We start from the raw sequence: 72,089 nt of genomic DNA on the forward strand, positions 1-72,089 counted from the left end.
CCACCCCATTCCAGTATGCTAATAGATAGAGCTAGGTCATATGCTTAGCTTTAAAAAAATTGGAAGATTGATCTCACCTAATTATAATAAGTACAGCTGAGATAAATCTCTGAATAGTATCCAGAAGAAATCAAAGCCAAATTGCACTTTGGCAAAGTGTAAGATGGTGTTGTGTGGTCAAAGAACATTGTGTTGTAGCCTCCTACCAAATTATTAATATGTACTTGTAAACTGTAACTCTCATTACTATGTTGAGATGATATACTGTTTACTAATTCTAGGTAGCATTGACAGTATCTACTTTAGGCATGTCATGTTGAGAGTTGAAACTGGTTTTATTCTTTTAAGCAAAAATGAGAGACCACTGAAAAGGAACTTATTCTGAGACTTTCAGAGGAGGGAAACAAGTACCATTTGTTCACAAAGTTCTAAATCAATTCACAAGATAGCTGTGAAAAATATCTTTATTCATCTTTTTCTACCCTGATACTTATTCTCTTAGAAACACTGGCTCACTTTAAGACATCACCATCTTAGAAAAACACAAACATCAATACTTAGCAGACAGTTGGTGACAATCACCATATACACTTATATGTTAAAAGATTAAGAAAATACAAACTAGAGACTTACAAGATGTAAACAGGCTAGGATAGTATTTAATGTAGAAAACCTTAATGAAATCACACTAACCATTACAATAAATGTATTTCCTGCATGTCCCTGAATACAGAGAACATCTGTTGATGTGATAAAATCATATGCACAAACCTTACATACATCAGGGTATGTTGTGCCTGATGTGTATCAGTACCCTCTGAATTAAAACATTCCCATCCTGGAGGAAGGCTCATTAAGACTAGGAAATATACCCCGAAAATGTATAAGATTCATGAGGCCCATTCCCTTGTTTATAAAAGCGGGAAGGGCTTCTGGGTGGGTGGGTGGGGGGAGACTACCTAACCCTATGTGACTCACTTTGTTTCAGTTTTCAAGAGTCCTCCCCAGGCTGGAGTCTTTTCAGTGATACAGCTGCGGAATCACTCCTGTGCTTGTTAGGCAACCTCTCACCCATACTCCTGAAACCTCCACACACTCACTGGTGGGATTGCAGTTTGACAGAACTGTGTCTTCGGTCTGTTGTCAGTGCCCTATCTGGGCTGAGTACATATCTGTCCGTACCTCCTCAGGAAAGGACAACAGTCCTTCAGTTCAGCGTAATTCCTGGTATCCACTAGTATCAGCTGCATCTCTCAAACTGTGGTTGTGACAAACACAGATGTCTTCAAATGTGGACCAAACCACTGCATCAGGCACCATCATAAATATTTATCATCTGGCATATTCAACAATCTTTTTTTTGAGACAAGGTCTTGGTGCCAGGTAAGGCATTTAGAATTTACTGAAATTTCATGTTTCTTTTTCTCCATTAAATGGCTTGAAAATACAAAGGTGACAAGAAGGGCCCTCTCCTGGGTGAATTTTCTAGCATGAAAGGTCCCCTATCCGAAATACTTTTAAAATGGGTTATAATGATTTTGCATTATGTTGCAAAAAGGTTATATCACTCATACAAACAAGAGATTTATAAACACATATAAAACCTCTGCTCTCTCCAATGAAGCATGTCTGTAAATCAGTGTCCTTCTCTACACCCACTTCTCTCCACAGATAATCTTATTTGCTTTCAGACCATAAGTACAAATCCCAGGATAATGTACTGCAGGAATTGGGGGTTGAGGCAAGAAAGAAAAGTCATCACAAATGTTAAAATTCCTATAGAGCTCTGGCCATGTTCTCTCCATAACACTACACATACAGTCTGCCAGTCTTAGAGCAAAACGGTAAATCTTAGCACATGAGACCTCTGCTTACAGGACTTCTCACAATGACATTTTCTATATCCATAACCATTCTAAATAGGCTTTTCCACGTTAACAGCATTTCATCTCTAATGAATTCTCCAATGTGGAGGTCAACTTCCTATAAAAGCACTGTCCACACCCATTGCATTCATGTACTTCCAGCCCATGAGCTAGCCAGAGTGTTTCCATTTGGTAAAAGTCTTGTCCACATATACCACTCTTGTGGTTTCTCAGCAGTGAGGGGTTTTCTGATGCACACAAATGTGTTATACTTACCTAGGTGGGAGCATGTTTAGCTGCGTGAGCTCTTGCACACACCCCAAGAATATGAGATATTTTCTACATTCTTTAAATTCACAGGTTTTTTTCAATTTTTATATTCACAGGGTTTTGTGTTCATATGGTTCTCCAGGGAAGGCAGATGTCCATCTTACAGAACCAAAGTTTTGCACATATTGAATTGATATGGCTTATCCTATGTGTCTTCTTTGGTATGCAGTGAAGGATTCCTCACATTCAGAGGGCTCCTCACCTAATGACTGCTGAGATCTGACATCTGGGAACAGGTTTCTCCACACACTGCATCCAGTTACTCGGCTGTGTATGTCTGACGTGCAGTGAGTTCTATCTGCTGCTGAGAGCGCCTCCCCTTTGCATTGCTGAGTACTCTGATGTACATTTGTTGGAAATGTTTCCTAGTTCTTATATTCACAAGGCCTCTCAACTGTGAGACTTCTCTAATGTGTAGACGGCTCTGACATGTAGTAGGTGACCGTTTTATAGATTGCACTGGTAAGTATCTCTCAACTGTGAGACTTCTCTAATGTGTAGACAGCTCTGACATGTGGCAGGTGACCTTTCTATAGATTGCACTGGTAAGTATCTCTCAACTGTGAGATTTCTCTAATGTGTAGACAGCTTTGACATGTGGCAGGTGGTAGGTGACCATTTTATAGATTGCACTGATAAGTATCTCTCAACTCTCAATTCTGTGAGATACATGAAGAGGTGACAAACGTCTGAAATGCTTTCCTACATTCCTCATATTCACAGGCCTTCTCTGCTGTGTGAACTCAAATTCACAGAGATGGGACTTCTGACTAACGGGCTTTCCACATAACTACACTCACAGGGCTTCTCATCAATATGAATTCTCCAGTCTTGCTGAGGACTGATTATTTCCAGACCTTACCTTCAGAGGGTTTCTCACCTGTAAGATTTCTCCAACAACTCAAGTCTGGCATCTAGCAGAAGTCTTTGGACATATCCCACACTGGTACCTACCAGTGTTTTGGGTTCACTAATTATGAGATGTGACTTAAGACTGATGATTGCTGCAGCCTTTACATCCACAGGGATCTTCACCTCTGAACTCTTTGAGGTTCAGGGAGAGATGACAAATGACTTTTCCTACATTCTTTATGAACCTAGGGTTTCTCACCTGTGCAAGCTCTATGATGTCTGTAGAGGTTTGTCTTCTGATAGAAGGCTTCCCCAGATTTCATGCATGAGGTTTCTCACCCAAGTGAGTTTTTTGATGTATAGTGAGATATGACTTGACACTAAATGATTTCCTACATTCTTTACATTCAAAGGGTTTCTCACCTGTGTGAATCTTCTCGTGTGTAGAGAGATTTGACTTCTGGTTAAAACGTTTTCCGCATACATTACACTCATATGGTTTCTCACCTGTGTGAATTCTCTGATGCACAATGAGCCCTGACTTGATACTGAAAGTTTTTCTGCACTCTTTACATTCGTAGGGCTTCTCACCTGTGTGAACTCTCTGATGTATAGTTAGGTCACACCTCCTTTTAAAGGCATTTCCACATATGTTACACTCATAGGGTTTTTCGCCTGTATGAGTTTTCTGATGTACACTGAGATTTGACTTTACACTGAATAGTTTCTTACATTCTTTACACTCATATGGCTTCTCACCAGTGTGAGTTCTGTAGTGTAAGTAGAGATTTTGTGTGTGCTTAAAGGCTTTCCCACATACTTTACATTGATAGGTTCTCCCACATCTGTGACGACTACGAGGTTGGTTGTTGATTCTTGCAGATGTATTGCACTCATGGGGTTTCTTACCTGTGTGAGGTCTCTGGTGCACACTGAAATGTAACTTGGGGCATAATTTTTTCGCACAATTACTCTCCTTACTCGAGAAGACACTCTGATTAACCCTCTGCTTTGGCATCTGACACACACATTTCTCATTGTCACTACACCCACAGGGCTTTTCCCATGCGTTCAGAGTGCTCCGAAGGTTTATAAGGCCTGGTTTTGTATTGAATGTGGGTTCACAATCAGCACATTTATCATATTTGTTTTTTATGCATGTTTTAAAATGCTGAGTATGGTTACACTTGTCAGAGAATGATTTCTTACACAAGTTACAATCCAAAGTGTCTTCCCTTATGTGGGTCCCCTCTTGGGCACTAGGACCTAACTTACCAAAGGCTTTCCTGTATTCCTTTAACTTACTTGGATTATCTCCCAAAGGAAATACCTTATGTGTCCACACAGTGTTCCCATTGAAGGCTTCATCGTGTTGACTATACAGAAAGTGCTGTTGCCCACTTTCAACACCATGATCCACACTAAGAGGCTCAGGAGGTCTGCATGACATCTTGGTTGTAGTAAGGTGATCAAGTTCCTCTATAGGCTGCATGACACTGGGTTCACCAGGGAGATACACATTTTCCCAAATATCAAGCACCTCAGATCTCATTTCAGAAGAGTTCCTATTCTTAATAGCCAGGTGTAAAACATGGTTGGAACTCATATTAAATCTTTTCCCAAATTTGACCCTCTTCTCAGCTGAAGAGTTGCCAGTGATTACCAGGCGGTTCAAATGTCTCTTTTGATTGTCCCAACTGGTCTCGTTCAGGCTCTTCACATTCTCTATAGCTGAAAGGAAATAAAAGTTGCCCTACATGAACAACACAGAAGTCATTCTGATAGAATTCTAACACGAAAGTGAAGAAGTAGCCCCTCCATGAAGTAATATTGTAAAATAGGGTCTGGAGAGATGACTCAGAGGCTAAAAGCACTTGCTGCTCTTGTAGACCTTCCATTGGGTTACAATTTCATAGCAAATCAGCACAAATCTGTTGACTTAGAGTGCGTTCCACAATGAAAAAGGTCCAAGGTTAACTAGATATTACAATTTCCTCATCAAACAGGAGCCTTTGAACAGGACTTGGTTCATCTAGACTCCATGCCTACGATCTCCTGGATAACATACCACCCCTTGGGTCTATCCTACTAGGAGTCTTTGCAGATGCTCCTTAAATTACATACATTCTGGTATCTTGATATGCACTATTTGATTTTGACATCTTTTTACATATTTGAATTCCACAGGTGAGTGCCTGAAACCTGTGTTTTCAATATTAATGTAGAACTACTAATGCCACTTTGGAACTTCTAATGAAAACATAACCACTCTGAAGACTAGAGTTCCTATCAAACTATGAACTATGTACCAAATTGGTAAGTCTCAAAATTAATCTGATATGAATTTTAAAACAATTTCCTTAAAACTGCTTTAGCTTTAGAACCATCCTATATTTTTTTCACTCATTTATTCAACTAAGAAAACATATTTTTGTGGTTATTCTTTCAATGCCAAAGATTTCTGTGTCTCAACACAGCAGAAGCTCTTTACACAAGGCAAATTTGTAGGGTCACCATTGTTGGTCCCACACAGTAGACCACTGTCTATGGGGAATCAAATAAAAAGTGATAAATGCATTAATAAGGCCATGAATAAATGCTTACAATGAAGCATCACATAAACACAGAGGGGAAGGCTTAGAGTTACTACTTAACGAAATGTTCAGGAAGAGCGAGCAGAACTTGCTAGATTACAAAATACACAGCAAAACCAGGGAAGGCGGGTACACCTGGAAGGGAGAGCCTCCCGGGACACAAGACAGCAAGCATCTGATTACGAAGTTAGTCTCTGGAAGATGGCAGAATTGAGTGAAAAGAACTTCATACTCCCACCATCCGATGACTGTTCACTAGTCTGGACCCCCTGCCTCAGGCGCATTCACTGACCTGGGAGCCTTCGGTTTGGGGCATCTTCTTCCTTCCATGGCCCAGCTCCCTGCTCCAACTTCAGGATCAACTCAGGTTTGGCATCACACTGATCTAGTAATAGGAAACAGTGTGCAAATTGTACCCCCAAACACAAAATACTGGTTTCAGACTCTGAGCAAAGACTGGACCAATATGAACACTCTATGAGAACATGGCATTTATAACCAATGTTGAGGACATTAAAATAAAAGCAATACATACAGCATAAAAGGGTTATTCTGACTGACCACCTGGATCAAGGGGGAAAAAAGCAAGTAAAAAAATTTTACAATGCATTGAATCAACAAAAGTCTAAAGCTCCTCAGCCACAAGATGCAGGAGTTGGCAAGATCAGATGAGTGACCAGTGAGCTCTGAACTCCCTTCCCCCGTACGACCCCCCCCACATCCCCAACACAACAGGAGGCAGAGGAAAGCAGGAGAAAACCAATGTATAAGAATTTAATACAAACGAGACAGTAACAGAGCATCAACAGAAAGAGCTCCTTTCTTTTAAAGAGAAAATCATCTTTTGGTGTCTTGGGTTCAGTTCCCGTCTCTGCTACTCTAGTCTTGGTATTACCAGATCAGCTTACTCCCCTAGTCAGGGAAGAAGAGCCGACTAGAGAGAAGCCTTTTCTTGGAACACCAGGGGACGCAGCACAGAAGGGCGTCTGTCTCCTAGGCAGCTCTCCAAGTGAGCTGACCAGTCTGTGGCCATAGCCTGAGAGGGACTTGGTCCACAAACAGGAAGGCACACATGTCAACGAGGACTGTCTGCACCAGTCAAAGCCTCATTTACTTTCCATCAGTCACAACCGTCTCTGTCAGGCCACAAGGGACATGCCCCCTTCTGACCCCTAGTCACCCAGAATCCACCAAAACCCGTGAGAGTAAAAAAAGTCAGTTAGAAACTTTGAAACTGTGCTGGGCTGTACTGCATCTTCAGGAGTGAGAGCAGACAGCTGCCCTCAAAATGCCCTGGGAATGTTAAAGCGGCCAGTACCGCCCTAAGAGGAGTTACACCGGCTATCAACTGGGAGTCAGTCCTTCTGCTCAAGGCAACCAGGGCAGCTAGTTCATCAAACTACCAGTTCTCAAAGTCTTCACTTCTTATGGGGGGAGGGGGGAAGGACATTCGAAGGAGTGCTTACAGTAATCTAACACACTTATCATCAACATAAACAGTGCTTACAAAGATTCCACAGCTTAACACCTGCCCACTACCACAAGGAAAGTTCAATTCCCCACATCTGTGTCATTACTACACAAGTGATTCATATGTTCACAGTAATCAATACCAATGACATTCTGAAACAGTTATCAATTTTAATTAAAAGAATAAATGGCTAGTTGTGGTGGCACACACCTTTAATCCCAGCACTTGGGAGGCAGACAGGTGGATTTCTAGGATCAAGACCAGCCTGGTCTACAGAGTGAGTTCCAGGACAGCCAGGGCTACACAGAGAAACCTTGTCTCTAAAAACAAAAGCAAAAACCAACCAAACAAACAAAAAGAATAAAAGAACAGACAATCAAGAAAACCTAACCTCAAAACATACTCAGAAGAGACATTTGCCAAAACAGCTTGCACAGGCAGGAAGAAAAAGCACAGAATATAATGACGTAACAGAAAAACCAAAGGCCAATGTACAGGGTCACAGTCAGCCAGTCCCCACCAGGGAACAAGAACAGCGTTTGGAAGGAAGATCTATCTCAATGTCCGTGAAGCTGGATAACCTTGTGATGGAGAAATGTGTTAAGTCTGCCTCCCACCATACACGGAAGTCAAGTCGACGCTGAAATTCTAAAACCAATATGGAAAACACAAGAGGATATAACCTAGGCAAAGGTGAACTTCAGACCGGACACCAAAAGCACAGTCGACAGAGGAGCACTGAAAACCAGAATTCTCGGGGCTGGAGAGATGGCTCAGGGGTTAAAAGCACTTCCTGAGCTTGCAGAAGAACTGGGCTCAGTTCCCAGCACCCAGGTACAGAGACTCACGATGGCCTGTAACTCCAGCTCCAGGGGAGAAGCCCTCCTCTGGCCTCCACTGCTCCTGTACTCACATGTACAAACCCATACACATTCACACACACACACACACACACACACACACACACACACACACACACACACTACACGTAACATTACAAATGCTGGTGAGGACACACAGAAGGAAAGTCTGTGTTCCTAGAGATGTAATTAACAGGCACTATGAGAAACAGCATGGTGCTCACTAAAATACTGGGAAGTGAACTGCCACATAACACAACACAACCCCTGGAACACACACACACACATCCAGAGGAAATCCACCTCAGTGTTTTGAAGAGAACTCTGTGCACAGTTACTGCAGCATCATATACTGAAGAGATGATATGGAATCTACTTTAGTATCCACCCTCAGATGAACTGATAAGAAAATGTGCTAAATACAGAGAGGATGACCTTATCCAGCTTGGAAAAGGCCCTGAATTTTCTCTCACGGGACTATGGATGTAGCTGACAGATACTTGTATTAAGTGAGGAAGATCAAGCTAAAAGAAACACTGCATATTCACACTTATGGCTGGAAGCTACTGTTAACCTGGACACAAAGAAAGAACATCTGGCTTCCAGAGCCTAGGGATGATGTGTGGGATGGAGGGAAGGAGAGAAGATGGTTCATAGATGCAGAGAAAGAGCTGGATGGGAGACATAACTCCCATAACTAAATACTGTTGGCAACAATTACTTGAAAGTAAGAGGGAGGGCTTTAGGGGTTGGAGAGATGACTTAGTGGGTAAGAGCACTTGGTTTTCTTACAGAGGACTTGAAGTTGGTTCCTAGCACACACATAGCAGTTCATAACTATCCTTAACTCCAGTTCCAGAAGATCTGACATCATCTTCTGATCTCACTGGGCACCAGGCACACAGTGCATACCACGTGCAGTCAGACAAAATATTCATACACATTAAATAAATAGAAAGCAAACAAGAAGGAGGGTTTTAAATGCTCTCAATAGAAAGAAATGATAAATCTAAGTTTACAGACTTATAAAATACTGATCATTGCATACAGCACACAAGTACGGAAATGACAACTTTCATTATAAATATGTGCAGTTACTACGTGTCAGTGAAAGCTAGCTGGGCGGGGGCTTGCTAAGCATGTGCAAGACTCTAGGTTTGGCCACTAGCTCAGGAAAAAACCAAACAAAAACCCAAACCAACAATCACCACTCTTTGAAGTGGCTCCTGTATTTACGAAAAAGGAATGTGCTGCTAACAGGATTACTGTAGCCTTCTACTCACTCAAGGACAGCAGGCTGCTGTAGGTCTCCAGCATCACGTCCCTGTAGAGCTGCCTCTGAGCATCATCCAGGTCCTGCCACTCCTCCCAGGTGAAGTCCACAGAGACATCCTCAAATGACACCAACCCCTGCAATGAAACAACATTCCTCAGCCCAAGTCTTCAGCCTTGGGCAAGAAATAGGAATATGGGAGGTCAGGAATATGGGAGGTCACTCCTCTCCACAAGCATCTCTTTGGTAAGATGTACCTTACAGGCATTCTTTATTAAGGAAGAAGAAAAACAAAAACCTACAAAACACCTTGCCTGCTTGCTAGCTTGATGAGTGACTGAGGTAGTAAACATGTAGACATAATGGATATTCCTTTGGTTTTCACTTAAACACATGCCCAACTCCAACCAGAAGAGCTGCTAGTACCCACAAAGAAATACACATCGCCAATGTCCTATAAAGAAGGGTAAACTGGCCAGGTGTGTTGATGCACACGTTTAGTCCAACCACCTAAGAGGCAGAAGCAGGAGGACCTCTGAGTTTGAGACACCTCAACATTTGGGATAAATGACAATCACTATGATGGGGAGGAGTTACAACCGATCTTGGACATACTTGTCTAAAGTTTCTTCTATCAAATGCATGGATGCCTAACAGGCAATTGGACAAACAAGATCTTACAACACATTTTTACAGGAACATAAAGAATTAAAATTTTCAGTGCTATCTAACTTCATCAAACTGAGTGAAATGGCTTTAAAGTAACTTAGGACTCTAAACAAAGAATCAGAAATACGTTTCACGACCGAGGAAAAGATGCAGATGCTGAGAACTGCAGAAGACTTGAAAATTTATTCTGGGAAAACAGGAAAGTTCAGTATTAGATAATATACTAAGAGCATGGTGGCTCTTACCTGTAATCCTAGCACTTGGAACGTGAAGGCAAGAGGACCTGAAGTTCGAGGCCATCTCCAGCTATACAAGCAGTTCATGGGCATCCCAGGATACTTTGTCTTAAAAAGTCCTCTCTCTGTCTCTCTGTCTCTGTCTCTGTCTCTGTCTGTCTGTCTCTCTCTCTCTCTCACACACACACATACACACACACACACACACACACACACATATACACGTAGCATGAATCTTGGAAGTTCTTATTAATAAGATCAAACCTAGAGCCAGGTATTGGGGTGAATGCTGGAAGATCAGAGAAGCAGAACAAGCCACAGCCACCTCACCTCAACAATTCCTCAGCTGATCCTGTTTCCTCAGACTGGAAGCCTCTGAGTCCTCATCCAGAATGAATCTCAGCTGAACTGCTGCTCAGAAGCCTAAAAGCTTAACCAGCATAGTTCCTGGTCCTCAGGCCTTATATAGCTTTCTGCTTTCTGCCATCACTTCCTGGGATTAAAGGCTCTTGTTACCATGCCTGGCTGTTTCCAGTGTGGCCTTGAACTCACAGAGATCCAGGTGGATCTCTGCCTCTGGAATGCTAGGATTAAAGGCATGTGTGCCACCATTTTCTGGCCTCTATATCTAGTGGCTGTTCTGTTCTCTGACCCCACATAAGTTTATTAGGGTACACAATATTTTGGGGAATACAATATTGCCACACACACACACACACAAACACACACACACACACACACACACAAACACACACACACACACAAATGTGTGTACAAACATTTCAACATAAATATATATCTATAGAAAAACTACATGGCCAATCCATGAGCATGGGAATTCTCTTACTCAATTTCTTTCTTTAATATCTGGAAGTTTTCATTATAGAGGTTTTTAACCTCATAATTTAGAATTGTTACATTATTAGATTTGCTAAATTTATATTGTAAATGTGACTGACTTCTTTCTCTTTACAACTGTTACTAGTTTATGGAACATCTCTTGAGTTTTATATGCTGATTTTCTATTCCTGACATCTTGCTGGAAGTGTTATCAGATCTGAGAATCTTCTGGTGGAGTCCTTAGGGTGATAGGTGTAAGATCACACCTTAGGGTGATAGGTGTAAGATCACACCACCTGCAAATAAAGGTGATTCGATTTCTGCCCTTCCCATTGGTATTCCTCGTATTTCCTTCTCCTGCCCTGGACAACACTTCCAGCATTGTACAGTTTGAATAGCCTTGTCTTGTTAGTGATGTTAAAGGAAACGCTTCAGCACTTCACATTTAGTATAACAATGGCTAGGAGTTTGTTAAAATATAGGCACAGGCAAAACTGTCCGAAAAAGACTTCAAAAGCTTAGGAGTCTATTACAAGAATTGACGAGTAAGACAGCATGGAGTTAAAAATACTTTGCCAGCTATACATCTAACAGTAGATTAGCATATATAATACACAAAGAACTCAAAAAAGTAAATACTAAAGTCACAAATAATCCAACTGATAAATGGCCACAACCAAACAGATCCTCCTCAAATGAGGAAGTAGTTATGCTCAATAGATAGATGAAAACAATGTTCACAATCAGCTACCAAGAAAATGCAAATAAAAGCTACACTGGCATCCCAATTTCACCATTACAACAATTATCAATTAAAAACAAACAAGTGGAGCCCGGCGGTGGTGGCACACACCTTTAATCCCAGCACCTGGGAGACAGAGGCAGGTGGATCTCTGTGAGTTCGAGGCCAGCCTGGTCTACAAAGCGAGTTCCAGGACAGGCACCAAAGCTACACAGAGAAACCTTGTCTCGAAAAACCAACCAACAAACAAACAAATTAAAAAACTAAAACCAAAACCAAACCAAACCAAAACAAAACAAAAAACAAGTTGCTGAGGGTATGAGGAAACAGGAATTCTTATATATCACTTATACATCTTTTTTTTTTTTTTTTTTTTTTGGTTTTTCGAGACAGGGTTTCTCTGTGTAGCTTTGCACCTTTCCTGGAACTCGCTTTGGAGACCAGGCTGGCCTCGAACTCACAGAGATCCGCCTGGCTCTGCCTCCCGAGTGCTGGGATTAAAGGCGTGCGCCACCACCGCCCGGCCACTTATACATCTTATACACCTGTAGAAATCAATATTAAAGTTCCTCAAAATACTAAAAATCAAACTACCACGTGATTCAGATATTCCACTCCTGGAAATATACTAAAAAAGATCTGAGCCAGCCTTTTACAGAGACATCCAATCATCATGTTTAATGTGGTGATATTCACTTTAGTCAGAAATGGAACCAGCTAAGTGTCCATCAACAGATGAGAAAATGTGATAAAAACACAACGGAATTTTATTAAGCCACAAAGAATGAATGAGAACACCAGTTAGGAAAATGGGTGGACCTAGAGGTAACTATTACGTTGAAGTAAAGCAGAATCAGAAAGACCAGCACCACGTTTTCCCTCAGCTATGGAATCTAGACTCCAATGCCTACCATATGTGCATATATATGTAGGTGCCCCGAAAGAGGGGGAAACTGACGGGAGAGTGAAGAGGAATCAAGGGGGCACAGTAGCACACAGGCGACATTTGAAGGGGACCCACTTGAGGGGGAGGAGAGCAGCCAGGAGGTGGGGATAGGAGAGACATGGCACTTCAAGTGGTAAAGCAAGAACAAACTATAATGTCCTGGGCACAGAGGGGACACACGCATGAACATGTAAAAAACAGCTGGAGCTGTTGCTACCAAAGCGCCACCACACCTGACATCCTAAATGCAGGAAGAGGCATCAGTTAAAGAATATCATTCTAGCTGACGGCAGGCACCGTGAACCCTGAGGCTGGGTCAGTGAGCACCTCAACAAACGCTATGAATAACTACACTACATACACATATGAAGTGACATTAAATTCACATACAGAGTGTATAAGAACTGAGGAATTACAAGCTAGGACTACTCGGCCTTTTTTTTTTTGAGAAAAAAGGCCTTTCTTTTTTTTTTTTTTTTTTTTTTGGTTTTTCGAGACAGGGTTTCTCTGTGTAGCTTTGCGCCTTTCCTGGAACTCACTTGGTAGCCCAGGCTGGCCTCGAACTCACAGAGATCCGCCTGCCTCTGCCTCCCGAGTGCTGGGATTAAAGGCGTGCACCACCACCGCCCGGCGAAAAAAGGCCTTTCTAAAAGAAACTGTAGGGGAAAGACTCCATTTAATATAAAGCCTTGACTGGATAGACGCCTCAGTGCATAAAGTACACGTGTCATGAGATCGGAGAGACCTGAGTTCAAACCCCAAATCCATGTAAAATCGGCATGGAAGCAGATGTCTGTGACGTCAGTGCCCCACAATAAGACGGGAAGCAACAACAGGAGAATCTCAAAGGCTAGTTAGCCTCGCATATAACGGCAAACAACAGAGACCGTCTCAAACAAGGGAGAGGGCCAGCCAACCTCAGGCTGTCCTCTGACCTTCACATCTAAGTCACGGCACTCACACTTGAATATACTCATGTCCGTGCATACAAATCCATGTACAAATGTACGAGCACACATCATACACACATATACACACAATACATGTAAAAGATTTAAAAACTGTGAACTCTCAATTGAAAACATTGGAAACTCAATAAGTAGGGCAAAACAGGTGGTGTGACACATGTGTGACTAGAGAATTCACTATCATGTAAAGTCAGAACAAATAACCCACAGTCAAAGCCAAATATTTTATAAATATACCATAATGCACAAACCCCCAAATCTATAAATCTCAGCCTACAGATCACAAGCTATGTATGTAGTAGAGGGTCAATGTTACCCAAAGAAAGACTGAGCCCTCTGCAAAGATCCTGGGCATGAATCTCTACTCACCTAAGCCTTTGGGCCTTGTGTATGGTCTCTCTGCTCACGGTGGCAGGCATTTGTGGGGACAGGCTTGGATCATGGGCTATCAGCTTGACCTAATATGCAGGAGACTAAAGCAGCCAATGGTGGTCAATGACATGGATATAACTGAATCCTAAGAAATGCTAAAAATATTGGGTAGGAGGAGATTCACTTGTTAACTGGCTGTGGTTATTGTTAGGCACTGTTGCCTAAACAAAGAGCTCCAGGGACGGAAGACAGCCAGGAATTTCTACAAGGTGACTCTCTTGGACCTCACTCTGTGCTCCTGGTCTCTCGTTGACTATAGTGAATCCTCTCCTAGGCATAAGTTGTAACCACAAGTACAATGACATCTCTGAATTCTCTCTTTTTTCTAGGTACTACGAAACCTGTAGATGAGTGGGGGAACCTCAAAACTTGTTGGTAGTGACCAACAATTTTCTTAGGGGAAACTGAACATTTAAAATCAGGAAACAGCACAGAAGTCAGCGCCCAGAGGCGGGTAGGACCAAGCTGCCAAAAACCAAGGAAAAAAGGTAGAAATCTTCATGAATGCAGCGACACTGAGAATGCCAGCATGGAAGTAAACACACTTTGTTTAACTTTCAGGCTCTTTAAAAAGCTATGAGCATTTCAAACAGGGGGGAAACATGGTCTGGTGGGCTTCGAGCGCTTCAGAATGAAGTCTTTAGCGATCATGACACAGAGCAGGACAGGAAGAAGCCCGCCTGTGTTACTACAAAGCCTGCACATCACAGGAAGTAGTGCCACGCCCCTTAAAGGGAAAACACAACTTTAGAAGGAAAACTGACGTAACCACCACCGAGTGACAGCTAATGAGCAACAGGCTCACAGCCGCATCTGCCACTGCGGCTGTAACTCACTTGATTCTATTTTAGGAATTTTTCCTAAAGACTTGGCAATGGCTCCACTGGTAAATGAGCTGGCTGGCAAGCCTGTCAAACATGAGCTGGATCCCCGGACCCCACATGGTGGAAGAGCTGGATCTCACAAGTTATTTTCTGACCTACACACACACACACACACACACACACACACACACACACACACACACACACACCACAAATAAATGTTAAAATAATGTTAGGAGCTGGAGGGATGGCTCAGTGGTTAAGAGCACCTGTTGCCCTTACAAAGGACCTGGGTTCAGTCCTTAGCACCTAGCATATGGTGGTTCACAATTACTTCTAACTTCAATTTCAGGGTCTCTGAGTCTGACATGCACATTGTACATACATACATGCAGGCAAACACTCATACTTACAAAATAAACCTTTAAAATTCTAAAAGTAAGGTAATTTTAAGCAATAATAATAAGGCAGCAGTACAAAGCGGCACACAGGAAGTCTGGGTCTAGGACAGACAGAGGAAGGAGCTGATATAAAGACGGGAGGTGTACGGTCGGCAAGTCTTAGCGGGCTTGTATGTAACAGCAGTGGTAGCCAGGTGGCACAAACAGGAACAAACAGAACCTACAACTCTTCAGGTCAGAAGCGAGTCAGGAGGAATGGCAGGTTTCCTAAGGCCAGAAGAGACCGTCCCCCAGGCTTCCTAGTGCTTCAGGACAGTCTGGCTCACCAGCCTCACCGGCACTTTCCCTCCTTTCTGAGGACACCTCGGGTCAAAAAGATCCACACTGTCCAGGCTGAAGACAGACCCACAAGCTCCACAGAACCAGACCTGTGACTCCTGAGAGAAGCACGGCCCTTCTGCAGCTGAGACTTCTAGGCCAGCAGAGCACGAGGTCACTTGGAAGAGAAAGCAAAGTGTGTCTATCCCAGCACTCTAAGTCCTTTGCTGAGATCACCTTTTGGTGAGGTTTGTAAGGGCACACAGACATCTTCACTCCTTCCAGTATTTACAGAGGTGTGCCAGCATTCCTGTCCCCTAAATGACTCTGGCCTCAGTTTTCCAATCATGTTCCTTCCAGGCTGCTGATCATGAACCCAAACCACTATGCAGATCAGTGTGGGTAAGAGTGGGTATTCTTCTCATCTTTCCCTGCTGATTCCTACACTCCGGCTTCTGCCTATGAAGAAAATATCAGGCAATGCACTGACCCTGAGTCCAATGCACATACAGCCATGTAGAGCCAACACCGTGGGGATGGCAGTCTAGCTGGCTCTGCATCGTGTGTCTTCACGATGATCCCATATTCTATATCAGGGCAGGAGCTTCAGGAAGGTGGAGACCAGGGCAAAACCTGTGAATTCTAAGAGCCTGGGCTCATGCCATGCTTGCTGCCTGTGAAGTGAGGTGTTCCATTAAAAGGCATGTGTTGTCTGAGCTAGAAACTGATGATTTTGTGTGGTCTACCAACTAGACCGGTACACTGACATAAACATACAAAAGCAAAAATATGTAATATTCAGATCCAAGCTTCTGTTTTTACTTGTGCTCTGTGTGCCTTTCTTGTGACTCGTACACAAATGGTATCCCACTAACTTCTGTTTTCTCCCACTCACTCCCAAGGCCTGCATTGCACCCACTTGGAGCAGTACAGCTCATCAGCACTCAGGCATCACCACTGAGGAACAGAGCCTCCCAGCCTGGCAGAGACGGACAGTTCCAGTGTGAGCAAGAAAGTATTCACTCGTCTTTAGGCAGTCACACTTCCTCACCATCCACAGCATCACATGCTGCCCCTGGACCAAGAAGGAACAACAAACAAAGCCAGCAGGAACTGCAACTCCTAACATTAGACCTCAGGGAGCAAAGGACAGGGAGGGAAGAAGAAAGTCCAGAGAAAGAAAAGAAGAGAAGAGAAGAGAAAGAAAGAAAGAAAAATGAATTCCTCCTTTTAGTGTAGGATAAAGGCCATTTGGTAGATTGTTATCAATACCATATAAGGAAAGAATGGAGGATCTGATTTTCCCTTTGACAAGGGAAGCTTGAGGTGCCTTTGCATAGCTACACAGGCGTCAAATTTACGATCTGAAAGCTGAGCAAAGGGTACAAGTTACAGACAAATAGTTAAGAAAGGCAAACCAGGGAGGCCTGAAGCACAGACGTCTGCAGTGGAATGGAAGGGACACAGCTGAACACAACGATAATCGCACGTTAAGTTCCAGCAGGGTCACGACAGAAACTGAAAGCGGGGTTGAGGATAACACGCTTGCTGTTCAAGACCAGAGTCCTGGCCCCCAGAACCCACATTAAAGCCAGGCAGGTATAGCGGCAGCCTGTAACCCCAGTACTTGGGAGGCAGAGACAAAGGATCCCTAGGGCAAGCTGGCTGGTTAGACCAGCCGGAGTTCATCAACTCAGTGAGAGACACTGCCACATAAATAAAAAAGAGTGATGAAGGAAGGTATCCAACATCAACTCGGGTCTCCACATGCATACACCCACTCATGCATTCTCATGCACATTTGCCCACATCTACAAACATTCACACACACACACACACACACACACACACACACACACACACACACACACACAGACACACGAGAAAAAAAAAACTTGAAATGGAAGAATTTGCACATGAAGATCACTGATAGTAATTTCAAATGTGGCAGAAGTTTCACATAAGGCAGCTAGAGAATTGTGCTGGCATTCGACTATAATTTAAAATTCTGATGAAACCCATGTGTCTGAGTACCAGAGAATCCTGACAACTGTGAATGCTCTGCTTGCCTCTGGATTGGGAGTGAAGCATTGTACATATCATTGTGCATGTATCTATGAAGCCTGTTTAGACGTCATAGGCCATGAGAATTGATCATATCCTCTTCCTGAGGTCAATCCAAACTCTATAACAAATGACACAGGACCAGAAAAACTAGTGATGCCAGGTGGTGGTGACACTAGGGAGGCAGTTGGATCTCTTTGAGTTTGAGGCAAGCCTGGTCTACAGAGCTAGTTCCAGGACAGCCAAGGCTACACAAAAAAACCCCTGTCTCAACGCCCCCCCCCCCAAAAAAAAGAAAGAAAAAACCAGTGGCACAGTTCAAATGACTCTAAAGCCTTTATAACATGGTTCTGTCTACATTATGATCGTATTCTGTCTGTGCATATCTGTCTTACGTTTGTTTTTCCATTCCAATTTTAATTAAGGAACTCTCACAAAGCTCTGAAGACACAATGTAAAGCGAGGTCGGGAATAATCACACCACTTACCACAACTGTGCTCATTTTCCTCGCTCTCTAAGGCACATGGAGCACCTTGCAATCGCAGCTGGAAGGGAAGGCGAGCAGAGGTGAACTGGCATTTGCTGTGCCTTGTTGGTGGATTCCAACGTGCAAAGATTGCTACATACTTGCTGAGGGAAAAAGCTAGAAAACAACAAAAAAGTTTCCTGTGTGGAAACAGTCTCTTGAGAACTGCCACAATAGATCTAAAGGAAAGAACACAATGAATTAGAGATTAAACTTCTGGTTTACCCATAGGTTAGTGATTTGCTGCCTGCTTAGTGACTATATCATGAAGACATACTGCAATGTTTTAAGGACGGATGTTTAATGAACAAGATGCAGTCAAAGAAATTGTAGAAAACACTTGGGCAGGATTTTCTACTTTCCTGTCAATGCAGAGGCACCACAGAGGATTCCATCTTCATCTCTTGGTTTACATATTTAAGTTTCACAGACAAAATGCTTCGTACAGTCTAAACATTCTGGCCCAGGACTGTCTCTGTAAATGAACATGACCCATATTTACTGCAGAACCTTCTAAGTAGTGTTTAACCAGAGCCTGCCTATGGTGTCCATGCCTTGGGGGAGCTCCCTCCCACGATGCTCTTAGCGTTGTCTCTTCATGTGCTCTGGCCAGCAGGCCTCAATGCGACAAAAGTACAGTTTCCAAATGAGGTTTCCCATGCCGTCCTGCTAGGGTTATAGTTCTGTGTTACCATGTCCTGTTAATAACATCTATTTTAAAACAGCATCGAGGCTTCCCAAGAAACTAAAAGTACAACTACCACAGGATCCAGGAATCACAGTTTGGCATGTTTCCACAAGAACTGAAATCACACTGTACAAAACAGCTCACTCCGCTGCTCACTATTGTATTATGGCTTTTTTCTCTGGGCTAAAGTTATTCTCCCATCTCCATCTTGCAGCAAAGATTGACCAGGCGGCCATAATAATGAAATAAGGCAAATAACCCAGGTCTGCAATAGTGGTAATGGAGCTGTTACACTCTAAAGTAGAAGAGGTGGGGCGTTACAGACCTTCACCTGGGATTCCAACCATTACTGCCCAGGGCACCTCTCTCACCTTGCTAGTGGTCTAGAGTATGCAGGAGATGAAAAATTAACTGAACATGGAGCTTGATGGAGTGGCTTCCATGAGGTCACTATCCATAATGGGGTGGGACTTGGTGGTCGGGTGCGTGTGTGTGTGTGTGTGTGTGTGTGTGTGTGTGTGTATACCATCATTTCTTATATAAGTAAGCCCAATAAACTCACTGGATCACCAAGTTGGACCATGATGAAGTCTTTACTTTAGTCATTCCTAGGTGCCCGTCTGAGGTGAACAGACATTTGTGTATGTCTCCCCAGTAAAAGTCTGTGCAACTACTGTGCACTCTCCATAGAAGCCAACACTTGTAAGAGCCTTCTAGATGACGGAGAGGGCAGGAGATGCCCCTGCCCAGGCTCACCCCACACCTCAGGCTGCTGTAGGTCCCACGGCTGTCACTGCTAGACAATGGGACACCAGACACTACAGTTGTGATCCCGGGGTCAGAAAGAGGAGGAGAAGGGGTATGGCTGAGGACAAGTCTCTCTGCAGCATCAGGGACGGGGGAGGCTCAGCCACGTCAGGACCGGGGGCGGCAGGGGCGCAGCTCAGCCCAGCACGGGGCTCCCAGATCGCACCGTGTGCACACCGCAGAGCACCCGCCCCGGCCGGCAGAAACCGGCTGCACTCACCAGAAGGCAGGCGTTTTACTACCTCTAGATGTCATAACAGCCTGGCGCAGGACTGTGGTAGCGATCCAACCCCCCGCGGAAACCGGAAGCAAGATGGCGGCTCCGGACACAGACCGGAAGTGCGCGGAGGCCGTCCTGATCTCAGAGCGTGTGAAACTGTCTTAGGTTCTTGGACAGTTTAGGGCATCCCGGTCGCCGGCGACATCGCTGCATTTTGGAATACATCAAAGCTCTAAAAGTGCATGCTTTGTGAGGCTAAACCCAGAAACAACTGCTCTATGCAAACAAAACAAAACTTTAGCTGGGTGGGCATGGTGCCACACACCTTTAATCCCAGCATCAAAGAGACAGGTGAACAGATCTCTGAGTTTCAGGACAGCCTGGTCTACATAGAGAGACCCTATTTTTCATCACACACACACACACACACACACACACACACACACACACACACACACACACACATCTTGTGGAGCTAGAGACATGGCTCAGTGGTTAAGAGCACTGGTTGCTCTTCTAGAGGATCTGAGTTCAACTTCCAGCACCTACATGGCAGCTTACAACCAGCCCCGAGGATCCAGAATCCTCTCTGGACTCTATTCTATGGTCACTGCACACATGTGCACAGACCTACAGGCAGGCAAAACACTCATACACATAAAATAAACTATAATTATTAGGTAGCCAGAATAGCTAGACAGGCATTCCATCAGGTCTTTTGTGGATGGACACACCTTAAGTCAAGGAAAACCAAAGTACCACAACTGCCCTTAGAAACCACCACATGAAAAGAGGGAAGCATGGATTCAATTGCCCCTTCTCAAAATTTAAAATTCTTCGTGAGAGAAAGATGGAATAGTCGCTTGTTGAGGCCCTTTAAGGGAAGGCTGTTTCCTATATATAACTTCCTTGAAATATTTTCACTTTTTTAAAAATAATAAGTAGAGGACCTGAGCCATACCTCTGGCTTTGGGTAGGAGTGTGGTATTTTAAACTGCTTCAAGGATTATAAAACCAAAGACACAGGCTGGGTGTGGTGGCCCATATCTTTAGTTCAAGCACTGACGAGGTGGAGGCAGGCAGATCTCTGTGAGTTCCAGGCTAGCCTGGTTTGTATAAAGAATTTCAGTACAGCCAAGATACACAGCAAGACCTTGTCTCGAAAGACAATAAATAAAACATCAAAGAATAAATAAAAAATCATAAAACATTGCCCCATTTTTACAAATTAATCCAAATAAGCTTGTCAATCTTGTGGATAGAAATCTCTTGGGGAAGTTGCTCCAGAAACTTCAGTGTGTGGTATAAAAGCCTATTTTCTAGTGGAGTCTTTGGTCCATGCTCACTCTCACCCTTGACAATGTTTCACCTTGTTCTGTAATAACTATGTCCTGTACAATGCAATGTTTTATTTGATCTCACTAGATGGAGAACAATGCCTGAGGAACTGAAGGAGAACCAGAGTGACTTCCTAGAAGTACATTCTTGGTTAAAACCTTTCCTACTGATTTTGCTCCCGATTGAACCCAGTTCCACACGTGCCCTGCTGTGTGAAGAACACTGTTCTAACTATGAGCCTGGGGAGCATCACAGTATTGGAGCACTGTAAGGAAAAGTTGTATCATTAAAAAAAAGGAGAGTTGGGGTTGGAGAGATGTGTTATTGGTAAAGAGCATGCATGTACCTGAGAGCAGAGAACCCAAGTTCTGTTCCTAGCATCCACACCAGGAAGCTCATAACCTTCTGTAACTCCAGTTCCAGGGGACCCAAACACCCTCTTCTGGACTCTTTGGGCACCTTCACTCACATTTACACATACACACACACACACACACACACACACACACACACACACAGAGTTTTTTTAAATTAAATGTAGAGCTTATCACTTAATTGAGCTAACAACCGATGAGTCTATGGGGTTGCCCAAGGTTTAGGATTTGGTGACGTTTATCTTCTGATGATGGGATCGATGAACATTAAGGGACACTAAATTCTTTCATCATTCTAAGACACTGCCATGAAATTTTTGTGACAATATATAATATTGAAGTTTTTATTAATGTATAGCATGCTAACAAAAATAAATGTGGAAAAAGCTCAATGAATTATTACATGAGTACACTTGTGTAAGTTAAAAAAAATTAGCCTCTCCCATGCTTTCAATAACTTTGGCCTTGCCTATTCCAAAAGGTTTCCAAGATCTTTGTTGTTGGTGGTTGACAGGGTTTCTCTGTGTAGTTTTGGTGCCTGTCCTGGATCTTGCTCTGTAGACCAGGCTGGCCTCGAACTCACAGAGAGCTGCCTGGCTCTGCCTCTCCAGTGCTGGAATTAAAGTTGTGCACCACCGTCGCCCGGCCTGTTGTTGTTGTTGTTTTTAAGACTAATTCATTTTTATTCTAGGTGTATAGGTGTTTTGCCTGTATGTATGTAAATGTACCATATGAAGATAACACTGAACTGATCTTCCAATCTCCACAGGACTAACAGGCTTGTGCCCTGCGCTAGGATTATAGGCATTTGCCACTATACTTGGCTTAACTTTGCTTCTTAGAAAATATTTTATTACAGAAAAATATACATACCTATGTAAATAAACACATAAAACTAAACAATATAATAGACTTTTCACAGCTTCAACAACTACTTATTAGGCACCTTTAAACTTTTTTCATTGCTTTAACCCATTCCCTACCCCGTCAACCCATACATGCTTATTTTTAGCTCCTTTGTTTGTATAGTCAGATGTGCATACATCGAGATCTACAATTTTGAAAAATTGTTTCATCAATTATGTGTGTAGGGGGATTGCATTGCATAAAGGTATCTAGGGAGGCTGGAGGCATCCATTTGAGTTTCTCCCTGCCCCCAGAGCTGGAGTTATAGGCTCCTATGAGCAACTCAGTGTGGGTGCTGGGAACTGAACTCAGGTCCTTGGGAAGAACAGCAGTGTTCTTAACTGCCAAGCCATCTCTCCAGCAGCAAACTTCCTTTCTTTTATTTACATCTATGTGTGTGTATGCCTGCTTGTCTCTATGTGCACCTCTTGTGTGGTGCCCACAGGAGGGTACTGGATCCCTTAGAACTGGAGTTACAGGCAATTGTGAGCCCCTGAATATGGAAACCAAACCTGGGTTCTCCATCAAGAGTGGTGAGTGCTCTTAGCCACTGAATCACTTCTTAGTCTCAAAGCTACAATTTTTTGAAATTTTTATTTACTTATTTTTTAGACAGGATCTATTATTTAGCTCTGGATGTCCTGGTATTCCCTATATAGAACAGGCTGGCTTCAAACTCACAGAGATCCACCTGTCTCTGTCTCCCAAATGCTCGATTAAAGGTGTGTGCTACCACCCCTGGCTTATGAAGCCACAATTAAATGTACACTTGTTTTTTTTAAATTTATATGTATGAGTGTTTTTTCTGCATGTATGTCTGTGCACCAGTGCATGCCTGGTACCTTCAGAGGCCAGAAAAGAATGTTACACCCCCTGGAACTGGGGTTATAGACAGTTTTGAGCCACCCACCATATGTGTTCTGAAAACCTACCTGGATCCTCAGAAAGAGCAGTAAGTGCTCTTAACCACAGAGCAATCACTCCAGCTCCTTAAACGTACACCTTTGACAAACAAATATCTCCATAGATTCTTCATTTGTTTTAATATTTTATACTTTGCCAGCATGGGAGGCACAGAGGTCCTTGTGCTCACAGACAAGCACTAAGGGAACCAGAAATGTTAAACACATAGGGTTGTTCCTTCAAAGAGAAAGATGCATAACCTGTAATCTGCCCAGAAGGCTGGGAGTGGATGTGCTTAGCAGCCTGGTGATGTTTGCACCACACTGGATCCTCCCCCAGACCCTTATCCTGAGCTTGTCAACCTATAGAATTTATCACATGTAGCCAATCTATAGACTCCATCTTTATGGAAAATGTCACGTGTGCTTTATAAAGAGTTTCGATGTAGTCATATCTTAGCTTTATTGTGCACATGGAACTGAGTTTATTATCACCAGAAAAGTTTTCACCAAATTGTGCTATGCTTAAATGTGCCTAAAAAAAACTACTTGGGGTCAGAGTCCTAAAGTTTGAACCAACACCACTTCTGAGTCATGCCGAACTGAATTACTTTGCCTCCCACCAATTGTTATTCTGCTGGCCATGGTGGTCACAGAGACCCCTTCACTCCAGAACATGTTCTCTTGTTCCTACCCAGGGAGTTGTTTTCCAACTCCATCTCCTGGGTACTGAGATTATGAGCATGAATTACCATTGGGGTTTTATGCTGTGCTAGAAATCTAATTGAGGACATTGTGTATGCAGTGAAATAGGAAAGCATTCCATCAGCTGAGCTACATCTCCACCTCATTACTTTCTGACACTGAGAAATACTCAAGGTTCATTTTACATTTTCTTTCCCAGACCTAGAATTAACTATTTTCCCTAGAACCTGTTTCCCTTTGCTGAAGATAGATCTAGCAATCTGTCTGACTTTCTGCACAGATATAATGACATAGTCAGTGAATCAGTTAACTTTGCCCACTGTAACCCAGAGCCACAGGTTCATTGCAGTGTGCTGTGTTTGCTCACTTGTACTTGTGTGGACTACAGAGGAGACTACACCAGGTTCCTACAGTGTATTTACTGGAGTTCATGGTAGCTTCAGCATTGCTAACATTGCTGTAAGAGGCCCTATCTACCAATAAGAGTACAAGTTTGTGTTCAGCTCTTGAGTCTAAATACATTCACTCTGAGCCTCTTTTGTTAGGTCACTAAGTCGGGACTGTTCATCATCTCTGCTTCTGTAATGTTGTACAAAAGTATTTCTAATATTGGTTTGCTTGTTATTTTCTGCAATCATTTGAATTCTGCTTAATGTCCCAATGGAGTTTTGGCTTTTAAAGACGGTTGTGTTAATTTTTGGATTTTGCAGTTTGACTATCTTGTGGCTTTATGAAGTTTCGTTTATTTGGTTTGTGGGTAAGCTCAGTTCATGAGGCTGGATGTCTCTGCAGTCTCAATCTGGCACTGAAAGCCCGGAGGATTCCTGGAGAGGGAGAGCCACTGGTCTCCAGTCTGTTGGAATCCTAAAGATGTTGGTTCTTGTATCATTGAAGGAATGCTGCAGCATCAGGATAGATGAACTCACCAGCGAGAGTTAGGATAAGCAGGCAAAAAGCAGTCCCCTTCTTTCATGTCCTTTTACTAGAAGGCACTACCCAGATTCAGGATGGGTCTTCCATTTTCAAATAACCTGAGAAAACTCAATTCAAATTTCTTAAACATTCAGAAAATAAAAGTGCCCAGAGCTTGTTTTAGTTGATTCTAGATGTAGTCAAGTTGACAAACAAGCTTAACTACCACACTGGACGATGGTCACTTACATTGAGCTCCAGAAGAAATCTTATCTCCCGTGATATGGAAGCTGTTTTCATTTCTTTTGTAATTACCTTGTTGCTACCGCTGATTCCTTCACTGTTATTATAACCTGGGTTTTTTGTTTTGTTTTTTTTTTTCGAGATTTTTTTTTTAATTTATTTTGCAATACAATTCAGTTCTACATATCAGCCACAGATTCCCTTGTTCTCCCCCCTCCCGTCCCCCTCACCTTCCCCCCAACCCCTCCCCCCCATTCCCATCTCCTCCAGGGCAAAGCCTTCCCCACAGACTGAGGTCAACCTGGTAGATTCAGTCCAGGTAGGTCCAGACCCCTCCTCCCAGGCCGAGCCAAACAATCCTGCATAGGCCCCAGGTTTCAAACAGCCAACTCATGCAATGAGCACAAGATCTGGTCCCACTGCCTGGATGCCTCCCAAACAGATCAAGTCAATCAACTGTCTCACCCATTCGGAGGGCCTGATCCAGTGGGGACCCCTCAGCCATTGGTTTATAGTTCATGTGTTTCCATTCATTTGGCTATTTGTCCCTGTGCTTTATCCAACCTTGGTCTCAACAATTCTCGCTCATATAAACCCTCCTTATTCTCGCTAATTGGACTCCCAGAGATCCACCCGGGGCCTCGTCATGGATCTCTGCATCCAGATCCCTCAGTAGTTGGATGAGGTTTCTAGCACAACAATTAGGGTGTTTGGCCATCCCATCACCAGAGTAGGTCAGTTCGGGCTGTCTCTCGACCATTGCCAGCAGTCTGTTGTGGGGGTATCTTTGTGGATTTCTGTGGGCCTCTCTAGCACTTTGCTTCTTCCTATTCTCATGTGGTCTTCATTTACCATGGTATCCTATTCCTTGTTCTCCCTCTCTGTTGTTGATCCAGCTGGGATCTCCCGCTCCCCCAAGCTCTCTTTCCCTCAACCCTCGCCTTTCATTACCCCCACTCATGTCCAGGCTGTTCATGTAGATCTCATTCCATTTCTCTGTCATTGGGCGATCCCTGTGTCTTTCTTGGGGTCCTGTTTTCCAGGTAGCCTCCCTGGTGATGTGAGTAGCAGACAAGTCATCCTTCTTTCATGTCTAGTATCCTGCTATGAGTGAGTACATACCATGTTTGTCTTTCTGAGTCTGGGTTACCTCACTCAGGATGATTTTTTTCTAGATCCATCCATTTGTCTGCGAACCTCATGATGTCATTGTTTTTCTCTGCTGAGTAGTATTCCATTGTGTATATGTACCACATTTTGTTTATCCATTCTTCAGTTGAAGGGCATCTGGGTTGTTTCCATGTTCTGGCTATTACAAACAATGCTGATATGAACATAGCTGAACAAGTGCTCTTATGGTGTGGTTGAGCATTTCTTGGGTATATGCCCAAGAGTGGTATAGCTGGATCTTGGGGGAGATTGATTCCCAATTTTCTAAGAAAGCGCCATATTGATTTCCAAAGTGGTTGTACAAGCTTGCATTCCCACCAGCAGTGGAGGAGAGTTCCCCTAGCTCCACATCCTCTCCAGCATAAGGTGTCTTCAGTGTTTTTGATCTTAGCCATTCTGACAGGCGTAAGGTGGTATCTCAGAGTTGTTTTGATTTGCATTTCCCTGATGATTAGGGATGTTGAGCAATTCCTTAAATGTCTTTCGGCCATTTGAGTTTCCTCTGTTGAGAATTCTCTGTTTAGTTCTATAGCCCATTTCTTAATTGGACTGTTGGGCATTTTGATGTCTAATTTCTTGAATTCCTTATATATTCTGGATATCAGTCCTCTGTCAGATGTGGGGTTGGTGAAGATCTTTTCCCATTCTGTAGGCTGTCGCTTTGCCTTGTTGACCGTATCCTTTGCTCTACAAAAGCTTCTCAGTTTCAAGAGGTCCCATTGATTGATTGTTTCTCTCAGAGTCTGTGCTACTGGTGTTCTATTTAGGAAGTAGTCTCCTATGCCAATGCGTTCAAGACTACTTCCTACTTTCTCTTCTAGCAGGTTCAGAGTAGCTGGATTTATGTTGAGGTCCTTGATCCACTTGGACTTAAGTTTTGTGCACGGTGATAGATATGGATCTATTTGCAGCCTTCTACATGTTGATATCCAGTTTTGCCAGCACCATTTGTTGAAGATGCTTTCTTTTTTCCATTGTGCACTTTTGGCTTCTTTGTCAAAAATTATATGTTCATAGGTGTGCGGATTAATGTCAGGGTCTTCAATTCGATTCCATTGGTCCACATGTCGGTTTTTATGCCAGTACCAAGCTGTTTTTATTACTGTAGCTCTATAGTAGAGCTTGAAGTCAGGGATCGTGATGCCTCCAGAAGTTGTGTTATTGTACAGGATTCCTTTGGCTATCCTGGGTTTTTTGTTTTTCCATATGAAGTTGAGTATTATTCTTTCCAGGTCTGTGAAGAATTGTGTTGGTATTTTGATGGGGATTGCATTGAATCTGTAGATTGCTTTTGGTAAGATTGCCATTTTTACTATGTTAGTCCTGCCTATCCATGAGCATGGGAGATCTTTCCATTTTCTGACATCTTCTTCAATTTCTTTTTTCAGGGACTTAAAGTTCTTGTCATATAGGTCCTTCACTTGCTTGGTTAGTGTTACCCCAAGGTATTTTATGTCATTTGTGGCTATAGTAAAGGGTGATGTATCTCTGATTTCCTTCTCCGCTTCTTTGTCCATTGTATATAGGAGGGCTACTGATTTTTTTGAGTTGATCTTGTATCCTGCTATGTTGCTGAAGGTGTTTATAAGCTGTATCAGTTCCTTGGTGGAATCTTTGGGGTCGAGATTTTTTTTTTTTTTTTTTTTTTTTGAGTTTCTGGTGTAGACTGATGAGCAGTGGTTCATTAAAAACTCTCCAGGCCTTCAGCACCAGATTGGGATGGCTGAAGACTGACAGGTGATGGACTGGCAGCACTTGTCAATAATAATATAAAATAATTGTATTATTTATCGCTCATTTCATCGGAGATAAAGGTTTCTTCTGGAGCTAAATGTAAGTGACCATGGTCTAGTGTGATGGCTAAGCTTGTCTGTCAACTTGACCGTGCCTAGAATCAACTACAAGCTCTGGGCACTCGTATTTTCTTAAGGTACCTGTTATGGGGAGGTATTGATTTGGCTCTGGTTGCCCGGCATTAGGATTCCACATATCCAAATGTCTGCTTAAGCAGGACTACCATGGCTTTCACTTAAGGTAAGTTTTCTTCAAATGTATACTGTTCCCTCATCACCTCCTCTAGCCCTCGTGTTCTGACCACAGGACTCTAGTTCCAAGCCTGCCCTCCTTGAGTGCTTTGCTTTTTATACTAAGAAGTGTTGTTAAATACTCGTTTAAAGATGTTGTATCAGTGAGTTTTAATACTCTGTATCTACTTTGCTTTTAAGTCTGAAATACCACTTTGAACTGTAATCTACTATTCTTTGAAATACTTTTAAAAAAAAAATCTGGCTATGTTGTCTCTTCTACATGCCTCACCATTTTTCCTTTAAGTCTGCAAATAAAATAGTATTTATCTATGGTGACTATTATAGTAGGTCTATTATTGGGGAGTTTGGCAGTTTTGCTTAAACTGATGAGTCTAGGATACAAATGTGCGTGCGTGTGCGCATGTGTGAGGAAGGAGGTGTACGGGTTGAGAGTGACTCCTTACACAGGCCTCAAACTCATAATACTGGCAATCCCTCCAAAGTGCTTGAATTTCACACAAGCTTGATTGCTTATATTGGTTTGCAACTTGGTACTATTTTTTCCCCCGTTTTTCGAGACAAGGTTTCTCTGTGTAGCCTTGACTGTCCTAGAACTCACAGAGATCTGCCTGCTTCTGCTTGGGTGCAGATTAAAGCCATGTACCACCACTGCCCAGAGGTAACTATTTTTGTGGAACAAGATAAACACAATTCTGTAAATAAATGCCCCCTCCCCTGCAAAAGAAAAATCCCTCAGTTCTCATATCAGCTATTTCAGTGGCTCTACACAGCACCACTGAAATGGGTTTTTATAGCTTTTGTATACTGATAATTTATGGGATCCCACTGATAAAGGATTATTTGGAACCTGAAGGTCTGCCCCCTTCAGTGTACAACAGAAGACTCACTTCTTCCATGTTTCCATTTGTCTTTTTGGCACATTCTAAGAGCTGTCATGGACCTTTCCCAGGATGTCAACAGGCAGAGCTGGCTCACATGCACAGCATGAAATACTGATGAAAATACTGATCACAAGCAATTACTAGAAATACAGTAGAGCTAAATCCCTAGATCAGTATGTAGGACTGGGAACAAAATCAAATCCAACTTTGGCAAAGTAGGAAATGCTGGAGTATAGCTCAACATTCTGCTGCAGGCTCCTAGCAACTTGGAAGAAGGAAAACGAATTCACTGAAATGCTTAGAGGACAGATCTTTCATCACGTTCCAGGTTACATGGCAAGTACTTTAATTTCAGCACATCACACTGAGACAGGCTCTATTTTGTAATGGAGATTAAAGAACCTTAGTTACAGAGCATTTGGTGCACATACTCACACAGATGCTGATATCCCATTTAAAGGTGTGAGAAAGAGGAACAAAGGGGAAATTACCTCTCTGAGGGTGGGAGAGAATGAGCACTACAGTTCATAACAGTCCAAAATCAACTCTCACTCCAGCTGTGAACAAACCTCCTTTTTTAGTGCTTTTGACTGTAAATACTCTTCCTATCAGACACACAGGCCCACTCCAAGACATCACATTAGGAAAAGAATACCTTTATTTACTTGAGCCAGTAACAACTGTCACACACATTTAGATGACACAAGACTAAGAAAGTATATAATACATTGTCTGAGGGTAGGAAGATAATAAAGAGGCCAGAATGGCATCAAATGTGGGAAATATCAATGTACACTGCAACACATATTACACGAAACCATGGAGAGTCTCTTCTGTTTATTCTCATCATGGACCACAACTGATATGACATACTCATATCCATGAACCATACATACATGAGTGTACTATCCAACATACTGTAGGCTGTTCAGCTACATCCCTGTATGTGCCACTGGCCTCTCCCAAACTCTAGTTAAAACATCACAAATGTCCCCAGACAGGCAGATGCTCACTGATAGGCATTACCAATATTCATCTCCTGGCATGCAGATTTTGAAAAACAACTGGAATGTGAGATTTAACATTTCTCCCCCACCCAAATTAATGTATAGATTCCATAGTGATAATTTTCCTTGGTCAAAACCTGCCTGGAAATTTTATTGAAAGGTTTCACACATAAAAGCAATGTGCATTCAATGATCTGTTTAATGGAAGATCCCTACCAGAAACACACTCAGCATTTCTGGGAATTTTATCAGGATTTCTTCTTCCCCACAAGGCAGCATGGGAATGAAGAGTGGCCAGAGGATCTCTTTCCTGATAGTTTTCTAAAGACAATCTGTTTGTCTCACCACCTCTTAAGAGTGAACTAGGCTGTGGCTCTGCACTATTACAGATTCTGCAGACTTCCCTTCCATACATTGGAGATGGTAGAAACATGCAGGAGGATCATAGCTCTCTGGACAGAACATTCCTAAGCCACAGTGCCCTTCTATTCATGGCTGTTAAACACACTGAAGGTTATCTGCACTTCAGGCCAACTATGGATGGGCTCCCAAGTGGAGTTTAAGATTTTGGGGGTTAGCGGGATACATACATTTACATTCCACTAAAGAGCTTAGCACGAGGTCCCACAAACTGAAACAGACTGCAAAACACAGGCTGATGAGTGCAGCAAAGAAAATAAATCTTGGGGAGCACATAGTACTCTGCTTTCTGGACTTAAGGACTTCGTGGGATGAATTCCTGCTGAGTGACTTCTTAGAAACACTGCCCACATTATTATCTGTTTTACAAGGTCTCCTCTGTGCTAATTCAAATGTTTCCTGAGGTCTGCTTTACACTATGTGACTCTTCCAGATACATACAGTGATTACATCTGTATGAGTGAAGGTTTGACATTAGTAAAAGGGTTTCCCACATACATTACTCATGTGCTTCCGAGCAGAGTTACTGATGTTCAGAGAGGTCTGCCTACTGAAAAAGGCATTTCCGTATACATTACTCTTGGGGTTCCTCAGTAGTGCATGTCTAATGCGAAGAGACTCGGCATCCCTTAAAAGGTTCTCTGCTTACATTATACTCACCTATGTGTTTAAGGTTACTCACCTATGTGACTTCTTTCATGTACAGCAACAGATGGCTTATGGTTGAAATATTTCCTACAGTATTTATAGTCATAGGGTTTCTCAGTTTTGAGTTTTCAGGTGGACACAGAGGTTTGTCTTGAGTGTGTGTTTTCTGCACATAAACAACATTCATGGAGATGTTCCCATGTGTCTTCTTTGGTATGCAGTAAAAAATGACCTATGGTTGAAGGATTTTCTACATTCATAGGGTTTCTTTAATAGGGTGTGAATTACCTAATAACTGCTGAGATATGATATTTAGGGAAGGGTTTTTCAACATCTCACCCATTTGTATATGTTTTAATGAGTTGTATCCTATGGTTGAGATTTTTTTACATTTATATGCTCTTAAGGTTTCTCATGTTTCTGAGTTCTCTGATGTATCTTTGGCTGGAATATTTTCTTAGTTTTTAATTATAAAAGTCTGTCACCTGTGTGAATTCACAGACGTGTGTACCAGCTTGACACCTGGCAGCAGGTCTTTCCACAGACATAACACTGATGGAGTTTCTCCCCACTAAAGCTCCTAATAAACATGGGCAGATGACTAGTGGTAGAGAGGTGTTCTATATTCTTCCCATTCACAGGATTTCTCACCTGGGGGAGTTCTCTGATGTACACTGGTGTGAAATCTGCTTGAAGGCTCATCCACACACATTTCACTGATAGTGTTTTTCACCTGAGTGAGTCCTCTGATGTCTGGTGAGATGGAACTTCAAACTAAATGATTTTCTACACTGTTTACATTCATAGGGTTTCTCACTCATATGAATTTTCTTATGTGTATAGAGGCTTGGACTCTGCTTGTAACTTTTGCCACATACAACACACTCGTAGGGTTTCTCACTTGTGTGAGTTCTCTTATGTGCATGAAGGTGGGAATTTTGCTTAAAGGACTTTCCACATACATCACACTCATAGGGTTTCTCACCCGAATGAGTTCTCTGATGTACAGTGAGATATGACTTGAGAATAAAAGATTTCCTACATTCTTTACATTCATAGGGTTTCTCACCTGTGTGAATTCTTATGTGTGTATAGAGACTTGTCCTCTGCTTGAAACTTTTTCCACATGTAGTACATGCAAAGGGTTTTTCACCTGTGTGAATTCTTTGATGTACAACAAGAAATGACTTCAGCCTAAAAGATTTCCCACATTCATTACAGTCATATGGCTTCTCACCTGTGTGGGTTCGCTGATGTGCGTGTAAGTGGGCTCTTTTGTAAAAGGCTTTTCCACATACATTGCATACATAGCGTTTTTCCTGTGTGTGAGCTTGCTGATTCACAATGGGTTTTGACTGCTGACAGTCTTTACACTCATAGGGTTTCTCAGCTGTGTGAGCTCTCGAATGTGAGTAGACATTTGATGTATGGTTAAAGGTTTTCCCACATGTATTACATTCATATGCTTTCTCATATCTGTGCAGTGTCTCAAGTTGGAGGTTGGACTTACTAATTGCTTTTCCAGATATACTGTATTCATGGGATTTCTCATCCTTGTGAGGGTTCTGTTGAACACTGCAATTTAATTTTGAGCAAACAGTTTTCTCATACACATTCCTTCCATCCCCTATGATTCTCTGCCGAACACTTTTTTCTGATTTCTGACAAATGTATTTCTCATCTTCATTACATGTATAAGGCTTTTCTCCCACATTCAAACTCTGATGTTTTCGGAGGTTTGATTGTATATTGAATATTGGTTCACAATCATTACTTTTATAACATTCCTTTTCTTTGTGTGTTTTTAAGTGCTGTGTTAGATGAGAATTTTTATAGAACAATTTCCCACACACTTTACATTCAAAAGTTTGCTCCTGTACCTGGGTACCCCCTTGGGCAGGAAAAGCTAACTTTTCTAATCCTTTTCTGTAGTTCTTCAACTTACTGGAGGGATCTTTGATAGGAAATGTGTTCTGTATCCACACTGTCTTCGTGTGGAGAGCTTCACTGTGCCCACAATACTGAAAATGCTTTTCTTCACATTTAGTACTGTGATATAGACTAAGAGGCTCAGGAAGTCTGGGGGACACCCTGGTTACATGAGGAAGATCAAGTCCCTCTACAGCCTGCATCTCACTGGGCTCACTAGGGAGAAGCACACGATCCCATATATTAAACCCCCCAGGTCTCATTCCAGAAGACATGTCATTCTTTACAGCTAGCCTTAAAACATGGCTTGAGCTAGTCACCATTTTTCCTGCTGTAGCCCTCTGCTCAGCTGATGTGCTGCTGCTCTTGGCAATTACCAGATTGCATCCATGCATCTTCTGATAGTCTTGGTTAATCTCATTCGCATGCTGCATATCTAGAAGAAATAAAGAAATGGAAGATTTTCTGGTTAGTACCCATACAGATCAAGTGTGGTACACTTGTCTGTTACCTAAGAAAAAATTTCTTGATGAAATGATGTAGACACCTCCAGTATTTTTCAAATACTAATAATCTTCCTCCATATACAGAAGAACGATTATTAATATTTCTAATTTAATCTGAATTAAATACAACACATAGGGAAATCTGCAAACATTTGGTTCCCTAAGCCAAGGTGTCCCCACAATACTGAGAACTGCTGCACAGGTCTGACATTAATGACTGGCTCTTCCTTATCTGTGTACACACAGACACACTGACTCATAAGATCATGCTTCTCCTTTATCTATTCCTTTATTTATACTTTGGCACGTTGACCATGTTAAAATTTAAAAACAAATGGAGTTTCCTCTACAAATTCACTGCATATGTTGAATCAGAGTGATTTCCACAAAGAGAAAAGTGGGAGGCTAATAGCATAACCCTTCACAAAATATGAGCCCAGAAACAAGCAATCTGTAGGCCATTTGACCTTCAAGTCCAAGGTCTCCTAGATGTCACACTAATCTCTAGATGTACTCCATCCTAGAATCTACCTAGGTGCTTCTTAACTTTGCAAATTCTGCTATCTTCATATACATGATTTTATTTTTAGCAACTTTTCTCATATTTTATCAATCCCTTGGTGAGTTGTCTAAAGGACTATGTTTTCAGTGTTAGTTTCAAACTATTAACACCAAAATTGGACTCTTAAAGAAATAATAAGCACTCGAGAGTTCTTGTCCACTACATATTGTATACTATGTTTTGAAATCCGTGGTCTAAAATGAAATTAAATCAAAAGAAAGTGATAATCTTAAAATTGCATATTCTTTAGACCTTAACTATTTTTTTTCTTCTTTTATTCAGGGAAGACTTTGGGTGAGAGGTGATGATTTCTTAAATGCCAAAATTTCTATTTCTCAACACAACAGCGCTCTTTAGCCTGTTGATAAATTTCCTGACTTCCACTTTTTGTTCCAGAATATCCACAAGTGTATAAGAGGGAGCAAATAACAAGCAATAAACACATAAATAAATGCTCAAAACAAGCTATACAGATGAAAAAAGGACAACTAAGAATTTAAATAAAATAACCTCACCAACAAACATGTCTAAGAACAGCCACAGATTGAACGGAATTTATTTAGCCTAAGATAATATATTGAAAAATCTAGAAAGGGGAATGAATTTGCTAAGCCTAAGACAATACATGGCAAAAAATAACTAAAGTGGTGTGATGGCTAATCTTGGCTGTCAACTTGACTATATCTGGAACCAACTTAAATCCAAGCAGCTATACAGACCTGTGAGGGATTTTCTGGATTGGATCATTTAAGTGGGAAGGCTCACTCTAAATATCAGCCAGACTGTCCGGTGGCAGCTCATATAAAGGTCACGGAAGAAGGGGGTTTCTGCTTTTTGCCTGCTTGTCTTCACTCTCACTGGCAAGTGCATCTATCTTGTTCACTGGTTTTAGGACCTACCTCTTCAGGATTCCAATGCATACTGAAGACAGAAGCTCACTAGGAATCCTCAGAGACTCCAGCACAAAATGGTACTGGTGAGACATCCAGTCTCACTGACCTGACTGAACAACTACCAGAATCTTGACCTTTCTGTTGGGACAGCCTTTGTTGGACTACCTGGGGCAGAGCCTGTAATCCACTCTAATAAATCCCGTATTTGTGTGTGTGTGTGTGTGTGTGTGTGTGTGTGTTCTATCAGTTCTGTTCCTCTAAGGAACCCTGACTAATGTAAGTGGTATGCATTTACATGAAAGAGCCTTCCTCGCAGATTGTTGTATATACCATACATACTGATTGTTGGGTGAGTAAGAACACTTAAATTCGAGTTTGGAACAAGAGAAAAATGGAGACAAGAGCTCCACACAGCCACCATCTGATGAGCTTCCTCAACTTGGCATCCTTGTCCAGGGTCTATTCACTGACCTGGGAGGCTCTGGTTTGGGACATCTTCTTCCTTCCATGGCTCAGCTTCTTGTTCCAACTTCAGGATCAACTCAGGTTTGGGATCACACTGGTCTATTAATAGGAAATAATTGTCAAGTTTTGGCTAACTGCTAAGTCAGGTACATTAAATAATGACAAAACATTGGGCTGGAGAGGTGGCTTAGAGGTTAAGAACACTGGGTGCTCTTGCTGGGGACTCGGGTTTAATTCCTAGAGCCCAAATGGAGGGTCACAACTGTTTCAAACTTTAGTCCCAGGGAACCAGATGCCTTCTTCTGGCTTCTGAAGGCACTGCATTCAAGTTGTGCACAGGCATACATGCAGGCAAAAACCCCATACACATAAAACCAACATATATCTTACTATGGGCATTGGGCAGTGACAGGACCAATGAGAACATTTCATAAGAGCTTTAAGAACATCCACAGACTCAATCAAAATAGATCAATCCCCAAGGTGTATCACAGTCAACTATTAAAGTCCAAAACAGGACTGGAGAGATGACCCAGGAAGGAAGAGCGGACGCTTCTGCAGAGGACCAGAGTTCAGTTCTAAGCACTAACCCAGGCAGCTCACAAACAACTGTAAACTCCAGCTCCAGAGGATCTACCTTCCTCTTGCATCCTATGTGAACACTGTACTCACATACATAAACGCACACACAGACACACATAATTAAATATGATTAAAAAAAACCCTACAAAACAAAGACAGAACTCTAAGATAGCATGAGAGCCAGCATGTGGCACATTTTAATACTTTCAGAACTGAATTTTGAAAGAAAGTCTGTGGAGAGAGATCTTTTCTTTTTTGTTTTTTCAAGACAAGTTTTCTTTGTGTAGCCAGGCAGTCCTGAAACTCATCCTGTAGACCAGGCTGGCCCTGAAATCAGAGCTACACTTACCTCTGCCTCCCAAGTGCTGAGATGATTAAAGGTGTACACCACTGTACCTGGCCGAGAAATTACAGCTTAAAAAAACTAAATTTTACAAAGTAAGAGAATGGAAAAAAGACAGATGAGATACTCAGCAGGTAAAGGCACTTGCATCTAAGACTCACGACCTGAGTGCAATCCTCAGGAACCACATGATGGAAGGAGGATGCAATTCCTGAAAGTTGTCTTCTGACCTCCACATACACCCCAAGGCATACACATGCCCCCACCACACAGAAATAAATATAATAAAAGCAATACAAACTTTTAAACGATAAGACAAACAGTATGTCATACACCGAACAATACCCATATAGCACAGTAAATGTCTCCAAATGTAGAAACTTTACAGACCAAGAAAAATGAGACATATATTAAAAATATCAAAGTGTATTTCCAAGCAACAATACCATAACCAGAACATTCAAACAGAACAAAAACTTTCAAATGTAAACAAGTAAAAACTTTCATTACCTCAGGCTGACTTGACAAGAAATGGTTAATGTTCACAGGATACTATCATGAAAACATATGGAAAGGTAAAAACTCAAATGCAGAGCAGATGCACAAAAAGTAAGTTTAAAATAATTCCTGTCTATATAGGAAACCACAAAACAACCAAGATTTATCAGAAAAGAACAGAAAGTATGAAGAGAAACAGCAACAACAAAACTCCCAAAACAGCATTTTGTAAGAATGTAATCTGTGAGTCAGAGGATACAGGCTGGCCGAATGGCTAACAGAAAAGAAACTTGATGACTGACTACCTAAGCAAAAGTCAGTGTGCCAATGAAGGCACACCTAGATTGATGGTTAAGGGACTGAAATGATGGCCAACACATGCAGACCTCACAACCGCTAACTATGGCCAACACATGCAGACCTCACAACCGCTAACTATGGCCAACACATACAGACCTCACAACTGCTAACTATGGCCAACACATGCAGACCTCACAACTGCTAACTATGGCCACCACATGCAGACCTCACAACCGCTAACTATGGCCAACACATGCAGACCTCACAACTGCTAACTATGGCCAACACATGCAGACCTCACAACCGCTAACTATGGCCAACACATGCAGACCTCACAACCGCTAACTATGGCCACCACATGCAGACCTCACAACTGCTAACTATGGCCAACACATACAGACTTCACAACCGCTAACTATGGCCAACACATACAGACCTCACAACCGCTAACTATGGCCACCACATGCAGACCTCACAACTGCTAACTATGGCCAACACATACAGACCTCACAACTGCTAACTATGGCCAACACATACAGACCTCACAACTGCTAACTATGGCCAACACATACAGACCTCACAACTGCTAACTATGGCCAACACATACAGACCTCACAACCGCTAACTATGGCCACCACATGCAGACCTCACAACTGCTAACTATGGCCACCACATGCAGACCTCACAACTGCTAACTATGGCCACCACATACAGACCTCACAACTGCTAACTATGGCCAACACATACAGACCTCACAACTGCTAACTATGGCCAACACATGCAGACCTCACAACTGCTAACTATGGCCAACACATGCAGACCTCACAACCGCTAACTATGGCCAACACATACAGACCTCACAACCGCTAACTATGGCCAACACATACAGACCTCACAACCGTTAACTATGGCCAACACATGCAGACCTCACAACTGCTAACTATGGCCAACACATACAGACCTCACAACTGCTAACTATGGCCAACACATACAGACCTCACAACTGTTAACTATGGCCAACACATACAGACCAAACAACTGTTAAATATACTTAAGTCAGACAAAGTGACTTTAAAACCAAACATTGTAAAAAAAAGACAAGACTCATTATAATGATATATGTATATTAATAGTCAGTCACATAAATAGTAGACATTTTATAACATTTTACACATACACAGATACAGACACAGACACACACCCCCCCCACTCCACTGCTGGAGGACCCAATTACACAATGCAAACACATGAGAAGTAAATCAACAGTGCAGTTAAACTTTACTTAGAGACCAAAGAGGCTTTAAACATTACAGAATTATTCCACCCAACACACATTGCCCTCATCAACAAAGCACTCTCCAGAACAGATCAAATGTCAGGAAACAAAAGAAGCTTCAATGTGCCATAAAACAAAACAAAACAAACAAAAAACAAAAACAAAGTGAAACATACCCTGGGTGTCCTAGACCACAAAAACAAGACTAGAAATCAACAGTAAGGACTGGTTCAACATGGTGGCTCCCACCTATAATCTGCACGCTGAGGAGAGTGCAGCAAAAGGATGGGGAGCTGTAGCCTAGCTGTGATGCTCTGAAAGAGAATGGTGTCCACAGGCTCATGTTTGAACACTTGGTCCCCATTTGGTAGGACTGTTTGGGTGTTGGGGAGGTGTATCACTGTGGGCAAACTTTGAGTTTCAAAAGTTCTGTGCCATTCCCAGTGTCCTCTCTCTGCATCATGTTTTCGGATCAAGATGTGAGCTCTCGGCTGTTCCTGCCTCCATGCCTTGTTCTGCCATCATGGACTCTGACCCTCTGAAACCAGGAGCCCAGTTAAATGCTTTCTTGTCTAGTTACCTTGGTCATGGTGTGTTTTGACAGCAACAGAAAAGTAACTAACACACTAGCCAAAGCACACAGTAAGAGCCCATCTTCAAATGGGGTCAGATTTGAAAAGATGATCAGGGTTGGAGACCCAGCACTTGGATGAAGCTGGGTGTGGTGGTGGGGGTGGGGTGGGGGGTGGGGGCAGAAGGAGGATAGAGACAGGCACATTCCAGAAGATTGCTGGCCAATAGCCTGGCTGGAAAGGCAAGCTTCTGGTTCAGTGAGAGTCTGCCTCAAGATATAAGGGGGAAAATAGAGGAAGCCTCTCGTGGCTGCCTCATGCATGTAAAGGGTCAGGCAAACCCCATAAACTGATGTGCTTGGACCACACACAAACAAACAAACAAAAAAACATCCAGCCCTTCCCCCACCCAAGTCAGGCATTAAAAACATCATGAAAAGTATACTGAAAGTAGATAGCACTGTCCTGAATGAGGAACTGTCAAAAATAAACAAAAAACTTCAAAGTGCACTGCAACAAATAGAGTCTACTGCCATTCAACAATGTGGTAAGATGTGGTAAACGCAATAGAAAGAAAGCAGTAAGTTCTTACACAAAATCAAGGGATGAAAGAGGAGCAGAGAAGGGACAAACACCAAAGTGGAAATCGGTACAAAGAAAATACCAGTGAGAGCACCAATGTAAAAACTGATACAAGCACGAAACCAAAAAAGCAGGTAACAGGAAGAAGTTGGTTTTTTTTTTTTTTTAAATGTGTTCGGTTTTGTTATTTTGAGATAGAGTCTCTATGTAGTTTTAGCTGGCCTAAACTCACCTTGTAGACCAGGCTGGCATTGAACTCACAAAGATCTGTCTGTCTCTGCCTCCCAAGTACTGGGATCAAAGGTGTGTACTATCATGTGTAGTATATAGGAAGAGCTTTTGAAAAAACGAATACAAAACTTTAGCTTCTGCTGTTGAACGTGACAGTGCTGATGCTCTCTCTGTGGCTTCTCACTGTGTTAACAGCTCAGGCTACTCCACCACAATGAGGCACAGAAGAGTACTACAGAGGAGCTGCTCTTCGAGCCTAATGTTGCAAGACTGGGGAGGAGCAATGTTTTCATGAATATGTACAACTATGACGTGCCAGTTAAAATCACAAACAGCACTGGATGTGGTGGAGCACGCCTTTTATCCCAGCACTTGGAAAGCAGAGGTAGTTGGATCTCTGAGTTCAAGGAGAGCCTGGTCTACATAGTGAGTTCCAGGACAGCCAGGGCTATGTTGAGACCCTACCTCAAAAAACAAACAAACAAACAAACAAACAAATGGGGTGGGGCCTGGAGAAATGGCTCAGCAATTAAGAATACTTGCTGTTCTTGAAGAGGACAAGGTTTGATTCCCAGCAACCCCATGGCTGCTAACAACTGTCTGTAACTCCAGTTTCAGGGCCTCCAATGCCGTTTCTGACCGCATTGGGCACTGTATGCACATGGTGCACACACATACATGGTAGCAAAATACTCATACATATAAAAAAAATAATGAAATACAAACAGTCTGGAGATTAAGCTCAGTACTGGGTACTTACCTATACTGCACAAGAACCAGTTTGGCCACTAGCACAAAAAAAAAAAAAAATCCAAAAAAAAAAAAAAAGCTTCTAATAGGATTACCGGGGACTTTCACTCACTCAAGGACTCCAGGCTCCTGTAGGTCTCCAGCATCACGTCCCTGTAGAGCTGCCTCTGAGCATCATCCAGGTCCTGCCACTCCTCCCAGGTGAAGTCCACAGAGACATCCTCAAATGACACCAACCCCTGTAATGAAACAACATTCCTCAGCCCAAGCCTTCAGCCTTGGGCAAGAAATAGGAATATGGGAGGTCAGGAATATGGGAGGTCACTCCTCTCCACAAGCATCATTTACACACAATATACATATAAGTTTTCTCATCCTGGAAGAAAAAATCATCTGCAAAATGCCTTACAAACAAACTAATTTAGCAATGATGAGAGACAAAAGGCAGAAAACAAATGTAAGCAATTGATAATCCTTTGGTTTCCCTACAGAACACATCTCTGACTCTACCAATTACAAATCTAAGTAATGTCTGTAAGTTACATAAGTACAGTCATAGGCACCCACATATGCCCTTCCAAAATTTAGAACTGCTAGATCCAACAGAAAGAAACATCACTAGCATCCTATAGGGCAATATCTAAACAAGCAGAAGCCAGTTCAACACCTAGATATTTTGAAAGCCATCCCTTGAAAGGAGAAAGGGGAGGGTCTTAGGGCAGAGCCAGAGGGGAAGAATCACTCCACAATGTCCATATTGGGAAACAGAGCACTAAGAACAGAGAACTGAAGATATACAATGTGGTAAGCTCCACAGATCCCATTCCTCCAGAAGGCTGAGGCAGGGGGACCAGGAGTTAGGGGCTAGACAGACAAAAGAGGTAGTAAGGAATTGGGAACTCATCACAGAAGGAAACACAAAGCAGCAACAGAAAATAAAAATTAAGAATAGCATTTTCATTAATTTATTTTGTTTTTGATAAAAATGCCAGTTTGTTTCCAAGCTTTTTACATAAACAATTATATGGGAGCTGATGTGTTAACTATGTGACATGAAAGAAATCAGGCAATTTTTGAAGGAAACAATAGATTTTTTTTTTTCTCCTGTGGTTTTGCTAACCTGGAAACAACTGTTTTCCCATGATAACTTGTTTCCTAATTTCTTTCGAACACAAGCAAATTAAGGTAGTATGTATAGACCAGAACAAAACATATACCTCCATTCCCACCTTACTTCAACTCAGTAACAACTAACTGATGCTGTCTATGAAGTATCTGCAGAAGTGACCTGTCATCTCTGATGACTTTTTTAAGCTGCTGCCTAGTAAGTGATTTAGACAAAAAGCAGCATTTGAGACTGTGAATGAGAAAGAGAAGGAAAGGGCTGCTTATTCTCTGAGCATAATACATCGGAAAGGCTTTCATTTATCATCAGCAAAGACCAAACTTCCTAGGAAACAGAATAAGAAGTTCCTTAACTAGAGCCATGAGCTTGGGAAGTAATGACCAGGGCGCAGAATCAGAGCCTCATCTAGGAAGGTGTCCAATCTTCAGGGTTAAGGCCATCCACCACACCTGCCCAAGACTCCAAGACTGTAGTGAAGATGATGCCTCGCGAGGTTTACCCCTTCAGCTCATTACCATGTTCCCACACATACTCCAATCTGTTATACTCTGTACAGGGTAGGTTGAAATTCATCTATAAATGCCAGATATCTGAGACAAGAGTAGTCATAATGGGTGTTAAATGAATTCCAGGCATCATTTTGAGACACAAGATAATAAGCACAAAGCACTAAAAAGATGGTATTGTGGATGTGCTGCATATGTGTGCAAGAGGAGTCCAGGACACAGTGACCACTGCCTACTCGTTTTCAGTGCTGTTTATGTGAACAGAACATATACCTCCACTCCCACCTCATTTCAACTCAATCAGGACCAGCTAATGCTGCCTAAGGAATTATCTGCAGAAGAGACCTGCGCTTCTGATGACCTTTTGAAGCTGGCCCTTGGTTTGCTGCTCTTTTTCACACTCATCAGCAAACTCTAGGCAGGCCATTCTGTGAAGCTATCTATCATGGTCACAGATGTGATATACACCCTGCTTATATAACCACCAAAGCTGGAGGTGCTGCTTATCAAAACATCACCTATAGCTCTGACATCCAAGGAAACAGACTGCATCAGCTAGAGAAGATCAGTCCTGAGGACGGACCAGGAACACCCACATGCACACTGAACCGAGTCTCACAGCTTACACTGACTTCCGGGTCTGAACTGTTCTGCTTTTAATTTTCAGTACGGAAATAAAAGGAAGTAGTCAATAAATACACAACCATAATAAAAGCTGAGAAATTTGAATTCATATACAATAAAATTAGATCCCAAGACAAAGAAATAGCAGGCACAAAAAGATGCAGTCACTTCTAAAAATATTCACTTCCTAATTCTATACCTAAAAAAAAATTACAGAGAAAAATCAGCATCCAAAATATCTGCTTGATATACGTGGACATACACAAAAACATTCCTGACCCACAGTCATAACTAAAGTGTCTGGAATATTTGTGGTCCTTCCTGATGGGAGTGTTTTGGCTACAAGAGGGCACAGTTATACTAAGAGATGCCCTTAGTGATCTCCTGTACTCTAGACATACTCCTCCTTTTGTGGTTTAACTATGGGATGTTCCCTACAAGCTTACTGCTTTGAGCATGTGATCCAAAGTGTGTGGTGCTACTTCGAAGGCTTTGGAAGGTTTAGGTGGTAGGGTCTGGCTGCTGGAAATAGACTAGAAACGGGGTGTCTGTGAAGATTATACCTGCCCCTGGTTCCTTCCCACTTCTCTCTCAGGTTCCAGGTCTGCCATGGTGTGAACAGCTGCTCCTCTTCACACCTCCACTGATGGAGCCACTCCAACCTGCCACCACTGCCATGATGGACTCACACCTCTGAAACAATGAGCCAGAATAAATGTCCCTCCCCTAAGTGGGTTCTTCAGGTATTTATTTGGTCACAGCAGTACAAAAGTAATGAATATCCCCCCTTATCGCCATTGTAGACTAGTCGGATTTTCCCTTGGTAATCTAGATTACTCAGGAAAACCACCACTAGGTCCTTTTCCACTTATTGCCTTGGAGTCAGAAGAAGCCAAGTGCTCGGAATAAAATCAGTCCCTCCAGCTGAACAGTCTCATGGGTGTGGCCTTTGCTAGAAGCACTGCCCCTTATCAATATAAGAGAGCTAGGCCAGTAGCACATGTGGCTATGGGAACAGAAACAAATAACAGTCCTAGCTGCTGAGTGTGGTGGTGCTTACCTTTAAGGTAAGCACTCGGGAAGCAGAGGCAGGTGGTCTGTGAGTTCAAGACCAGCATGGTTTACAGAGCAAGTTCTAGGCCAACCAAAGTCATCTAGTGAGACCTTGTCTTAAAAGTTCCTAGTGCCAAGTACTTTACTTGTAAAGTCCTCTGCTGAGGTCATTTCTGATGAGGTTTGATAGGAGACACAAATACCTTTATCTCTTTCTACCATCCAGATAATATGTCAACACTCCTGTTACCCAAATGTGTTTGGCCTCAATTTTTGAATCCAGAATTCCTTCTTAGCTACTGACCACGAACCTGAGCCACTGTGTACGTCAATGAAGGCACAAGTACATGGTACTCTTCTCACTTTTACCTGCAGATTCCTATACTCTGGCTTCTGTCTATGGGAAACATCAGGCAAGCTGTTGAACCTGACCCAGTGTACTTATAGCCTTTGTAGAGAATCCTACCCCAACCCTGTCAGGACTGCAATCTAGCTGGTCCTGTTTCCTGTGTTTAAAGTAATGTCAAGACATTTCTGAGCAAGGGATATATTCTTTATGATCTACAAACCAGAAGTTTTGATTATAAAATATATAATCAAGATATGTACATTATTCAGATCCAAGCTTCTGTTTTTACTTGTGCTCTGTGTGCCTTTCTTGTGACTCGTACACAAATGGTATCCCACTAACTTCTGTTTTCTCCCACTCACTCCCAAGGCCTGCATTGCACCCACTTTGGAGCAGTACAGCTCATCAGCACTCAGGCATCACCACTGAGGAACAGACCCTCCCAGCCTGGCAGAGACGGACAGTTCCAGTGTGAGCAAGAAAGTATTCACTCGTCTTTAGGCAGTCACACTTCCTCACCATCCACAGCATCACATGCTGCCCCTGGACCAAGAAGGAACAACAAACAAAGCCAGCAGGAACAACTGCAACTCCTAACATTAGACCTCAGGGAGCAAAGGACAGGGAACAGAAGTGGAGGGAAAAAAAAAAGGTCCAGAAAAAAAAGAAATCCCTCCTTTCAGCACACGCATCAATGCCATAAGGTAGATCAGTGTCAATACCATATACGAGGAAAAAATGGAGGCTATGACTTCCATTTTGTCAAGGAGAGCTTGATATGCCTTTGCATATCAACACAGGAGTTAAACTTACAATCTGAAAGCGAACAAGTGGTTCATGCTACCAAGAACTAGTCACTAAACTCAAAGGGCTGGATTACAGAAGTCCTCTAAGGTGGGATGAGTGGGGAACTGAGCAGAAGAAAAGGGTAAGCTATGACAAGGAGAAAAAGTACTAAGAAAATGAGCTAAGAAAGCAGCAGCAATATCAAGACTGAAATGAAGACCTTCCCGGTGAAGATGATGGGCACAACTCTGCAGCATGGCAGAAGACTTAAGTAAGGCAGCCGGCAGAGAACAGTGTTTCCATCTGACTGCGATGGATGTTGAGAATCTGAACCAAGAGTACAGTGAGTAGGAGAAAAAATGCAAACTGTAAAGACAAATTATTACTAGAAACTTATGTTGGGACATTGTTATGATCTACATACACACACAAGCAGAGGAAACGCAGGGAGAGAAGTGAAGGACCCACAGTACGTTGTCTTCATACATTCCAGGTCTCATCTGACATAAGTGGGGTCTTCCTAAAGCTCTCCGGAACTATACAACTTTAGCCAGCAAAGAAGAGCCCTGTGAAAGGATCTGAGCTTGAGCACTTGTGAACTGACATTGCTGAAGGCTGTGTTCATCTCCAGCCTGGGAATGAAGCTCTGTCCACATCATGCACGTGTCCATGCCAGCACGAGAAGCTGGCACTTCCTGAGTCAATCCAACCCCTACAACAAACAGAACGTGTCAGGAAAACTAGAGACCACGTTGCATGTGACTTAATCACTCTACAAAAGACCTTATAATGTGGCTCTGTCAACACATCCCATGCTCTCATCTGCATGTATCTACCTTACATTAGGTTTATTCTTCCATTCCAATTTTCAAAAGTCCTAAACTACAGTATTAAACAAGGTGAGGCTAACTATACAACTTACCTCAGATGTGTCCATTGTCCTAGCTCTTTCAGACATGAGAGGACTGTGCAATCACAGCTAGAAGAGAAGGTCAACAGAAATTAACTCACTAGATATGATCTTGCTTTCAGATCCCAATTCACAAAGACCGGGAGAAAGCTAAGACAACGAAAATGTCTCCCTGTGTGGAAATAGTATATTATACTTGACAACTGCCACAACGGATCTTGTTGAAGGAGCACCAGGCATTTTATTAAATGGTAGAGATTCATCATTCAATTATACACAGGTTAATGGAAACATCTGCTGCTTGCTTAGCAACTATGTTATTCTAAAATAATTCAATGTTTTAAGGATGGGTGTTTAATGAACATTATTGAGTCACAGAAATCATAGGAAGCTACAAAGGCAATATTACTTAGGTTCCTGTCAGTTTGGTACGGTTCAATACAAATGCACCATACAGAACTGTCCTACTAGTAGATCTTGTTTTACATATTTAAATTTCACAGAAAGTGTGTCTCCTCCAATCTAGATGGTTTCCTCTCAAGACCACACTGGCAAATTCACTGTAGGACTTTTGCAGTGATATTTCACAATGGCTGGTCTCCCTGCAGTCAGGCCTTGGCGTAGCTCCCTCCCACAAATTCACTTGCTCTAGCTAGTGTAGCTACAACAAATGAGATCTGTACAGTTTTTAAAATGTTATCCCAGGAGAACTGGTTGAGATGGTAACTTGGTGTCCCTCACACCGCTTCTATACTGTTTTTAAAAAAGAGTATTCGGTTATTCAGAACACTAGAAGTAAAACTACCACAGGCTCCAGGAAGCCACAGTTCTGAGTGTGGGTCCAAAGGAGCTAAAACCACAATAAGACAGCTCGGCTCCTCTGTGAACTACCGCTGTGTCATAGCTCTTTCCTCCAGACACAACAGGTCTGAAGAGATGCCCTTAGCAATGAAGCAAGAACGCAGGGATGGTTAAGTCTCTGGTAACTGTGGTCTAGCTGATTAACACCCCAAAGTCGCTGGTCCCTCACCTAGGAGTCCAGCCATCGCTTCTCTTTCAACATCCCCCTCACCAGCTTTTCCCTTACTAATCGGTCAAGGGACTGACTCCTCAATGCCTTCCTCTCCGCTGAAGCCCTTACAAAGAAACATCATACAGACAGTCTGCAATGTCCTTTTGAACTGCAGCGTGGGGACACACACCACAACCTGGTGGAGGGAGGACTAAGCTCAGGAGCCGCAGGAGATGGACTCAGGAACAGGGCCAGGCTGAGCACAGCTTCCAGAATGGAGAGAGATAGGCAGTGAGCTCAGCCCCGCACAGGTTCCCAGCCCAGCGCCGTTGGCACCCGGAACAGCCGAAGAGCTGAGGACCGACCCCGGCCAGCTCCCGCCGGTTCCCCAGAGGCTGCACTCACCTTGGTGCTGGACGTCAGCTTCTGAGGGGCTTTCACCAGGAGAACGTAGGGCCAAAGATACCAGGGCTCGACCTCGGCGGAAACCGGAAGCAACATGGCGGAGCCGGAGACAGATCAGGAAAGTACGCCCCGCCTCAGAGCATGGGTCTGATTGGACAGATCCGAGTCTTCTCCATGATTGGATAGAATATCTTGAGTGACAGTGAGCGATACCAATCGTTGATGGAACAAGGCTGACCGTACTTATCACTTTATTCCTAGACTTTTCCCACTTAAACCTGCGACATCATGAAGTGTGTTTCTTTCTCTACCTGGCTATTCCATTTAGCATGACGTCCTTCAAGTTTATTTGTGTCGTCTAAAGTAACAAGGTTTTGCTATTTTTGAGATGTATTTCATTGTGGATATTCATGTCTCCTTTTCATACACCCATGGATGAACACAAGTAATTGTCATACCTTGACCCCTATGGATAGTTCTTCAATAACTATAGCAGTGCAGGAATCTCGGGCACATTGACCTGAAATCCTTTATTTATATGTTCACAATTGGACTTGCCAATTGTTACAGTAGTTGCATTTTAATCTTTTTGAGAGATCTTCACATTTTCCATAATGAACATCTGTCCATTTTTAGCTCCTTTTAAAAATGGGTTGCTCATCTTCACATTCTCAGTAACACTTGTCAACTTTTCTGTTACTGACAAATTCACTCATACAAATGGTAACTTATTGTGATTTTAGTTTGCATTTTTCCTGACACTTGCTAATGTTAAAGGCTTACCATTTGTATAGCCACACCCCCAAATTTGGCCAGTTTATATTTTATACCATACACATAAAACCATATAAAACGTTTCCTCAAAAAGGTAATGCCAATTCTTTCTTATAATAAAGATTTATTCATTATTCAAAGTGCTTTCATAGTATTTTCATTCAAATGTGATATATTTGAACATAATTACATCACCCCTATTTCTCTTGTTTGCTCTGCCTTTCTCTTGCCAAAGTCCTGTTACTTTTTCTAAACATTTCCCCACTATTTTCAGTGTCTAAAAGCACTTGCTGCTATTTCAGATGACCCAACTAATAATATGTTGAGCAGCTTACAACCTCCCGTAACCTCATTTCCAGAGGATCCAATGCCATCTTCTGTCATTCATGGACACACACACACACACACACACACACACACACACACACACACACGGAGCATACACTCATTCAGAACATATGAAATTGTTTTTACTTCCAAGGAAAAACACACAATATTTGTTTTTTTTTTCTGAGTCTGGCCTACTTTGTTTATGTATGAAGATGTTCATTTCCAATGTTTTCGTAAGACATGTCTATTAATACATCTTGCCCACTTTTAAAAATGATTTTAAAATTAGTTAATTGTATGTGTATGGGCACCATGTGCATGCATAAGCCTGTAGAGGTCAGAAGAGGCATTGGACTTGCACATGGTTGTGAATTGCCATGTGGGAGCTGAGCCATGTATTCATTTTTATAAAGTGAGATAATTATGTATTTGACAAAAAGAATGTAAGATATGAGAAAGGGTATATTTAGTTGGAGTTCTCCATGAATAAAGTTAAACATTCATCTAGGTCTCACAGTTACAGGTGTTTGCTAGTCACACCTCCATCAGCAACATCTCAAGATCAGGACTTTGGAGGAACTCACCTGCCACGAAACGCCGTCTTTCCTTCTCTACTTTAAAGATAGGGTTCCTGGTGAATGGAGATGTGGCTTCTGCTGAACTTTCCCTTAGGGTGACAAGTGTTTCCATGTGAAACAGGCCACTTATATTGTTTGAGCCTCAGAGCAGGACCAGGCACAGTCCTTGTGGGTTTCTGTGCTGTCTTTCAGACTCTGGGCACCATCCTTAGAGTACCAGGTCACCACAGGGTCCCTGTGTGAATGGTTCAATGTGAATGCAAGGAGCTGTAACCAAGCCTGGGAACCGTAAGAGGAAAGGTACAGAAAGAATGCTCAGGATGCGTTTTTGTTCCATGGTCATTTCACACGGGTCTGTGTACTAAACAACCTGCATGAATCTCAATTGTCTTATTTGTTCATGAAACTGAGATGCAAAATGTAGCCTTGAAAGATGGGGCCACTTCTTGGAAGGGAAAGGACAGTGAGTATGCTAATTAAAACAAAAAGTTCTTGTGAATTATTTAAGGTAGAAAGTTTGTATTTCTCCCTGAGATACTGTTCTTTAAGTGTTGAGCAGCAAAGGTTAAAGTCAGATAATGTTTGCCTTTGAGGCAGAGATTTGATAAGAATGAATCTATTTGTCCCTGTGCTTTTTCCAATCTTGGTCTCGACAATTCTTGCTCATACAATCCCTCCTCTTTCTTGCCGATTAGATTCCGGGAGCTCCACCTGGGGCTTGGCCCTGATCTCTGCATCCGATTCCATCAGTCACTGGATGAGATTTCTAGCAAGACAGTTAGGGTGTTTGGCCATCCTATCACCGGAGTAGGTAGGTCAGTTCGGGCTTTCTCTCAACCATTGCCAGTAGTCTATTGTGGAGGTATCTTTGTGGATTTCTGGCTCACTGTTCTTTTTTTTTTTTTTTTTTTTTTTTTTGAGACAGGGTTTCTCTGTAGCTTTGGAACCTGTCCTGGACTAGCTCTGTAGACCAGAGCTGGCCTCGAACTCACAGAGATCCGCCTGCCTCTGCCTCCCGAGTGCTGGGATTACAGGCGTGAGCCACCACCACCTGGCCCCTCTCTGTTTTTGATCCAGCTGGGATCTCCTGCTCCCCTAAGCTCTCTTTCCCTCGATCCTTGCCCTTCATCACCCCCCCCCCCCCCCGCCCCTTCACATCCAGTTTGCTCATGTAGATCTCATCCATTTCTCTGTCGTTGGGCGATCCCTGTGTCTTTCTTAGGGTCCCGTTTTCTAGGTAGCCTCCCTGGAGTTTTGAGTAGCAGTCTAGTCACCCTTTGTTTTACATCTAGTATCCTTCTATGAGTGAGTACATACCATGTTTGTCTTTCTGAGTCTGGGTTACCTCACTCAGGATGATTTTTTCTAGATCCATCCATTTGCCTGCAAATAGCCAAACTAGTGGAAACACATGAACTTTGAACCAATAGCTGAGGAGCCCCCAACTGGATTAGGCCCTCTGGATAAGTGAGACAGTTGATTAGCTTGAACTGTTTGGGAGGCATCCAGGCAGTGGGACCGGGACCTATCCTCAGTGCATGAGCTGGCTGTTTGGAACCTGGGGCCTATGCAGGGACACTTTGCTCAGCCTGGGAGGAGGGGACTGGACCTGCCTGGACTGAATCTACCAGGTTGAGCTGAATCCCCAGGGGAGTCCTTGCCCTGGAGGAGATGGCAATGGGGGGTGGGCTGGGAGGAGGGTGGGGGGGAGGGGCAGGAGGAGGGAGGACAGGGGAATCCTTGGCTGATACGTAAAATTAAATCAAATTATAACATTAATAAATAAATAAATAAAAAGAAAACAAACAAGCAAACAAACAAAAACAAAAAAAGAAATGAATCTAAATTAACATGTTCCTCCAGACCTCATGAACCAGAAAAATGGGGAAGAAAAATGCTATCATCAATGAACATAGGGGCATTTATAGCCTTCATGGTTTTCTAGAAAAGTGAGTCTATGATAGTATCGCAACAGGTTTCTGTTTTTGTTTTTCTCTTTCATGTGTATGTGTGTGGTGTGCATGTATGTGTGTATGCATGTTTGCGTCTGTGTGGATGTGTGTATCTGTGGATGGTGGCCTTAACCATCTGAGCCATCTTGCTGGCCCCAACATTTCTCAATTTCTTAACTTTTAGTTTGTGTGTATCTATATATTTATTTAAATGGAATTATAGATAGAATATAGTTGTATCTTTAAAAAAAAATCTAAGCTATCATTTTTAAAGGCAAGGTCTTACTGTGTATCCCTGAATGGCCTAGAACTTGTTATATAGACCAGGCTAGTCTCAAACTCATAGAGGTCTATCCATCCTTGCCTCTGAAATGCTAGAGCAATGAGCATGAGCAATTATGCATGGCTCTGTCTTTTAATGGTATATTTTGATAATTTATACTTAAAATAATTATTGACAGAATTAGATTTGACTATCGCATTTGTAAATGTTTTATAATTATTTTTCCATTTCTCACCATTTTCTGTCTTCTGTTTTTTATTTTCATTTTTTTCTTTTAGCATATTAGTTACACTTATTTTTTAAAACTCTGTTCTTGAGTTTCTAAAATGCATCTTTTAAAAAACTTAGGCCAATGTAAAAATAACACTGTGTCACCACTTTTTATGTAATGTAGGTACACAAAATAATATCCATTCTACATCATGCCGCATTAGATAAAACATTCCCTATCAGAAAAGCACTAAAAATAAATTGTGAACCTTCACATTCTCCATGTATATTTGATTCTGTTGTATGGACTGCATGAGAAAACATGTTTGTTTCTGTATAACTTGATGAATATTTAAGAGAGGGAAATACCTGAACATTATAAATATTTACAATCACAAATTATGATCACATCTTTTTTTGAGATGAAAGTTAGTTTTCTTTTTCTTTTCTACTTCTTTTCTTTTCTTTTCTTTTTGAGACAGGGTTTCTCTGTGTAACCTTGTGTGTCCTGGAACTCACTCTGTAGATCAGGCTGGCCTCAAACTCACAGAGATCCGTCTTCCTCTGCCTCCCCAGAGCTGGGGTTAAAGGCATACCCACCACCACCCAGCTTAAGAAAGTTAATTTTTATTTATTTTAAATGTTAGATTTTAGATGTTTGACTTGAGTTCACAGCACCCAACACTAATGTAAGTTTTGAGAAACAAAATTTGATAAGTACCCCAATATACTGAGTTGGGGGTGCCATGATTGTTACAAAGTAAGGAACAGGACTCAGAATTCTTACTGACCACTAAACCCTTGTGAGTCTTCCTTATAATCCCAGCACTTGGGAAGCAGAGGCAGGAAAAGGAGGAGTTAAAACAGCATTATAGAACAATCCCTGGAGTATATGGGATGAGACCACATTTCTCATAAATTGATTTGAGTAAATTTTTAATTATAAAGGAACTTAAATACTTCATGGAGGAGTAGACAGTATCTGATTATAAATACATACACACAAAGGCAAAGCCCTGAACCAAGGGACGAAGGCCTGTGATTAAATCACATTGCAGAGCTTGTCAGAGAGACGGTGTCTGTCATTGGCAGTGAGAAACACTGTTCCTGAAGTATGTAAAACCCAAAAGGTACATTTGAGAACTGGGTGAAGATGCTTAGGACTGACATAGTAAGATCACTCTTAGGATCAGTAGAAGACATCCAGTGGAAATCCCACAATAGCACATTATTCACAGTGAAATAGGGGGAGCGATACAGGATCTGGTTAGGGGAGAAAGTCTATTCCATGTGAGGACTTTGCAGCCATTCAATAAAAACGGTGCTCCTGAGAGTTCTCCTAGAGCCTGGGAAGAGGGAGTCAAAGAGCCCCTGCTGGCTGGCCATTTCCTCGTGTATAAGTTCAGGTTCTGCAAACTGAGATGAGAACAAGACTGAAGGAGCTGTCTAGGTCACCCTGCAGTACAAGACTGGACAGTTAGAAGGCAGGTCAGCTCATGGTTGAACACCCATCACCGAACATCTTCATCAGCTGAATACAGGTCAGAGGTCTCTGGTGGCAGACACATATATTTCTTTGTTGGCTTGTTTTTCTGTCTCAAGAATCTATCTAGGTATAATTGTTTTCACTTGATTTAAGTCATTTAGTCTGTAATTTCTTAGGACATTCTGAGACACATAGTTGAATTTTTGAAATGCTACTTTTGATGTGTATATCTGCATGTAGATAAGTGCACATAGGTCAGGATGCCCATGGAGGCCAGAAGAGGGTATAGAATCCCCTGGAGTTGAAAGGTCACTGCAGGGACTGCGGTGACCTCCTGCAGGTTCTGCAACTGGCTTGATCAGCAATGCCAAGTGTCACAGGAAGGGAAAGGGGGTATGATGTGTGTGTGTGTGTGTGTGTGTGTGTGTGTAACACTTGGCTCCAGTAACAGTCATCAGACCCTAAGAGCCACACACTGCAGTCTTGTAGGACTCAGGACTTTCTTCCACAGTAAAGTTTCTGCAGAGCAAACTTCATGTCTTTGTTCCTCAGACAATAGACAACTGGATTCAAAGAAGGAGTGAGGACAGAGTAGCAAATAGATGCCAGGCGCCCCTGGGTCGGGGAGTACCGAGAGGCAGGCCTCAGGTACACGAAGCTTCCAGTTCCATAGAACAAGAGGACTGTGGTCAGATGAGAGGAACAGGTAGAAAAGGCCTTCCACCTGCCATCCACTGAGGGGATGCGGACAACTGTGGACACGATGCCCACATAGGAGAGGACCGTGAGGGCGAAGGAGCTCATGACAATGCAGCTGCTGACGGCAAAGCCCACCTCCTCATGGAGACGGTAATCAGTGCAGGACAGTCTCATGACTGGAGGGATGTCACAGAAGAAGTGTTCAACAACATTGGGTCCACAGTAGGGGAGGGAGAAGGTGTTGAAAGTGTGGAAGGCTGAGTAGATGGCCCCACTCACCCAGGCAGTGACCACCAGCTCAACACAGCATTTCTGGCTCATGATGGTGCCATAGAGCAGTGGTCTGAGGATGGCCAGGAACCGGTCATAAGCCATGGCCGTGAGCAGGAAGCATTCAGTAGATGAAAGTGTGATAAATGTGTAAAGCTGGGCTACACACTTGAAATAGGAGATGCCTCCCGAGCCTGTGAAGGATATAAGCACTGCCTTGGGGATGGTGGCTGAAGTGTAGCTCATGTCCAGGAAAGATAAATTCTTCAGGAAGAAGTACATGGGGGAGTGAAGCCTACTGTCTCTCATCACTGCTATGATGATGGAGCTGTTCCCCAGGAGGCCAAATGTGTAGACAAGCAAGAAAAACGGGATGACCACCCATCTCAGCTGTGGGACATCTGAGAAGCCCCTGAGGATGAAGTGAGTCACTCTTGTGTGATTGGACATCTTGCTCAAGTTGTGTTCAGAAGCAGGGACCACACACAGCTAAGGGAGGGGACAGAAATAGGAGGCAGGCTCAGAACATGTGTCTGCAGCTCCATGTTATCTGCAGAGTCGTGGCTTTCACCAAAAAACTAACATCAAGAAGCAGCTTATCTAAATGGCATTTCAAAGAACTGAGGAGGAGGAAAGGAAGGGAGGAGACAGAGGAGGGGAGAGAGGGCACACCTACCAAGTTCTCTTGCTCTTAAATTCTCCATGGAGTCAAGTGGGAAGCAGTCCCATGCATTTGTTTTCTATGTATTGAAGCAAGTCAACTCATAAACATTTCAATGTTGTTTTAAAGGATAGAGTGGTTTTATATTTTTACTCTCATTATTAACACATTTCCTTCTTAATATCCTATAGATTTTCTGAATCTCATTTTCTTTCCATTGCTGATTCACCCCCACACACCTTTAGTATTAATTCCATTGTTAATTTTTCTTAAGAGCCTTTTTTAACTTAAAAAAAGCATTCTACCAACACTGCTGGAAAAACGTCCTCTATAGAGGAGCACATGTAACGAGAAACACACATCACTTAATCCAAGCAAGACATTCTCAGAGGCTAGCCTTAGTGTAAACAACCCCTCATAGGTGTGCCTAGAAGTTCTGTCTTCTAGGGGATTCTAGATCTGATCAAGTTGGCAAGTGAGATTAAATATTGTAGTTCCTTAGGCATGAGAGGTGGGGACCTACCTGCCTTTTCTCTCCGTTGATGGAATTAAGTCATGACACCTGATGTGAACTGAGGAGGAATTTCCTCCTGCTGTGTTTTCTGTTGCAGCCTGAATCCCTAGCTCACCTTGGCTTGAATTTCCAGTCAACTTCATTATTCAGATCTCTGGTGTGTTCGGATCCTGCTTCCCCCCAGAATGGTTCATTAACTGAATTTAGATACAATTTAAAAGGCAATTTTTTTATTGTGTATATTATTTCCAATTTCTATGAGTTTGTCATTTTAGTTCTTAGACGCTGTGAGAGAAAGGTCAGCTTAGACTCAGGCCAAAAAGTAAAGGAGACAAATACAATGTTGGGGTGCAGAGCAGTTAACTCCGACACTGCTCTGCATTTCATCCTCAACGGGCGTTCTCTCTCGGATTGGCAGGCACTATCTCCCACCTCAGTGATTTAAGTAGTTTCTTTGAATTCCACAGATATTAATTACATGGCTTCATTTATAGCAATGCTATTATCCGCGATTTGTAAAGGTGATGCTTGGAGAAAGTGGAATTCTGGCCACTGGTGGTACTGACTGGCTGGGAGAGATAGCGGGCAGGCTTCATGGTGGTGCCAACAGAAGACCTGTGGAGGAGGTTGAATCTATCTAGATGGGGGAAGTGCACTCAGGAGCAATGAAGGATGGTTTTGAGACACTCGTGAAGTGGGAGAACTCACTCTATATAACCATGTGTTTTTCCTTCAATCAGATATTTCAATGACAGTGTAAACGTTTTAGGTTATTGATGGCAAAAGATTTATTAGAAAATTGTCTTAGTTACTGTACCATGTCTGTCACCAAAATGCTTGACTTGGGCATGAAATTTTAGAAGATAGGATCCATCAACAAGAGCAAGACATGGCAGGGAGGAGCACCTAACATCAACATACACCCAGAGGCAAAGGAAATGTCATCAGTCTTTTAGGTGACTCCAAATCCAGTCAAGCTGACAACGAGGGACAGTCATCACAGGAGCATGTATGGGAATCTGCTCAGTACTTGGCCTGGTGTTAAGTATCACATTTTCCAAGATGCAGAGTCTGGGCTTTCAGCAAGTTACTTTGCAGTTTGCCAGAAATTGTTTAAACAGAGCCTATGTCATTTCCAAAATATATAGGCAAGTTGCAAAAGATGCCCCCCGTGTGGGGTGAGACACCTGTACATATATTTAAGTCAAAGTGCTCTCTCAATAGAGTCCGGAGCTCAGGTTTAAAAATCAAAGCTTTTTCTCATCCAGTCTAAATCTTCATTGGCCTTAACCCCATTTCCTCCACTTCCCTAATGTCCCCTGCCTTTGCCTCTGGCGTAGCTGGGTTGACATTCTTGTACTGTCAGGCCATTGTCAATGTTCTGAGTTAGACTGAAGATACTTGAACAGCTTTAGAAACAGTAATTTACAGCAGTTGCTGTTCCAATACGTAAACAAACCCATTAAGCAGAAAGCACATATTTTGTCTTGTGCCCAGCTGATGATATACTAAGAGGCAGTGGTGGAATCATATTCAGAGAAGTTGTGATATAAAAATGATCGGCTTTTTCATAGAAATTTCTCTAATTTATAGACCTTCAATTTTCCTAAAAGAAGTACAAGTTGATTGATAGGCGATGAGCACATCACTTGCGATTATCCACAGAGGAGTTTTGTTTTGTTTTATCTCAAAATAAACTCTTGGCTCTTACCTGGTGGAATGATGCTCACTTTCTGTGTCCAAAGGTCATCAAGTGATGACAAGGCAGCAGGACTGTCTCGGGAGGTCAGTCAGCTGCCCTGGCAAGGAATTGCTGGAGATGTGGATGGATGAAGCTGTCTGATTCCATTTGCATGTCTTAAATACTGTGAACTGATTCACCTTCCAGTTCATCTGGGAAAGGAGATAGCCTGCTCTGAGCTATCTGGGGAGCTTGCTCTGGGAATATGTTTGGTTCCTGTTAGAAACCATTGACTAAGACTTCTCAGGGTCCCTATGGGTTATCTTACAGAACTTAAAATAAAATGTTTCCTGGGGCCACGTGAAATTGCCAGTGGGTATAACAAAACTATGGTTTGAATTTTTAGAAAGCTCAGATTTGAGGCTCAATGAGACAGGTAATTATTTTAAGACAAAAATATCTGTATTCTATTCAGGCCACAAATATTAAACTGTGAAGTATGAATTCATCATTTTCTTGTCTGAGTTTTTAGGGTACTTAGAAGCATCAGACAACTCCATTACACTCATATCTGCTACTGTGACCTGTGACCTCAAACACTTGCTCTCTCAGAGCCTTGTCTTGCCTTACAGATATCCAAGGATGACATCATTTAAGTGCCAGGTTTACTATTACATGCCATAAGTGATCCTTTGAAGCTTACAACTAATTCTTTATCTATTGCTCACAACAAGATCTATCATATTTTGAATATATCTAGGTTAGGGGACAGAAAACAAAACCCAGCCCTGATGGGGCTGGCAAGGAGGACTATGAGTTTGAGGCCATCCTGGGCTATGTAGCAGGGTCCTGTCTAAAGATAAACAAAGCAAAATGTGTGTGTGTGTGTGTGTCTACATTATTGGTGTTTTCTCTATAATATCTACTCTGGTACAGTTTGTTTCTTGAGCTTTGCCAAAGTCATTGTGGAAAAGGAAACATGCAAATCTAAAGTCTAAAGGTCTATGTGATTTTGCTGCATGAAGAAGTTTATGCAACCAAAGCTCTGGTCAAGCAAAACTTGACCATAAGCTTGGGTGTCTTTCGTACCTCCTCCCAATCAACATACCTCCATGGATAGCCAAGCTAATCTGATGAGCAGGCACCCACATTTACCAATATGCTCTGATTGACATTTGCATCTGGCTTCTTTGACTTACATTTTGTATTCGAGATTCATGCATGTTGTTTTCTATAATTCTAATGTGTATCTTTATGTATTCCCAAGTTTTGTTATTTTTTAAGGAGGGCCTGCTAGTCAGACATATGAAGAACTCAATCTATAGCAGGAAAATAAAAATTAAAATATGGGCAAAGTATTCGAACAGATATTTGTCAAAAGGTATACTAGCGATATGTTTTAATGTGGTTTCTTTTCAGATGTAAAGTTTGCATTTTTTCCCTTTTGCGTCATTGGATTGCTTCCCTCCTTCACTGTGCAAGGCATTTTTGGTTTGATATAATCTTACTTGACTGTGTTTGCTTAGTTGCCTATGATTTGGTATCATACCTCCCAAATCAGGCCCAGCCCCAAACCATGGAGTTTTTCCCGTATATTTTTTCCAATATGTTTACATTGGTCATACATTTAACCCTGAAATTCATTTAGGCTGATTTTTGAATGTGGGGGAGAGGTAAGTGTCTAATTTCATTTTTCTCCATGTGGACACTCTTTTTTCCCCACAACATCATATTTAAAGAGATCATTCCTACCTCAGCAAATGGTTTTAGTTATAGCAGTTTTATATCATAAGATAGTATGATACAAAATTAAATTTCATTTTTACTTGTAACTAAAACCATATTGTGCTGTAAAGAAAGAGCCTAGGAATGAATGTAGGCATTTACAGCCAATAGATTTCCAACACAATGCCAAGAACAGGAATGCTAGGAATGAGGACGGTACCCAGAGCTTGGCACATGCCAATAAAAACAAAACAAATCCTATCTGTCTCTCATGTCTTAGGGGAGAGACTTCTCACTCTACACATTTCAGAGAAGGATAGTAAGTAAACAGGCCTGGCTCATGAGGAGAACAGCCTCTCTATTCACAACAAAGATGCATGAAGTGACCACATGCTCACAGGAGACTCCTGTCTGAACACTTTGGAGAAGCACAGTGGCCAGACTTTGACCTGGAACTTGAGCAGTGGCTCTGCTTAATGCAGTGTCCAATAGCTATACCTAGACAGAGGTGCCACCTCCACATGGAGAGGACAGGGCCTGGACTTGCTGGATACAAAGCAAATTTCAACTGGATTTTGTAAGCCTCGCCTTAGGGATGACTCTACACCTAACATCTGTGCCCATTTTGTAACCCAATAGCAGAACTGCCTGCCCAGAGCGAATGTCTGTGAACACCTGTCCAGTGGACCTCAGTCCCAGCCAGTAGTTTTACCCGATGCACACATAGTTCTGCCTTCGGTCTCACTGGATAATGGAGTTCAGCAGGTCCCCTCATCCAACAACAGAGCAAAGGCAGCACCTTAGTCAGTTAGAGACACCATGCACACTTGGGCTATCCCATATCATCTTCACTTGGCCCTTAAGCATCTACCCTCAAAGAGTACCTATCAAAGCCAAAGTGTTTGCATATCTTCAAACTCACAGAAAACACTAAGGGATATGAAGACCCAAAGGACTGTGGCACCTCAGAAAATGTAACATGATAGAAGAAGACCCCAAATGAAAAACAAAACCCAGAAAAGCTCTGATAATGGACAGGAAAGAAATGGAGGTTGGTGACATTTTAAGACTGAGAAAGAATTCTGGGCCATACTGATAAAACAGGCCTATGAGTTACAAGGATGTATACATATCCTTCAAAGAGTCTAAGTTCAGCTCTAGACCCCTTCAGCAAAGTACAGAGTACAACATGGCAAGCCACAATATTCTCTGCCTTCCCAGTTCATATGAAAGTACTTAAAAGCCATCATATGCGACATAAACATATTTATACTTTAATTAAGTTATTTCATTGCTAAAATGAGTACTGAGTTGGTGCTTCCTTTTTTTATATTGAACTTTTAGTTTGCATTGTTCCAGTATTAGTCACAAAAACTTAAAACACATTAGCTTACTCCCTAGCCAAAGAGAGAAAAGGAATCCTAGAATACAATACTACGTAAATAATATCATTTTATTTTTCTTAACACATGTGAAAACATTTAATTCAATACAATTATGGAAACTACCACACTTAACACTATGCACTGAGTTCATTATTTGGATCTAGATTACGCTGAACAGTGAGCAAATATTTGGTAGTTGGTAATTGAAGGAGATGTGTGGGGGATTTGAGGAATGCTTCAAGACACAACAAGATCATTTTTATTTTATTTTACTTTGGGTTTTTTGAGACGGGGTTTCTCTGTGTAACAGCTCTGACTGTTCTGTAACTCACTCTGTAGACCAGGCTGGCCTCGAACTCAGAGATTCACCTGCCTCTGCCTCCTGAGTGCTGGGATTAAAGGAGTGTATCACCACCGCCCAGTTGCAAGATCATTTTTTAAAAGGTATAGACATCTAAAAATTACATTTCAAATTAATAACCAAGAGCTGTCTAGTTGGACTGTAAGCCTGTTCAATAGGAGTGAATTCATGTATGGTACTGCACACCTAGCTAAGTACCCATGACCAGGGAGGTCCTAGACTCTGGAGGAGAACCTAGCCCTGCTCCTTTCCTAAACAAGTATAACTTTAACTGTCTTCAAAATACTTTCACCCATAGGGCTGTGTAGCTCTCACCCTTAGCAAAGAAAGTCTTTCTGCAGCAGATGGAGATCACTACAGAAATCCACAATTGGCTAAAATGCAGACAACTGACCATGGGGTGCAGCCCTAACTGATACATCTACAGCATAACCCTACACCTCAGAGTCAAGGGGAAGCATGGAAGAGGAGCAGAAAGATTTTAAGAGATGGTGAACCAGGACACCTGCTGAGAGAACATGTCTTCTGGATATGATCGGGAAGCTGTCTCAAGAAATCCCAGTAATTTGGTTGCCTAAATAAGAGAATTGGACAGGGAACAGGGAGGTGTGGAAATGATGGAAATACAGTATGCACGTAGGAAATTCTCAAAAAAAAAAAAAAAAAACCCTGAAAGAACTTAAGTGAAAAAGTACAGTTGAATAATAAAAATTCTAACATTTCAACTTAATAGCCTATATTTAAAAATAAAACACTTTTGAATAAAAATTTACAAGGACATCTTTTTATATGAAATCTTGTACTAATACATAATTTATATTTTATTTGGGCTAATTATTATGGTACAAAGATTTTTTTAATGCTACCCATAGCTGCAGCAGCCAAAAACTTTTCACCTGCAAATTAACATTGATGGTTTTCAAAACTGAGGTGTATACTAACTGAATTTCTTTCTTTTCTTTTTTAGAGATAGAGTCTCATGTAGCTCAGGCTAGCCTCAAACTATGTAGCTGAGGATGACCTTGATTCCCCTGCCTCCACAACTGCTGGATCACAGAGGTACTCCACCATCTCTCATACACCTTAAATGGGCTCTCTCTTTCACCGAATGGCATGATGCATTCTTCTTATTATTTGGCATGAGGATATTATTTCCTCAGTGACAATATTCCTTAGATGCTCATACTCGTTAACTTAACATCTGAGAAAAAAGGATACTGGAACCAGGAGAGAAAGAATACACAGTGATTTATGAGAGTGTAAATTAGAACGGACCTTACGGAAAGCAGCAGGGAAGCTGCTTGTAAGGCTAGAAGTAAAGTCAGCATGAGGTCTGTCAGCCCACCGGACTGACAACCCCGACAGGTTAGCTACCTGTATGAAACAAAACCAGTGTGCCAAAGAGAAGTACCTGCACCTTGTATGCACTGCAAATGGATTCACAATAGCCAAGACGTACTTATTTCATTTCCTACCTAACCTGAGTTCCACTAATACATGAATGGGTAAAGAGTATAATACATAGTATTTTCTATGGGGATGCTTTACATCCTCAAAAAGGAAAAGAAATCCTAACCATTTAGAATAGCACGAATTATCATTTGGAATAACATAAATGAGACTCAAGAACATTATTATTAAGTAAAATAGTCAGGCACAGAAAAACTAAAAACTCACTTATTAGGCATATATATTTTTTTAAAAGTTTGAGTGTATAGAATACAAGAAAAAATGTTTACTGTAGGCTACAGGAGAAAGGGGCCTGAGAAGTGTTGATCAAAGTAGAAACTTTTAGTTAGGGGCAGGAGAGATGGCTCATTGGTTAAGAGGGTGTACCGCTGTCATAGGAGACCAGAGTGTGGGTCTCAGTGTTGATGCAGGGACTCACAATTGTCTGTAACTCCAGTTGCAGGGGATCAGACACCTTCTTCTGGCCTCTGAGGGCACTGTACTCATGTGCACATACCGCCCCCTACACATATAACATAATGACTACAGCTATAACATAGTCTGTGTTGCAAAGTTTTTTTTTTTTCTCAGAGAAATGAAAATTGTATGAAGTAATACATGCCCAAAGGTTGGTCCTGTCATCCTACATTGCATATGTTTTTAAGCCTCAAGTTATATAACACACACACACACACACACACACACACACACACACACACACACCACACACACACGTACCTGGAATATATAATTTTTAAAAAGTTGGATTTATTTTAATTTTGTATATATTGGTGTTTTGCCTGCCATGGATGCCTGAGCACCATATGCATGTAGTACCCTAAGAGGCCAGGAGAGGGCGTCAGATCCTCTGGTTCTGGAGTTACAGAAGTTGTGAGCCTCCCTGGGGAGGCGAGGGCAGCAAGTGCTCTTAACCCCTGAGCCGTCTCTCCAACCCCATATCATATTTTTACCAATAAAAAAAAAAAATCAAAGACTCAAGGGACAGAATAAAACAATACCTCTAACTGACATTTTAGAGTACATTAGAGCCTGCCTACAGAACAGGAGAAAAACATTTGCCAGCTATTCATCTGACAAACTATATATATATATATATATATATATGAAAGTGTTATGATAAAATCATTTATTTATTTTTAATTAATTAATTTTAATTAATTCATTCATTCATTAATTAATGAATGAATTAATTAATTAATGTGTATGTCAGACCAGGTCTCACTACGTAGCCCTGGCCAGCCTGGAACTCTCTCTCCAGTCCAGGCTGGCCTCGAACTCACAGAGATATAACTGCCTCTGCCTCCCTAGTTCTGGGATTAATATAGATATATAATATGATATAGTACAATATATACAATATAATATATAGTAAATATATTATAAAAGTTAAATGCAAAAAAGAATCAATTGTTTAGAAGTAGGCAACTAAAATAGAATAGACACCTCAACGAAGTATTGATAGCCAATAGGTACATGGTAAAAACATTGGCCATTCTTAGTAATCAGGCATATGCAAACAAAGTGGCATTCAGATTCCCTCTCCTACCAGCCAGAGCGGCTGTCATCCAGGAAGCAGTGAACACGTGCTGGTGAGGAGAATGGGAAAGGAACCTGTGTACATCAACACTGGGGGCACACATTGATGCAGCCCCTGCAGAAATCAGTGCCACGGTTGAAAAAAGACGAACATCAGAGCCTCTGTGTAATCCACCTGGAGCCCTCCACGGTGTGTAACTGAAGGGCCCGAAGTCAGCGTGCTACAGAGATGTGTGCTCAGCCACGCTTACTGTGGCATGGAAGAGAACCAGCCCAGGTACTCATCAACAGACATGTAGATTTAAAAATAAAGTTTGTCCATCATTAAAGGGGAAAAAATCATGTCATTTGCAGGAAAAATGGATGAAACCGGGGATCACTGTGTTAAGTGGAGAAATCAAACCCAGAAAGACAAACACCACTCACTTGCTGTTGTATGTGTAATCTTGAAAACCAACAAGAGTAGAAGGGAGACGACTTGGGGAGAGACAGGGGACTGGAGGGAGGAAGGGGGTACAGGATGGGTTAATGAGTGAATGTGCTCAGAGCATGTCCTCTATGTGCATGGAAGTGTCATGAGAACACCTTATCTATCTATCTATCTATCTATCTATCTATCTATCTATCTATCTATCTATCTATCTATCTATCTATCATCTATCTATCTATCTATCTATCTATCTATCTATCTATCATCTATCTATCATCTATCTATCTATCTATCTATCTATCTATCTATCTATCTATTATGGGTTCATGAGTGAATGTACTCAACGTATATCCTGTATGTGTCATGAGAACAGCCTTTATTATCTAATCTATCTATCTATCTATCTATCTATCTATCTATCTGTCTGTCTGTCTGTCTGTCTGTCTGTCTGTCTATCTATCTATCTATGTGTATGTACCCCTGGCAAGTCTGGAACTCTCTATGTAGTCCAGGCTGGCTTCAAATCCACAGAAGATATAACTGCCTCTGCCTCTCTAATTCCGGGATTAAAGATGTGTACCACTGAACACTATGAAATAATCAGAACCTAATGTTCATGTCCCTGTTTTCCTCAAAAGACACACAAAATGATTTTTAAGAGCTGCAATAAAATTATGGGGATTTGATGTATGAATTTAGTGTAAGATTTTTTTTTTAACATTTGGGCCTGAAAACCTGAGAGCAAGGTTCATGAACATGACTTCTTAAATGAATTTGACTCCACAAACTTAACAGTTGAGATTTCCACTTTTAATCCTTTTTCTTAGTGCTGCCTTGTATCTCCATGGTGGTGAATTTACTACTACAGAGTAAATTATTTGTCTGAATTGCTTGCCTGGATGTGACCTCTTCACTGGATGTGCCTGAAGGTGGCTGATATCATCAGCCAGTGCATGAAGAATTTCAACTTTTGAATTGACTTCATTATAGCCATATTTCTTCCTGTGTTTTAATGGACACTGATTTTGAGCAGGCAAAAGTCCATGTGAAAATTCTAAATCAACTCAACCCAGTCACTAACTGATGTCTGCACTCCCTTTAGGAAGATTTAAGAATATTTTGACTTTGTTGTGCTACCCCAGCACTGGGATCATGGAGATGGCTTTCCTATAGACATCAGGATGCATGCCCCACGCTCCATGCAAAGCCAAAGCACCACATAAGAAAGTGATGCAATGAGGGGAAACACGGAGGCATTAATGGCTGAAATAATGAGGTGTGGTTTTGGAATGTAGGAAAACTTTTTGTAAATGAAGTATTTGGACAATAGTCATGGGACCCATTAAGCTAACAAGATGGCAGTCTCCTGGGACTGTTTTTCAGAGTTCCTTGGTGAGTCTTGGGACTTACACCGCAGCCACACTTCTGATGAAAGTTGGGATCTTTGGGGAAATTAAGGGACTAAAGAGTGAGTGTCACCCTGGGGCTGAAAAAAAAAATCAGTGTCCCAGAGCTTCTCTGGGAGGAATGCACCAAGAAAGAAGCGGCCGTAGTGGACCTGCTGTCCTTGGAAGGCTAGAGCTAGAATAAGTGGGCAGAACTCTGCTGCCTTAGCTAGGGGTGACTCTGTTACCTCAGCTAGGTGTGACTCTGCTACCTCAGCTAGGTGTGACTCTGCTACCTCAGCTAGGTGTGACTCTGCTACCTCAGCTAGGTGTGACTCTGCTACCTCAGCTAGGTGTGACTCTGCTACCTCAGCTAGATGACTTTGTTACCTCAGCTAGGTGACTCTGCTGGCCTTGCCGTCAGTCAGCTTTGTCATATAACATGGGAGTAAAAGACTAGGAGTTTAGCTTTAGAAAAATGAGTTTGATTGGAAAATATCTCCTTTAAAAGATCTGAACAGGGAATATTTCCTCTGAATTTTTCCTCTGCATAGTCTTTGTTGTTGACATTGGTCATTGATCATGTACTTCTGGGGGCCTAACCTTGTTTTCTCAAGCCTCTGTTCAGTACGTGCTCTGCTCTCATCCTTAATTGGCTACCATGACTGTTCTGTGCTGAAAGTGGTCAGAGGGGCAGGAAACCTTCACTATACATTTAACTTCAACAATTATCTACAAATCAGATCTCAAAAACATGATTTCCGGTCTACCTACCACACACACAAAAAAAACCCACGAAGTAAAATAAATAAGCTTCACTTGTGTTTTAAGGCTTTTGTGACAAGCATGTCTACTGATACAATAAAGAGTGAAAAAATAAAAACTAAGGTACTTGGAAATAAGAAATTAGAGGGTAAGACACAAGCTTGCAAGAACCTGAAGATGCAAAAGGACTAAATGGTTTATATACTTAAATACTTTAAGATTAAAAAACAAAACAAAAAACCAGAGAGGATACCAGGAATTATACTAAAATCAAGAGATAAGCTTTGGGTTTCTCAGGTGTTGGTTTGGTGTGTCTACATATTACATCTTTCAGGAAACTTGTGTTTGGGTGAAAACAGGACCTCTGAGCAGCGAGTTGTCAATGGTCCTTGGTGAACATATTTCTGGACGATCCTAAGGAATCCTACTGTGTTTTGTTCATCGTAAGACTTTTAAAAATGTTTGTCCTTGACCAGCTTTGCCCACTTCTGAATTCACAAGAGCTAGTCACTCCTTATAAGCCTGCTCATTCTAGGGAAGCTGTTTTGGGTCAGATGATCTGAGTTATTTTTTCAGTCGTTCTCAGAATGGTTTTCAACTGTTTTAAAATGAATTTGTCTAAATGGGGAAGAAGCCCCATGCAATACATTTTTTGAATTGACCTTTATTATAGCATTGAACAAATGAATGGGATTTACTGATATTTTCACACGTGTCTCTGTCATGAATTGGTCAAGTCTATACACCCTCTGCTACCCTTGATGCCTCTGCCACTCCCTCTTAGCATCCTCCATAGACCATAGAAGACCCTTTGAATTTATTTCTGTTCTCTTCTACTCCACACTCCCACTTCTAGCAATCAGTGCTCCATTGTGTATTTCTGTAAGATTGTCTCATTCCTTTCTGTAAGTATGTGAGAATGTGTGGCATTTGTCTTGTTGTGTTTGGTTTGTCTTGCTTAAGTGGGTTCTGGATAATTCTGAGTCACCTAGTTTGGCCAGCAAAACAGTGAAACTAACATATTGTATCTTCTACAAAAAATATCAAATATTAAGTGTGACAAAAAATTTCTCAGAGAAAACAGGGGTGAATACTCCTGACTTTGGGTTTTCTAATGGATTCCTAAATATGATACAGAACAAGTTGAGTTGCAAGACATAAAAAAGGCAGGTTACAGTCTATGACACTGACAAAACACATCAAGAAGGATGGTCTCGAGATTAAATGATTTATCAAGCCGCCCAAGTAGCTGGAGAAAATATTCACAGAACATAATCTGACAATGCTCTGGAGTCTGGATATATAAAGGTATCTCTCAACACCAAAATAAAAGCATTCCAATTTGAGAAGAGGCAAAGGATGGGGATTTGGTATCATAGCAGAATAGGAAGCCCCAGATGATGCTGGATCCCACAAAATGCTCCATTCATCAGTTCTCAGACTCAGACCTTCTGTAAGGTTCCAGAAAACAGAGGCTGCCATATCAAGTCCCATGGAAACCTCACAAAAACATACTGGCACAGTGCCCACCCCACACAGTGCCACACAGTATGGAAGGAACACACAGATTTAGCTTCTCCACACAAAGAGGAAGACAGGAGGGGAGTTGGTTCTAAGTTTCAGCATTTGTGGGGAATTTCTGGATGGAAATACACACATCAAGGGTCTGGAGGACACTAGAACCAAAAGAGTTGTCTGGTGTGACGCTGAGTTACAGGACATCAGGTCCAGTGGACAGGAATTAGGCAGCACGTGATGAAGAACTTCGTGAAGAAACTGGCAAATTTTTCTTATTACTAAGTGGACTCTGAAAGTTCAGAGTGGACTCATTAGCTTCCAGAACATAGATGGAGAGGTCAGGAAATATGTGAAAAAAGGTTGATTAGTGAATTATCAGATATTTGGATCCCAAATAAGGTCACAAAAAATATTAGGAGACAATGGTGATACTCTGGAAGATTCAGACTAATATCACAATCCAACATGAAAGAGACAGTATATGTTCTGCCTATACTGTCATCATATACATGGTTGGTATATGATACTGAATGAGACCAGCAAGATGGCTCCATAGACAAAGTCACCTGCTCTACAAACCTGATGGCCTAATTTTGATCCGCAGATCCCACATAAATGTGGAAGGAGAGAACTGACTCCACACATACATGTTGTGCACATATGACAAATAAAATTAAAAAAAGCAAAATGTAAGACATCCAAAGGACTCAAGAACACCAGACACAGGGACAATTTGATAAAAGACACAGCTAGCAGCCTGGGAGGGCTAGAGGACACAAGCCAAGGCAGAAGAGAGGCTGAGGGTCAGCCAAGCTTGGCCTGACACAACTCTGCAAGCCTGGAAAGGATTTCACCTTCAACTGCAAAGTTGGACAGCATTGGGGGGATGTTAAGTGTGAATGTGTATGATATGGTCACACAAAACCAGCATCGCTCCGAATGTAGTTGGGGTATGAAGCATTGCAGATGTGGGAGCATCTTATCAGATGCAGAGCAAGAAATGAAGAGTTTCTCCTGCAGTGGGTTTTAAGACACACAGGTTGTTCCTAACAAAGGGGGTTTGAAAGGGGCTTTTACAGTTTGACTTCTACCTGAAGTCATTTCATTTTCACATTTAGTTTTTCTTCCAAATGTAACGTTACAGCAATATACTAAAAACATTTTACTACCAGCTCTAGAACCTCTGCAGAGAAAGAATCTGACATTTAAGCCCATGAGTCCATTTTTTTTTTCCTGGAACTATATGAGTGATTTGATGTGTTCTCTGCATCTCAGTCTAGGTAGATGTCTGCATTGGTAGATGTCTGTTCTGCCTGCCATGCCCATGCTGATAGAGTCCATCCTCTAAAACTTCTTCTCCAGAGTCAAGCATTTTGGTGACAGACATGTTGCAGCAACTAAAACATTATCCAGCAACAGCATAAACACTTTACACTGTCATGGAAAGATCTGACTGAAGGGAAAGCACTGGGTGTCGTAGATCAAGCTCTCCCCTTTTATAAGTGTCTAGGGCTGTCCTTCACTGCTCCTGGGCACACACATTCCCCAGGTAACTTGAATTTCTTGCACATCTTCTGCCCACCCCACCATGAAGCCTACCATCTTTCCCAGCCTGTCAATGCCAGCATGGCCAGAATTCCCCTTTCTCCAAGCACCAACTTTACAAATGGCTGGTAATAGAACTGCAATAAATGAAACCATGTAATCAATATCTGTGGAATTCAGAGAAGCCAGTTAAATCACTGGAGTGGGGAATGGTGGTTTCCAATCCTAGAGGGAGTTCCATTGAGGCTGGAACTCCGAGTATAGGATAAGCAACACCTGGGTTATCGAGGACTGACCCTCTGGTTCAACACCGTATTTCATTGTTTCTTTTTTCTTGGTTAGAATTTAAGATAGCTCATAGTTTCCAGGAGCTAAGATTACAAACCCACAGAAAATGAAAATAACATTTGCAACAAAATCTGCCTTTTAAAACTACCCGTTAGGAATTCAGATTATGAGCCAATTTGGGGAAAACCAGGGCTCAAACACATCAGATATCTGAGTAATGAAGTTGATGCTGGAAATGCATGCCCAGGTGAACTAGGCACCCAGGCTTCAACAGGAAATTCGGCAGGAGAATCTGTTTCCTGAGCTAAGAGTATCACCCAACCTTCAGGATATGGATGTCATGGCTCTGTGTCCTGGACTGACAAAAGATCCTGATCTCCATCTTTCCTGCTCAAGGGGCTTGAGCCAGCATTACTGATTCAATGTCTTTATCTCTGTGTGATATGTGGGTTTGCATAAAAGGTCCTCAATAGGGGGGCTGGAGAGATGGCTCAGAGGTTAAGAGCACAGACTATTCTTCTAGAGGTTTTGAATTCAATTCCCAGCAACCACATGGTGACTCACAACCATCTATAATGAGATCTGGTGCTCTCTTCTGGTGTGCAGGCATACATGCAGACAGAACACTGTATATGTAATAAATAAATCTTTGAAAAAAAAAAAAAGGTCCTTACTGTACCTGAAGAGGCCATCAGGAAATTTGACTCCATATTCAAAACCCTCATCAAAAAGGAAACAGTATAAAAAATAGTATAATCACTTGACTATTTAAAAAAAAAATAAGATTCTGATCTGCAGTGAGGGTCAACCTTTTATTAGCAATTCCAGGAACCATTTGCAGTTACTGTGTGAGCTGCCTGATGAAAGCCATCTCATTAGTCACTTTAACAAAAATTGTATTCAATACAATTGTGCTAAGTGTTAGATGGGATCAGGCACGTTCAGGGTGGCATGGCCATAATGCTTGTGCTAAGTATTAGAAACACACCGAATCTATACTTACTAAATACAATCTGTCTGCACCTTTTTAGTATATAAGATATTTTGTAATAGAATAGAAAAAGAACTCCTTATATTGTTTGTACTTATCTATATTATTTACACATTTTGATTCTGCAAAATTTGTTAATTCAACATTAATAAACATTAAGTTGCTTATGTTTGAAAAAAATCAAGTATATAATTAAAATGAACCCTTTTGCCCTCAGGAAAAGAACTTCAGGAATAAATGGTGATACAGCAACCTCTTCCTATTCAAAGAGCTAAGTTCCGGCAGCAGATGGAACATGGTGGTAGAGTGCTTGTCCAGCACACGAGGCCCTGGGTTCGATCCCATCACAAAACACTAAATCCTCATTTTTTCTTAGACCATCCGATTCTCCCGATGTGAGATCTTTGAGTGTGGCAGAGCCTTTCATGGCTCTTGCTTGAGCTTAGCTCAGGGTACTAGGGTCCTGGATAATCAATCACCATCACAATGACCCCAAACCAGTGGTTTCCTGGGCCAGTGGATTCTAATTTTGATGTCTCATGAGCAAGAAGAATAAGGAAACCCAGACAGAGAGCAGAATGGACATAGAAAAGAAGGGGCCTCAGGACAGGAATATCTTGTTTGTTTGTTTGTTTGCACATAGAAAGTTGTTTTCTTATTAACAACTGATTTTGAATCATTTATATATTATTGTGAATTTTAAAACTTTTTTATTTATTCTTTGTGTCTTTCACATTGTGCATCTTGATCCCATTCATTTCCCCATCCCTTTGCATCCATCCTCTGCCCTGGCAACACTGCCCCCGCCCCGCACAAATAAAATAAAGTTTAAGAGGGAAAAAAAGGAAAAATATCATCATGGAAGTTGTAGTGTGACACAGTGAGTCATGCAATAAACCCCTTCACCCATACATCTTTATCTGCAAGTGTTCACTGTAAAGAGTCGTTGGTCTGGTTTGAGACCTCTGGTTTCTGCTACACTGTCGATACTGGGCTCTCATTGGAACTCCTCTGGGATATCCTGTTGTTGCCCTGTGTCATGGAGATCCTGCAGCTTTGGGTCTGCAGGACCAGCCACTTCATGTACTCTAGCAGATCATAGATGGGGTGGATTTTTGGGGTGGGTCAACTCATAGACCTGGCTCTGGGTTGGTCAGCCTGCCAGCTCTCCCCGCTCTCCACCACCAGGGTGAGCTCTCCAGCAATGCTCTGGATAGTTCGCCCCTTGCAGCAATGGGGAAGGGGTGGGGCCAGTTCTTCCGCTTTCATGCCCTTAGGGTTGGCTCTCTCACACCTGGACCACCAGTGCCAGCTCTACAATGTTGCCCAGGTGAGGTGCAGGGGCCACTCTCCTGAGTGCTGCAGCTGGTGAGGGCTAGGGTCAGCTCTCCCAACTGCCACAGGTGGCGAGGGACACAGGAGAGGGGCATCTCTCCCCTACCCACACAACCATATGGCAGATGAGGGGTGGGGCCAGATCTCTCATGCTCATGTTCTTGGGCAGGTTCACC

At 42.1% G+C, this 72,089-nt stretch overlaps 2 protein-coding genes across 2 annotated transcripts; both read right to left on the reverse strand.

The window, feature by feature from the left end:
* Positions 1-446: 446 nt before the first annotated feature.
* On the reverse strand, positions 447-47,861 carry LOC128122588 (zinc finger protein 39-like). Its single transcript, XM_052758226.1, is given in 10 exon segments — positions 447-3,378; positions 3,381-4,778; positions 5,934-6,026; positions 9,256-9,382; positions 15,639-15,696; positions 19,928-20,062; positions 32,199-33,846; positions 35,843-35,935; positions 41,083-41,209; positions 47,742-47,861. Coding segments are annotated over 10 exon segments (3,861 nt in total). The 5' UTR covers positions 47,838-47,861; the 3' UTR covers positions 447-3,292.
* A 5,985-nt stretch (positions 47,862-53,846) lies between these two features.
* Positions 53,847-54,773, reverse strand: LOC128122589 (olfactory receptor 1019-like). Its single transcript, XM_052758227.1, has one exon. It carries the CDS (start codon positions 54,771-54,773, stop codon positions 53,847-53,849), a length of 927 nt encoding a protein of 308 aa, XP_052614187.1.
* Positions 54,774-72,089: the final 17,316 nt, after the last annotated feature.

This window comes from Peromyscus californicus, unplaced genomic scaffold, assembly GCF_007827085.1.
Source record: "Peromyscus californicus insignis strain IS unplaced genomic scaffold, ASM782708v3 Scaffold_3__1_contigs__length_106647218, whole genome shotgun sequence".
Taxonomy (NCBI): Eukaryota; Metazoa; Chordata; class Mammalia; order Rodentia; family Cricetidae; genus Peromyscus; species Peromyscus californicus.

Excerpts from the sequence above, each read along its gene's own strand:
- LOC128122589 (XM_052758227.1), bottom strand. The coding sequence starts at position 54,773 with ATGTCCAATCACACAAGAGTGACTCACTTCATCCTCAGGGGCTTCTCA.